The 62,025-nt window shown below is 49.5% G+C and overlaps 3 protein-coding genes and 1 non-coding gene across 6 annotated transcripts; 2 read left to right on the plus strand and 2 right to left on the minus strand.

The window, feature by feature from the left end:
* Window positions 1–2,793: 2,793 nt before the first annotated feature.
* Window positions 2,794–18,156, plus strand: Psmd3 (proteasome 26S subunit, non-ATPase 3). Its single transcript, XM_036196475.1, has 12 exons — window positions 2,794–3,190; window positions 6,193–6,383; window positions 6,681–6,818; window positions 8,748–8,884; window positions 10,627–10,817; window positions 11,330–11,433; window positions 15,697–15,811; window positions 15,892–16,011; window positions 16,116–16,219; window positions 16,473–16,628; window positions 17,544–17,594; window positions 17,713–18,156. Exons 1-12 carry the CDS (start codon window positions 2,983–2,985, stop codon window positions 17,788–17,790), a joined length of 1,593 nt encoding a protein of 530 aa, XP_036052368.1. The 5' UTR covers window positions 2,794–2,982; the 3' UTR covers window positions 17,791–18,156.
* A 6,936-nt stretch (window positions 18,157–25,092) lies between these two features.
* Window positions 25,093–26,669, plus strand: Csf3 (colony stimulating factor 3). The gene is made up of 5 exons (XM_036194676.1): window positions 25,093–25,193; window positions 25,278–25,450; window positions 25,789–25,896; window positions 26,035–26,181; window positions 26,419–26,669. The coding sequence occupies exons 1-5, from the start codon at window positions 25,154–25,156 to the stop codon at window positions 26,575–26,577; spliced, it is 627 nt and encodes a 208-aa protein (XP_036050569.1). The 5' UTR covers window positions 25,093–25,153; the 3' UTR covers window positions 26,578–26,669.
* Window positions 26,670–28,312: 1,643 nt separating this feature from the next.
* Window positions 28,313–57,337, minus strand: Med24 (mediator complex subunit 24). Of its 3 annotated transcripts, none has more exons than XM_036196077.1 (27): window positions 57,283–57,337; window positions 56,724–56,926; window positions 56,556–56,638; window positions 42,651–42,689; window positions 42,273–42,346; window positions 41,693–41,925; window positions 41,492–41,548; window positions 40,100–40,214; window positions 39,849–39,999; window positions 39,468–39,581; window positions 38,979–39,026; window positions 38,315–38,397; window positions 37,987–38,073; window positions 37,101–37,206; window positions 36,525–36,667; window positions 35,492–35,529; window positions 35,034–35,116; window positions 34,506–34,684; window positions 34,294–34,393; window positions 33,817–33,992; window positions 31,437–31,701; window positions 31,052–31,233; window positions 30,767–30,854; window positions 30,331–30,430; window positions 29,311–29,391; window positions 28,894–29,042; window positions 28,313–28,789 (listed from the first exon to the last, which is right to left on the minus strand). In XM_036196077.1, the coding sequence occupies exons 2-27, from the start codon at window positions 56,851–56,853 to the stop codon at window positions 28,673–28,675; spliced, it is 3,021 nt and encodes a 1,006-aa protein (XP_036051970.1). In that variant the 5' UTR covers window positions 56,854–56,926; window positions 57,283–57,337; the 3' UTR covers window positions 28,313–28,672. The 3 variants fall into 3 exon arrangements, with proteins under 3 accessions (XP_036051970.1, XP_036051971.1, XP_036051972.1); XM_036196078.1 differs by lacking the exon at window positions 57,283–57,337 and adding an exon at window positions 57,215–57,277; XM_036196079.1 differs by lacking the exon at window positions 41,492–41,548.
* LOC118590551 lies at window positions 35,248–35,351 on the minus strand. Its single transcript, XR_004945835.1, has one exon. It is a non-coding gene; the product is annotated as a small nucleolar RNA SNORD124 (small nucleolar RNA).
* Window positions 57,338–62,025: the final 4,688 nt, after the last annotated feature.

The following is a 62,025-nucleotide window of genomic DNA, read 5'->3' on the forward strand; positions in this document are numbered from 1 at the left end:
GTCCAGGTGTGTGCCCTAAAACTGGGGCACACAATTCTGTTTGACAAGTGACTTGCCTAATACAGAGAATTATTTGTCACAATAGAATAAAAATAATACAAAAGATAAGTAGGGATACCAGCGAGATGGCTCAGCAGCACTTGCTGCCAAGCCTCATGGCCCAACTTCAACTGTCAGGCCCCACATGGTGGGAGGAAATGGGCTTCAGAAAGTTGTTCTCGGACTTCCTCACATACACCGTGGGAAGAGTGGCCCCCAACCAACTAAATAAATAAATGCAATTTTAAAAACCTATGCAGCTGCCAGGTGTGGTGGGGCAGATAAAGATCTAGTTGCCTTTTATCCGAGTGCTCTGGAGGCAAAGGGTGAATCTCTCTGAGTTACAGGCCAGCCAGGGCTACACAGGGAGACTGTGTCTCAAACGAACAAACACAAATGTCCTGAGGATTTATTATACAAGAGAATATAGTCAGGACACATTCTGCGTCTTCTGAACCCTTGTTAGAGCATGTGCTGAGCCAGTCCAGGCTGTTCACAGAGGAGATCAAGTTTCCATGCTGGAGTTTTGTTTTGTGTGTTGAGAAACTGCCCCGCCCCCCTGTATCTTCAAAACCAGTGCTGAAGGAATGGGAAGGCTTTCTAGTCCAGTTTTCTTCCATTTGTGTACCCCAGGAAGGACATCATTCTGCTCCCCATCCACAGGTGTCTGGATGTATAAAGGCCTCCGCAAACTGCTCCCCAGAGCCTCTTCCTTCCATCCCCAAACACACTGCATCCCAGAACAGAACATACAGAGAGTGTCAACTTTGTTTCAAGGTCCCTGTGACCTGTGTGTGTGTATGTGTGTCCCGTGCTACAGCCCCTGTGTGGAGGTCAGAAAACAACTTTGTGGAATCATTTCCCTCCTTCCACCTTTCCCTCTTTTCCAGGAATGGGACTCAGGAGTCCTCAGTCCTGTGGCAACGCCTTTATTTACTAACTCACCTTGCTTGTCTGGTTGTTTTGAGTTTTTGAGAAGGCAGCAAACTCCCACACTGTAGCCCAGGCTTTCCTGGAACTATGCAGCCCAGGCTAACCTTCAAGTAATGACAATTTTCTCAGCCTCCCAAGTGTTGGGATTAACTGGAGTGGAGCATAGTGCCTGACTGGGTACATTATTCTCTCTCTTTCTCTGTCTCAGTCTCTTCTCTCTCTCTCTCTCTCTTTAAAGCATTTATTTATGGGGGTGTGCCACAGCAGGCTTGTGGAGGTCAGAGAACAACTTGTGGGACTCAGTGGGACTCTTCCCTCCTTCTCTCATGGGACCCAGTATCAAGTTCACATCTTCACACTTGGCAGCAAGTGCCTTTATCCCCTGAGCCATTTCGCCGGCCCACAGTATTATTATTATTATTATCGTTATCATCATCATCATTATTATTATTTTGAGACAGTCTTTCTATGTAGTTCTGGCTATCCTGGAACTTGCTATGTAGACCAGGCTGGCCTCAAACACAGAGACCCGCCTCCCTAGTGCTGAGATTAAAGATGTGTGCCACCACATCTGGCCCTACATTACATTCTTGAGCTCGGTTTTCCAACAATCCTCTATGTACTGACCCTGAGCCGTATACAACGTGGACTCCTATTATTAAATTTGAATAAATGTGGGGAAAAATCATCTATTTTGATGCAGCATCTGATAACGATAAGACACCTCACGCCTCACTCTTTGTAGTGCACAGAATGAATGAGGTCTGGGCTGGTAGACAAAGGTCAATGCTGTTTTTTTAGGATCATTCTCTTTTACCAGCTTTAACATCTGCTGTCCATAGTAGGCATCCTACCCTAGTTCACATAGTTTGGTTCAGCACTTGTCTCATGTAACGTGAAGACTTGCGTTTTCTACAGGCAGCCTCCTTCCTCACACACTCTCTGTGCAGGTGCTATTGTTGCTCTTTAATATTTTCAGAAGTGTTATCTTCTAAGTGAAATTTCTAGCCTGCACTTTGATGTCCTGTGTTCCCTTTGTCTTTCAAACTCCCAGGTTTCCCTGTGGGCCTCTGCTGTGCCCCGGATACCTTACCCCCAACTGTTTTGACTTTGTATTCTTTAGATAATTTAACTACCCTTAATTACTTAAAAAAAAAAAAAAAGCTTTATGATTTTCATAACTAATTGCTGATTTTAATGGGTTAATTTCAGCCCGGTAGTTTTATTTTATGTTTAGATAGGGCTGGGCAAGGAAAAAGAAAATAAAAACAACCCTATTTAGCAGTGCAAAAAAAAAAACCACGCAAATACACCCTCCCCCCACACACTTCCAGGCTGCAGAGATGGTATGCCTTATATTCAGCACTATACAAAAATTTGACAAGGAAGTTCGGATGCCACAGGGGTTGAGCTCAGTTCAACTAGCTACAAGTACACAAGCTCCCTTTCTTCCCGGCGCTGGAAGCATCTGGCGGGCGTTGAGAGCGCGAGCCTGATGGATTTCACAAGGGATCTGACCTGCGCAAACTGGGAGAGCTTGCGGGGTGGGGAAGGAAAAAAAGCCCGGCAACTTGTGATGTCATCTGAATCTGCGCTCCGATAGGCCTACCTACTTACGTAGTTAGAGTCTGGGGTAGGTAGCCCGGGTTGGAGCCTAAGGGGACCTCTCGCGGACATTCAGAGGTACGCACTCGAGAGGAAGATAAAAATCACCACTCCGAAGCCCCACAAATTCTTGCGGACTCCACCCCTTTCCTAGAAGATCCGCCTTCATCGTGCACCTCGGCTGTTGATTTCTTTCTCCTCCCCGAACTCGGCCATCTGCTCGCCGGGCCTGGCATTTCCCAGAAGCCCCAGCGCCGGGAAGGAGTTTGCAGCTGCTCGGTCATCGTGCGGCCCGACGCGAGCCCGCGCTGGTGTGCAGGCCCGGCTCTGTGCCTGGTCTCTGGTGTGAGGGTTTAGGCGAGGCCCCTGCCTCGGTCCCCGGACTAGGCCGCGACCCCGGGCGCCATGAAGCAGGAGGGCTCGGCGCGGCGCCGAGGCGCCGACAAGGCAAAGCCGCCGCCGGGAGGGGAACAAGAACCGCCGCCGCCCGCCCCCCAGGATGTGGAGATGAAAGAGGAGGCAGCAGCAGGGAGCGGCTCAACGGGGGAGGGAGACGGCAAGGCAGCCGCGACCGAGCACTCCCAGCGAGAGCTGGACACTGTCACCTTGGAAGGTACGGGAGCCCGCGTCCGGGACGTGCCGCGATCACGGGTGACAGCGGCCACGGTGATGCGAGTTCTCCCTGGGACCTGCGCAGCCTCCGCCTACCTCGGTTCCCTGTGTTCGGTCCATGGGGCTGGGGTCGGAAATGCCCGCCCTATCACCCTCGACCCCCGCCGGCGACTGAACCTGTTCTCCAGGCTGCGGATTGCTCTCCTCACACTCCCTCTTCTCATCTGGGGTTGCATCTTGGTGTCATCGAGCCTTTTCTTCAGTTCTCCCCACTGGTCTACTCCATGTACACCCCGTCTAACCGATTTTAGCGCCTCGGAAATGTTATTGAGCTGTAGAAATCAGCGTTTGTATTTGTGTCCAAAGAAGCCAGGGTAACATTACACTGGCCCCTTAGTTTATAAAGGGTTCTGTAGCTCCAGCTTCCTTTAGCGAACTCCCTAGATGAGCCATTTCTACCTTGTGTCCTTACTTCTGTAATTGAAGTATCTATAAACTGTCCCGTTGCTCTTTTCCTCTCTCTTAAGGTCCTTATTCCCTCCGTTTCTAAAGAGTTAAGCACATATACACTTTAACTCCTCAGTTTATCTTTTTGTTGTTGTTGTTGTTGTTGTTGTTTGTTTATAGCGCTTACCTGTGGCCTCAACTACTATAAGCCACCACCATCTTCAACTTTCTTCCAGATGCCAGTTCTCGGGTTCCTGTCGCTCTCTTGTCCTCCTTTTTTTTTTTTTTTTTTTCCAGCTGAGGACCAAGCCCAAGGCCTTGCGCTTGCTAGGCAAGCACTCTACCACTGAGCCAAATCCCCAACCCTTGTTCTTCTTAAGTTGCTGTATTTCCCACTTTGTCCATCCTGTCCATGTTTGAAGTGGGTGGGGTGAGACTTCTCACTGTGATTCTGTGCAGTTTTCCAAGTTCCAGCTCAAGTGGGACCAGACTCCTTACTGGAATTTTTTTTTCTCTCTCTCTTTGCTTAACTACATGAGAAACTACTTCAAAACATGGAGATAAGCCAAGTTATGCCCCAAGTGGTACTTTTGAGGATGTATGTGTATGTATGGACTGAATCAACTCCCACTTTAAAAAGCAAACAAACTTGGCAACAGGATCTATGTACAGTAAAGGTCTTTTACCTGAAATAAAAGTAGCCAGTGGTAGAGATGTCACTCAGCGTTGCCTGTGTGTGTGTGTGTGTGTGTGTGTGTGTGTGTGTGTGTACATTTCATTGTAGTTTTTATTCACTGTAGAAATTTTGAAACATGAGAATTCTAAAGTAACAGGGAGAAAAATTCAACCAGGGTTAACATATTTTCCTGTGTATTTTCAAGCTCTTCTACAATTGGAATCATTGAAGTACACAGTTAGGATCAAGGTATTAGTATGTAGAGATTTTTTTTTTGTCTTTTCATTTAACATGTCCATGAACATAAGGTTCAATTTATTAAAGAAGCATTTATTGACTACTCAGTGTAGTGATTGAGACTGTAAACTCCAGAATCAGTTTCCCTATTTGTATAAGTGAGATTATTAATAGCATTAGCTCTTTTGGGTTATTGCGAACGTTAGAATGCATGAACTGTGCCTAGCACATACATAGTAAATTCACGGTAAGGCCTCCATTCATAGCAGCTGTTACTATTTGTAATAATTGGTATCACAAGCACCGTTGTTAAGTGGGAAATCTGACTCAGAAACTGCCAGTTGATTGCATTCTCCTAATTGCTGCACATTTAAAGTTTTGCATGTTTCTTGCTCTTTTAAGTAGTTTTTGCAATCACCATATTCCTAGGTTGTTAATCTACTTTTGTAACTATTTAAATATAGCTTTTTAGAATTTCTATGCCTAAATCAAAAAGGGTAAACATGTCTAAATTTAAATTGTGTTTGTGTGTATGAATGTTTCACCTGTGTGTTTGTAAGTGTACCACCTGTGTGCAGTGTCCACAAAGACCAGAAGACATCTGACTCCCTGGAGCTATAGTTAAGGACGTATGTGAGCCACCATGTGGGTGCTGGGAATAGAACCCAGGTCCTCTGGAAGAGCAGCAAGTACTCAACCACTGAATCATCTCTTCAGCCCCATTTCTAAAGACTTTTATGTTGTCCTGAAAATCTGATTGTAAATATTATTTTCCCTTTATTCTTTATGTTTCCATTCCATTTTAAAATATCACTAATTTGGTAATATAAAAATGTTTTCATTTTCAGATATTTGGATACTACCAAAATACAGTCGTCTTTTATTGTTTTGCCAACGTCTGCTTATGTCCAGTGTCCACTTTTGTTTTGAAGTTATGGCCAGCAGTTTCTCTTTTTTTAAGATTTATTTGTTTATGTGCTTTGGTGTTTTACGTGTGTGTGTGTGTGTGTGTGTGTGTGTGTGTGTGTGTGTGTGTGTGAGAGAGAGAGAGAGAGAGAGAGAGAGAGAGAGATAGAGATATCCCCTGGAACTGGAATTACAGACAATTGTGAGTACGGGAATTGAACCGGGGTCCTCTGGAAAAGCAGCCAGTGCTCTTAATTGCTGAGCATCTCTCCAGCCCCCATTAGTTTCTCCTAGCCAGTAATGTAAATTCTTTGTGAAATGAGCTGTGAGTCTGGTCATGTGTTGTGCATATATTTCTCTTGTTGACATGGTTATTCAGAAGGCTTTTTTTGTAGTCACTCTCAGTCCGGTGTGCCTGTCTCTGAGATTTCTCCACTGTTTACAAAGTCTTTCCCTATTTTCAGCTCTGATAAAGCTCCCGTGTATTTCTTCTACTTTGTTTCTCAACTGTTTTCCTTTCTATGCCTTTCAGCTGTCCTCTGCCCTGTCCCCTGCCCCAGCTATATTTTTCCTTGTATCCCATTATGTCTGAACATAGATGCGCTGCTCCATAAATACTGCTTAACTCGATTGGACCAAAAGGGTAAATAGACATGTTCCATGGAACTGCTCCCCCAGCGTGGTGGGGGACAGGAGGAACTGGAGGTAACTTCTCTCTCTTCTCCGGTCCTCTGCAGATATCAAGGAACATGTGAAACAGCTAGAGAAGGCTGTTACGGGCAAGGAGCCTCGGTTTGTGCTGAGGGCGCTGCGGATGCTGCCGTCCACGTCACGCCGCCTCAACCACTATGTTCTCTATAAGGCCGTGCATGGTTTCTTCACCTCCAATAATGCCACTCGAGACTTCCTGCTGCCCTTCCTAGAAGAAGTGAGTTGGGCTAGCTTCAAGGGTGTCTGATAGGATTTGCAGTGTCTCAGGTGTGGTAGCTGCGTTCTTAAGTCAAGCCTTTTGTGAGATTACAGAAATCTTTATTATGTTCTGTTGCCAGCCTCCTTGACACTCCAAGAAAAGGACTGTCTTTAATTTTGTATCCTCGGCACCTGGCAAATTCTTTGTGCATAGTAGGCACTCAGTAAATGTGTGTTGAAACACATAGTGAGTGTCCAGTAAACGCTTGTTGATTGGTTGGCTGCACTTTTCCATGGTAACCCTGTCCTCCCCTAGCCCATGGACACAGAAGCCGATCTACAGTTCCGTCCACGCACAGGAAAAGCTGCATCAGCACCCCTTCTACCTGAAGTGGAAGCTTATCTCCAGCTGCTCATGGTCATCTTCCTGATGAACAGCAAACGCTACAAAGAGGTACCAGGATGCAGTGGGGATAATTAGCCAGCCCCAGGTCTCTGGGGGAGATGATCTCCAGTAAAGAAGTAAGGGAGGGATCACTGTAAACGATCTCTCTGCCCACCTCCCCAAGGTAGGCATGGCGGTGCACACCTGCAATCCCATTGCACAGAGGCTGAGACAGAATAGGAGTTCAAGGCCAGTGTGGACTGCATAGTGAGACCCTTTCTCACATTTGCACAGCGTAAATTTTCATAGATCTTTAGGAAATGGTAGCCAAGTAATGCTGGCACATGCCTTCAAACTCAGCACTCAGAAGGCAGAGGCAGGCAAATATCTGAGTTCAGGGCCAGCCTGGTCTACATAGTGAGTTCCAGGACAGCCAGGGCTGTACAGAGAAAAACCAGAAAAAAAAAAGGAAAAGAAAAGGAAATGGCAGCTAGTCATGCATGGTGCCTATCTATTACCTCAGCACTCAGGAGGCCGAGACAGAGGATCGATACAGGGCATGTGCACATGCAAATAAAAGTAAAAATGTCTTAAAATTATATTCTAAAAAGCCAACTCTGTGAGGCTGGAGAGATGGCTCAGCTCTTAAGAGTACAGCTACTATTGAAGAGGACCCAGGTTCGATTCCCAGCACCCACATGGCAGCTCACAGCCATCTATAACTCCAGCTCTAGGAGATTCAACATCCTCTTCTGGCTTAGCACCAGGCAGGCATGTGGTACACCTAGTATACATTAAGGCAAAACACTCTACGCTCTCATCCATGTAATAAAGAACTCTGGCTTTGGGCATGAAGCATTTCCAGGAAGGGACATTGGGTATGCAAGCTGCACTCCAGTTCTCTCACTTGCCAGGTTGGGTCATCTTGCTTGATAGTTGTAGCTACATGGGACATGCAGAAATGACAGGCATCACTTTTCACGCTCTGTTTTGTTCTTTTTCATGTCACCATTTTGTTTGCTTGTTTTTCTTTTCGATAAAATCCATCTTTGTGCCGTGGACAGTTGGGTGGTTTTCCGTATACCCACAGGGCTGTCCTGCCATCCGCACTAACCCAAGGGCATGTTCCCCGCTCCAGCACAAACGCCACCTTCCCTCCACCCACAAACCACCTGTGTGCTTTCTGACTGTGCAAGGTTGGCCTCCTGCACTTAATACAAAGTTTCAAGATTGGGCAGAGGGTGACAGCATGGCAGGGATCAGCGATCCCGCCACTCTGTGGTCTGACTGAAGATGGAAGTGAGGGTGCATGTGTGCTCGTGCTGTGAGCGCTGCACCGCTGGGCCGTCCCCCCCTGTCATCTGCACTGTGTGTGTTTCAGTGTTCACTCTCTCCCCAGGCTGGCCTGAGACTTGCTACAGTCCTCCTGGTGGGATCACATGTTTGTGACCGGTTAACAGTCATTTGTTTGTTTGTTTTTAATTTTTCTTTTTTTATGTGCATTGGTGTTTTACCTGCATGTGTGAGGGTGTTGAAGCCCCTAGAACTGAAACTGCAGACTGTTGTGAGCTGCCATGGGGGTGCTGGGAACTGAACCCCAGTCCCGGAAGAGCAGCCAGTGCTCTTAACCACTGAGCATCTCTCCAGCCCTCAGCTGGTCATTAGTCTAATGAATCTACCTTCCTTTGCTTATTGTTACTATTTTTGTTTAGTTTTGTTTCTCTAGCCCAGCCTAGTCTCAGACTGGATCTTCCTCCCTCCTGAGTGAGTACCGGGATTACAGCATGGAGCACCACACTTGGTTCTTTATGCGTTCTTCACATAACTCCTTGGGTTATTTTGAATGACACGGATATTAGCGTTTGTCTATAGGCTTTTGTAGTTCTTTACAGTTCTCTTGCGCGGACACCTAGGAGCAGAATTGCTGGTTCATCATGCTCCCCTTGACCTTTGGAGAGTTACCACTTAGTTCTCTTTTACCCCCCAAACCCTTTCCAGGCCCAGAAAATCTCTGATGACCTGATGCAGAAGATCAGCACTCAGAACCGCCGAGCCCTGGACCTTGTAGCTGCAAAGTGTTATTATTATCACGCCCGAGTCTATGAGTTCCTGGACAAGCTGGATGTGGTGCGCAGGTATAAGTAGTCAAGGTCTTCATGGGATCAGAGCCATGGTCATCTCTACTACCGAGTTGTGGGCCTGGAGAGAATGAGGAACTAGTGGGTGTGAAGTTCTGTCTCGGTCACTGTTCTGTTGATGACATGTTCTGATGAGGACAACTCAGAAGGGTTAGTCCATGGCCGTCGTGGCAGCATGCATGGTCCTGGAACGGTAGCTGAGAGCGACATCCTTGTCTGAGGGGGTGGAGGACTGGTCTGAGCTTGTGGGGGGGGGGGGTTGGGGGTGTCGAGACAGGGTTTCTCTGTGTATCCCTGGCTGTGCTGGAACTTGCTCCATAGATTAGGCTGGCCTCAAATGCAGAGATCCTCCTGCCTCTGCCTCCTGAGTATGTGGGTGCTTGAAACCTCAGTGACACACTTCCTCTAGCAAGACCACACCCACTCCACCTCCTGACCCTTCTAAGTCTTTCAAATAGTGCTACTCCTTGGTGACTAAGCATTCAAATATGTGCCTGTGGGGGCAGTCTTGTTCAAACCACCACAGATACCCAGCAGGTAATGGGTACTAGCTAACATCCCCTGAGCTGTGGGGATGGTAATCCTGGATAAGCAATGGGGATAACCTCTAGACTTTAACGAACTACCCCCTAACTTTTCCTGTCACCCCACAGCTAGGGAGGATTGGTGGGTGAGGTAGAGGTGAAAGGACATACTAGAAATATTTTGGCTTTCTGTTCAAAACCTGCTCCAGCCACCCCAGCCCAAGCCCTTTAGAAAAGCCAGAGTCCTCGTAGTAGTTTCGAGAACTGAGCTGACCAACTTGTCTTTCTTCCTTGGCTCCCTCTCCTCTCCACCAGCACACTAGCCTCCTCTTCTTCCTCGGGCATAGCAGACATCCTTCCTCAGAGCCTTTGGGCTCTCCTTTTCCCAGAACCCTCTCTCTCCCCTCTCCTTCGAGTCCATCCTTCCCTGTGACCATCCCAGTCCTGTGTGATCGGGCTGTGTAAAAGTCCAGCAGCCTGAGTTCATCCCTGAGATCCACATCATAAGAGGGTAAAGCCAGTTCCCTAAAGTTGTCCTCTGACCTCCATATCTGTGCTATTGCACACTCACCCATACACAATTTTTAATATAATAAATAAAAATTTTTAAAAATTAAGTCCCGGGACTGTTGATGGTTCAGTCGGTAAAGACACCGCCAAGCTTGAGGACCTGAATTTGATCCCCAGGACCCAGATGATGGACTGAGAGCACCAACCTCTGTAAGTTGTCCTCTGACCTTGTATACACACTGTGACACTCAAGTGCACACACATGAACGTACTGTGAAATGAGACACTGGAGCTAGAGAGATAGCTGGGCTGTTGAAGGCTCAGGCTCACAACCGGAGGACAGAAAGAAAGGAGCCAGCTCGCCCATGCCTCCTGTGTTCTCTTGCTCTTTTCCTGGTTTCTGCTTGGCTTCTGCCACCGTCTGTCCTGCTGGGTAAACCACATTCTTATCATGAGCCCACGTGTTGTCCTGTCTAGATGGCGCCAGACCGAAAGTAATTGGTAAATCAGGCAAGTCAGGGTCATATTTTGAGACAGGACTCTGTGTAGCCCTGGCTGTCCTGGAACTAGACAAGTAGCCCAGGCTGGCCTCAGACTCATAGAGGCCCACTTGCCTCTGCCTCCCAAGTGCTGGGATTATAGATGTTAGCTACCAAACTTGACATGGTTTGAGAGTTTGACATTCCTTTGCTTTCCTTCTCAAAGTTTCTTGCATGCCCGGCTCCGGACAGCCACCCTCCGGCATGATGCAGACGGACAGGCGACCTTATTAAACCTCTTGCTTCGGAATTACCTACACTACAGCTTGTATGACCAGGCTGAGAAACTAGTATCCAAGTCTGTCTTCCCCGAACAGGCTAACAACAATGAGTGGGCCAGGTACCTCTACTACACAGGTAAGCAGGGGTCCCTACCCACAAAGCAGGAGGTGGCTCAGGCTCCTTGATGCAGACTTTTCAGGGTTGGCCCATTTGGCACAGACAGCACTCATCCCAGATAGATACGGGAGGGACCAAGTAATCAGCTCAAGCTGATTAGCATAGTCTAGGCCTGCACATGGGATACTTTCCAAATCATCAGGCAAGCAAGAAGCCAGAATATTCTAAAGCCAAGGTGTTTGCCCAAAGAGGGTGTAGTGGTGGTTGTGGGAAATAACACCATTTTGGGGTTTTTTGTTGTTGTTGTTTTGGAGGAGGTTGTTTTTTGTTTTTTTTTGGGGTTTTTTTGAGACAGGGTTTCGCTGTGTAACAGCCCTGGCTGTCCTGGAACTCTCTCTGTAGACCAGGCTATCATCGAACTTACAGAGATCTGCCTGCCTCTGCCTCCCTAGTGCTGGGATCAGAGGCGTGCACCACCACTGCCCGGCCAACACCACTCTTTTGACCCGCTCTCCTCTTGTGTACCCCAGGCCGAATCAAAGCTATCCAGCTGGAGTACTCTGAGGCCCGGAGAACGATGACCAATGCCCTGCGCAAGGCCCCGCAGCACACAGCTGTTGGCTTCAAACAGACGGTAAGCGAGGTCCTGGTCCTCCCCATCTTGCTTATCTGATCCCCTTAGGTCCGCTTCCCTGTGCCGGAGCCGGAGCTCCTCCACCCTCTCCCTGCAGCTGCCAGCAGCACCTCAGCTCCTCTGCCAGCCAACGCTCAGAGGAGTTTGAAATGTCCCTCATCCCCAGCACGCCCAGCAGGGGTCCCAGGCATGCCAGTCTTGCTGGGTGTTGTCTGTTCAGGAAGTCCAGACTGTCTCATAACTCACAAAGCTGAGGGCTCCTGTGCACATAAACCATAGCCATTTCAGAGCCTTCGGACACGAGAGGTTGACTCTGGTGATGGTCACCGTGAGTGACAGAAAGGGATAGAGAGGGCGTCTCTCAGTGGTGGTGTTTCAAAGAGAGAAAGAATTTGGCCTTCGGGAACCATGGGCCTATGTAAAGTAGCCCAGTTTGGGACCCAGTTTTCCAGCTATAGGCCTGTGTTCCTGCCTCAGCATGGCGCCAGCCTCCATTCTTCCTTTGTCAGTGTGGGTGATCATGGGCAGTGATGGGTCAGTGTGCTGGGAAGCATAGTGTTCAATTCAGACTAGGCTGGGCTGACTTGGTTTTAAAGAGTAAGAAATCTTAGGCCGGGTGGCGATGTTGCATGCCTTTAATCCCAGCACTTGGGAGACAGAGCCAGGCAGATCTCTGTGAGTTTGAGGCCAGCCTGGTCTAGAGAGCAAGTTCCAAGACAGGCACCAAAAGCTACATAAAAAAACCTTGTCTTGAAAAAAAAAAAAAAAAAACACCACACACACTAAAAGGGAGGTATGGTGCTAGATAGTAATCCAGGTAGTTAGGAGGCTAACACAGGAAGGTGGCAGGTTCAAGGCCAGCCTGGACTACATAGTGTAAGACCCTGCCTCAAACAACAAAAATCACTACACATACAGATAATGAAATAGTATCTCACTTGCTGGTGTAGCCCCATGGGTAAGTCTGGTATCTCAAATAAGATGTAAGAATTTATGTCTCCTTACAGTAGCATCCAGGGCAGGATGGAGCAGAGAGTTGGGCTGGAATCTTTGGCCAGTGTTCATTGATGAGGAAGCCTGGGACAGTGGAAAAGGAATATGTGTGTTTAAGGAGAGAGCCTATCCCCTGCTCCACCCCTTTCAAAACTAAAATACATGCTGCAGCTGGGCATAGAGGGGCCCAGCTGTGCACTCAGGCAGCACAGGCAAGAGCATTGCAAGTTTAAGGCCAACTGGGACTATGTAGCAAGACCCTGTTTACAAAGAAATAGAGCTCTCTCTCTCTCTCTCTCTCTCTCTCTCTCTCTCTCTCTCTCTCTCTCATATGTGCACATGAGCTTTTTCTCAACAGAGTCAAACTATTTAGCCCTGGCTGGCCTGGAACTCATTGTGTAAACCAAGCTAACCTCTGCCATGGAATGCTGGGGTTAAAGATGGGTGTTGCTGTGCCCCAGGGTCTGCATTTGAACTGTTTCTCAGGTGCCAGTGCTGCTGGTAAACGTGAGACTGATTCATTTTCTTTAGGGATGCCATTCAGCATCCATTAGCCTCTCCGATAGTAAAATGGCGTTGGTTGGTAGCGCTGGTTACCAGCGGAAAAGTCACTGTCCATGGCCACGACTACCAGAGTTAGAAAGAGCTTTATTAGAATGGGAAGAGGGGAGAGCCAGGCCTGGGGGAGGGAGCAGAGCAGAGAGGAAACAGAAAGAGAAGGGTGGCGGTCCATGTCTGGCTTTTTAAGGCAGGAATTGTGTGACCACGCAGTGGGTACATAGTCGCCAGCGACCACTGATGATGTAAGACGCCAGACTCGAAGAGTGAGAGCAGGATCCTAACATTCTAGACTTTTTGCTTATTATAAAAAAAAAAAGCGAGTAAATAGGAATAGGGGTGTCATTTTTCCCGGAAAAACTGCTTCCAGCTGACTTGGTGGGCGTCAGTTGGCTTTTAGGGGAGGGGTAAGGAAGGGGGCCTTCCAAGGTAGACAGGCGTCTGGGATGGTGGGCTGTCATGCTGCCCTGGAGCAGTCCATCCCTCTCAGCTTGGCACCCTGGCCACTTTTGTGTCTGACAGGATGCTGGTGAGACAGGAAAGGCCTGAAGTAGACCCAACCTGTCCAGATGGATTTAAGCTGGTTTCTGGAGCTTGGGAAAATTTTTTAACATGTTAAGAAGCAGCCATGAGAAAATTAGTGACCGTGGTAGCATTTAGTACTCTACTTGTATTGGTGTATTGGTTAGTGTTAATGAGAGAGACCGAGATTGGAACATGTTTTTAAGCTTTATCAGAGACCGAGTAAAGTCTGTTTTTGTAGAACCCAGACACTTTTGGGTCTGGAGGTATAAATACCTTTTGGCTGTTACAGTTTCTTCCTTCCTTCCTTCCTTCCTTCCTTCCTTCCTTCCTTCCTTCCTTCCTTCCTTCCTTTTAAATTATGTACACAGTGTTCTGCCTGCACTTATCCCTGCAGGCCAGAAGAGGGCACCAGATCCCATTACAGATGGTTGTGAGCCACCATGTGGTTGCTGGGAATTGAACTCAGGACCTCTGGAAAAACAAGCAGTGCTCTTAACCTCTGAGTCATCTCTCCAGCCCCCTGTTACAGTTTCTTTCTTTCTTTCTTTTTTTTTGGGGGGGGGGTTCAAGACAGGGTTTCTCTGTGTTGCTTTGCGCCTGTCCTGGATCTCGCTCTGTAGCCCAGGCTGGCCTTGAACTCACAGAGATCCGCCTGGCTCTGCCTCCCGAGTGCTGGGATTAAAGGCGTGTGCCACCACCGCCCGGCCTGTTACAGTTTCTTACTTGATGATCCCTAGACTCTGTGGTGATCCTGTAACCATTAGCTGAGCAGTTAATTAGGAGAGGGAACCGGTGAGAGAAAAGTTTGTGGTGCATGAGAACTTATTTCTCTGGAATTAGGGACAGGGCAGAGATCAGGGCCCCGTCTGTCTGTGTGCATGAGGAGGAGGAGCATGAGGGGGTGGGGGTCCGTATCTGGCTTTTTAAGGCGGGGATTGTGTGGCCTGTGGGTACATCAGCGCTGGCTGATGATGTAAGAGGCTGCCCATGTACAGGATCCTAACACTCTCCACCATAAACCTTAAAAGACGAACTTTGGAAGTAGGTCTGGGAGAAATTAGGGGAAGGAAGTGGGGGATAAATGTGATCTAAATACATTTTAGGAAATTTTCAAAGACTAAAAGTATAAAGTAAGAAAAAGCAGACATATTGGGCCAGGTTTCACGGTGCGCGTCGGATTCCAGGACTTGGGAAGTTGAGGTAGGAAAGTGTCCCTGATTCTATGGTGAGTACAGGCTCACCCAGGCTAAAACCTAAACTGTGTAAGGAAAAGGCAGACATAAATTTGTCCCCTTCCACTTCTGAGGTCTAAAGCCTGACAGGAGGTCTTACTGAGCCAACATCCAAGTATGGGTGGGATGGGCATTCTGACACCACACTATCATTCCAACCTCTGCTTCCCTCTCATCCTCTGTAGGTTGTTTGTTTGGTGTGTGGGTGTGTGTGTGAGAGAGAGAGAGAGAGTGCAGAGGGACAGAGGGACAGAGGGAGAAAGTGTTAAGAGTCTCCACATAGCCCTGGCTGTCCTAGAACTCACTCTGTAGCCCAGGCTGGCCTCAAATTCACAGAGATCCACCTGTCTCTGCCTCCTGAGTGCTGGGATCAAATGTGTGCGCCACCATGCCTGGTCTTTTTTTTCCCCTGGAGCTGAGGACCAGGGCCTTGCGCTTGCTAGGCAAGTACTCTACCACTGAGCTAAATCCCCAACCCCTCTTTTTCTCTTAAAGATTTCTTTTTATTTAAATGTGTGTAGGATGTCTGTCAGTGTGCACCATGTGTCTGTGGGTTCCCGCAGAGACGGAAGAGGACATCAGATCCCCTAGAGCCACCGCGCGCGCGCGTGTGTGTGTGTGTGTGTGTGTGTGTGTGTGTGTGTGTGTGTGTGTGTGTGAGAGAGAGAGAGAGAGAGAGAGAGAGAGAGAGAGAGAGAGAGAGAGAACCAAACGCCTGTCCTCTGTCAGAGCCGCAAACACGCTTCAGCGCTGAGCCACCTGCGCACCCTCACTCCCTCTTCAATTCATTTGATTCAGTTTGCGTGTGCTCGTCCGTCTACCTGCTTGGCTGTGTACATCACCATTCTGCCCTCCCTCTTCCTCAGTGTGTCTGATGAGATCAGAGCCCCATTCATGTCCCCCCCCCCCATGTACAAGCTCCCCCCGACCATGCTCCCTGTCACACCCTTGGCAGGTGCACAAGCTTCTGATCGTGGTGGAGCTCCTGCTGGGGGAGATCCCAGACCGCCTGCAGTTCCGGCAGCCTTCCCTCAAGCGCTCTCTCATGCCCTACTTCCTCCTCACCCAAGGTAAGGCTCATCCCCGGAGCCCGCCCTGAGCTAGTGTGTATACTCGTTACCTCAACTAAGCCACTCCTGTGCCCCCACAGCTGTTAGGACAGGAAATCTTGCCAAGTTCAACCAAGTCCTGGATCAGTTTGGGGAGAAGTTTCAAACAGACGGGACCTACACCCTAATTATCCGACTGCGACACAATGTGATTAAGACAGGTATGATTTGGGTCTGAACAGGATGTGGATGGGCTTTCTTCCTGGTGGGTAGGTGGGTGGTAACCCATCTGTGCCCACCTGCCCATCCACTGCTCCTCCCACAGGTGTGCGCATGATCAGCCTCTCCTATTCCCGTATCTCCCTGGCGGACATTGCCCAGAAGCTGCAGCTGGACAGCCCAGAAGATGCAGAGTTCATTGTCGCCAAGGTGGGGCTGGCTCAGGAGCCACAGTGGCCAAGGATGTGGCCTTCCTGCCTGGTCCAGTGGGTCCCAGGAGTAGAAGGAACTTGGCCAGAGGGTACTGCAGTAGCCCAGTCCCATCAGAAAATTCCAGTAACCGTAGGGAAGCTGGGAGGCTGTCAGAAAGAGAATGAGTCTGGGCGTGAGTGTTAGGACAGAGGACCAGAGCAGCACAAGAATCTGGCAGGCGGTGACCTTTCCTCCCCTTGGGAGCCCACAGGCCATCCGGGATGGTGTCATTGAGGCCAGCATCAATCATGAGAAGGGCTACGTTCAATCCAAAGAGATGATTGATATCTACTCTACCCGGGAACCCCAGCTAGCCTTCCACCAGCGCATTTCCTTCTGCCTGGACATCCACAACATGTCTGTCAAGGTGAGACGCCCTTGGCTGCTGATGGGGCATTTATGTCTTCCCTCCCCAGAACATTCAGGGAAGCCTGGCTTGGTTAGTGCCCATGTCCTAGCCCATGTCAAAATCGCTGATGTGCAGCCGGGCCATAGGGACAGACTCAGCCCGTGCTCCCTAGCCCCTGCCAGCAAGACTGTAGGGCCTTCTGTCCTGTGGGGGATGTCGCCAGAGAGGAGCAGCAGCTCCCAAGGTTAAGGGATCACCTCTGTGAGCCCCTGTCCCGTGAAACAGACGGTGCATTGCTGCCTGGCTGGCCTGCTTCAGGGATTGCTGAGACAGTTACTCCACACTGGAGCACTTGGCCAGGCTCACCTGGATAAGCCATGGGGGCATTTAGTTCCACGGAAGGTTCCAACCCCCTCTGTGCCTAGACACAGTTCTGGCCTGGTCTTCCTCTTTACCCAGGAACCAGGGTATTGCTGCCTTCCTTAAAATCTGGCCAAGTGCACTGTGCAGACGTGCAAGGCCCTTTGTTGATCAAGCCCTTTCTGTCCTCACCTTTAACATCTGGTAGTGCAAGAATTCAATTCTGAACTGGTGTGATGGTGCACGTTTTAATCTCAGCACTCGGGAGACAGAGGCAGGTGGATCTTTGTGAGTTTGAGGCCAGCCTGGACTACACAGTGAATTCCGGGCTCCCCAGGGCTATGTAGAGAAATCTTGCCGATGGATGGATGGATGGACAGGTAGATAGGTAGATGGATGGGTGGATGGATGGATGGATGGATGATGGATGGATGGATGGACAGACAGACAGACATAACTTCCCACCTAGACAGGCGGGTGGCCGTGGCCCACCGTGTTCAGGCCTTGGTGTCTGGGGTAGACAAAGGGCATGCCAGTGATTCCTGCTTCTCTTTCTCCACCTGCTGTTTTCAGGCCATGCGCTTTCCTCCCAAATCCTACAACAAGGACCTGGAGTCGGCAGAGGTGAGCAAGAGTCAAAGGTGGAGCTTTTCAGAGGGAAGGCAGGAGGGCAGGGCGGCAGGAGGGCAGGGCGGCCTCCCTCCCTGGGGTGAAGCCCCACCCGCAGCCTCTCTCCCCACAGGAACGGCGTGAGCGGGAGCAGCAGGACTTGGAGTTCGCCAAGGAGATGGCGGAGGATGATGACGACAGCTTCCCTTGAGCTGGGGCCGGGGAGGGTGGGCTGAGTGGAGACTGACTTTTGTCTTTTCCCTCAGGGGTCCCCTGCCCGGGAACCTGGCCTCCTTTCCCACACAGCTCAGACTGCATATGTGCAGGGGGTCAGGGACACCGGGAGCCAACTCTCCCTCTTGCTGCCATGCTCTCTAGCTGGTGACAATACACTGTGGGCAGAACGGGTGGCAGTCTCCTGGAGGCAGGGTCCTGCCTAATGGTGGTGTAGGCAGCAGGAGGGGACAGACAGAACCGTGGATTAGGGTGTGGACTGGGGCCTGAAGTTGGGACATGTTGGGTTGTATGTTTTTGAAGCTTCAATTATGATTTTTAAACAATAAAAAGTTCTCCAAAGCTCCTTGCTCTTGTTGAATTACAGTGGTGACAAGCCCAGGTGGCTTTCTTTTTTGGCATCCTAGCCCTGGCGTGACCAGGATCCAGCGGGTCTGCAGGGAAGGACGACAGGTGAGGTGAACTGAGGTCAGGAGGCCCAGGTTTAGGGCTCTCAAGTGTCGGGCAGATGGATGAGTGTCCTAGGCTTCTCTGCACCCGCCATCAAATAAAGGACTAGACTCCGGCCTCCTGGCTCTTCAGATCAGAACCTAAACTTCCGAGAGGCTCCAAGGGGTCGGACAACAAGAGATGGAAGTGAGTGGGCAGCGAGCTTGCCTAGCATGCATAAAATCTCTGGGTTTGAGTTCCAGCACTACACAAACACCTGGGACCTAGCCCAGGGTTGGGCTCAAGAGCAAACCTAGCTGTGTGAGACCCTGCCTTTAAAAAAAGTCAAGAAAGAACGAGCGCTGGCCTCGTGGTATGCACCAGAGCAAAGCCTGGCCGGGTGGGAACAGTTTTGCCCAATGGCTCTGCTGAGTGGGAGATGGGTTGCTCACTGAAAACAGAACTGGGGGCCAGGAAGGGGCACCTCAGCTCCCCAGCCAACCCCAGCTGCACATCTCAAGCCATCTTGAGACATCTACCTGCTTTTTTCAAGTGTCCCAGGGCTGCTGAGAATACACACACAGGATCGGTGCGGTTAGGCCTGTGTTCCTGGGTCACTGCACACAGGTGGTGTTCGGCCTCGGGCTCTCCAGGTCACTTTTGCACCTTGCATGCTCAGGGCCACTTAGTCATGTTTTTCTGACAGGGTGGTCAGTGGGAAAGCTTTATCTTGCCAGCCTGTCTGTGAGCTCCTTAAGGACTGGGCTTCTAACCTCAGCGGCCATCCTAGTGGCTGGCATGAGATTTGGGCTGGCTAAAGTATTGTCCATTGGTGAATGCACACTGACACACCTCACCAGCAGCACAATTCACTCAACATGTTTTGGTCTTAGGTTCCTGATCTCAGCCCTGGTCACAGTGACCTGGCATTGCTACATCCTTCAGCTAATGCCATCTCATTGTCATAAACACTATATTCTATAGATGTGTTTTCTGAGACAACGTAGCTTTGCTCGGCTGGGAGCTGGCTATACAGAACATGTTAAACTTTCAGCCAGCAAGGAGGTTAACAGGAAAAAAAAATGGCTCACAGATTCAAGAAGAATGAGAGCCAGAAAATCTTGGCAAATGGACCAACTGTCTGTAACAACAACAAACTCAAAATCCAAAACTCACCAAACCAGGGGAGGGTTTCCTTTGGATCAGGTGGTAACCATGAGCCTGTGGTACTGGGCGTTACCAGATGCTGAGCAGGTAAGAAAGCAGCAGGCTATACATACAGGCTCAGATGATATGATAATACCAAAAATTACAAAAGTGCACATTTGAAGGTCACAGACCAGAGTTGGAAAGATGGCTCACTGGCCAAGAGCTTGTTGCTCTTGCAAAGGACCTGGCTCATAACTGTAGCTCCAGTCCCAGGGGAGCCAGTGCCCTCACTGACACTGAGTGGGATATACACATGTACATGAAGGCAAAACACTCATACACATTAAATATTTATTTATTTGTTTGTTTGTTTTTCGAGACGGTTTCTCTGTGTAGCTTTGCACCTTTCCTGGAACTCACTCTGTAGACCAGGCTGGCCTCTAACTCACAGAGATCCACCTGCCTCTGTCACCCGAGTGCTGGGATTAAAGGCGTGTAAGGAGTGTGCCACCACCGCCCGGCTATATATATATATATATATATATATATATATATATATATATATATTTTTTTTTTTTTTTTTTTAATTAAGCTAGGGATGTAGTTCAGGGTAGAGTGCTTTCTTAGCATGCCCCAGGCCCTGTATTCAATTCACAGTCCTGGGGAAAAAATAGCTGAAAGCCTGCCTGAGCCTTTAGAGGCGTCGACAGCCAGGGCTGCAGCCAACCCTTCATGAGCCACTATGTCCTCTGAGCCTCCCTCAGTTTGGTCTGTCAGCCCCTGGGTGACTCTCCAAGGGAAAGAGGCCACTGCTCTTTGATCTTTCCCCTCCCACGCCACATAGCCAGGCAAGCCTCAGACTTGCTACCTAGCAAGTTTGACCTCGAACTTCTTTGTTTTTATTAGCATATATTAACTGTACACAACAATAGGCTTTACCGTGACATTTGCTGAGTATATATGATATATTTTTGACCATATTAGCCCTCATGACCCCTTATTTCCTTCCTGCTTATCCCCTTCCTCCTTACAACTACTTCCTGTTCAACTTTACTCTCTCTCTCTCTCTCTCTCTCTCTCTCTCTCTCTCTCTTTTTTTTTTTTAAGTCTTTTGAGACAGGGTTTCTCTGTGTAGTTTTGGAGCCTGTCCTGGATCTCACTCTGTAGACCAGGCTGGCCTCGAATTCACAGAGATCCGCCTGGCTCTGCCTCCCAGGTCCAGGGATTAAAGGCGTGTGTCATGGCCCAGAGATCAGTGAATTTCTTTAGGGTTCCTTTGGTTTGTTTGTTTGTTTGTTTGTGACAGGGTTTCTCTGTGTAGCCCTGGCTGTCCTGGAACTCACTCTGTAGATCAGTCTGGCCTCAAACTCAAGAGATCTGCCTGCCTCCACCACCTTAGGGTTCTTACAATAACTCAGAGAAGTTAGAGGCATGGGCACCTTGCCATGGTAACTGAAGAAAAATCTCTTCCTCCCCCAGTAACCATAAACTGCAGATAAATCCCTGAGTGGCGTGGGGGGGGGGGCAGTGAGCCCCTTCTCTTCCCTAATAGGATGCCATGCCCTGTCTCCTGCAGGTAACCGTTACAACAGCTGTAAGCAGCCAGATGTGATGGTGCACACATCTTTAATCCCAGCACTCAGGAGCAGAGGCAGGCAGAGGATCTCTGTGAGTTTGAGGCCAGCCTGTGAGTTTGAGGCCAGCCTGGTTTACAGAGCCATTTCCGGGGGACAGCCAGGGCTACACAGAGAAGCCCTGTCTTGAAAAACAAAACGGGCTGGAGAGATGGCTCAGTGGTTAGGAGCTGGCTGCTCTTCCAGAGGACCAGGGTTCAATTCCCAGCACCCACATGGCAGCTCACAACCGTCTCTAACTCCTGTTCTAGGGAATCCAACACCCTCACACAGACATACATACAGGCAAAACACCAATGCACATGAAATAAAAATAATAAATTTAAAACACAAAACAGCTGTAAGCTCAGGGGCAGTGGCCATGGCCGTGTCATTTTTGGAAGAGTGTTCCACAACACAACCCCTCCCCCAAGTCTACATTCTTTCTACCCTCTTCAACAACGCTCCCTGGGCCTGGGGCAGGCAATACAGTTGTCTCACTAATGGCCAAGCATCCAGCAGTCACTTATCCTCAGCACTTTGACTAGTTACCAATTTGACAAATTACCAATGCCCCCGATTATTGCTGCCTGGGGACCAGCCTCCAGCAGCATGGGGCTCAAGCAATCTGTAGCATTTTGTCGGTGTGTGCTAAGACCTTTCTATCTGAGGGGGTTAGGGGAAAAGACACTCACACACTCTCTTGATGTTTTCCTTCTTTATCCTCTATTCTTCTGTGTTCTTTCCCTGTTCTTTTTTTTTTTTTGAGCTGAGGATCGAACCCAGGGCCTTGTGCTTGCTAGGCAAGCGCTCTACCACTGAGCTAAATCCCCAGCCCTCTTTCCCTGTTCTTGCCAGCCACTGTACACCTTTTTTTCTACAGCTTATACACCCCACAAAATCTTTCGGGCAATCCAGGAATCACAATGTGGTTATATTCTATTTTTTCAAATGAATGATTATAATGAATACAGGTAAAAACATGTTTTTCATCTCCCTTAAATGATTAAAAACAAAGTCACCCCAATAATCCACATTTATATCTAAGGAACTTGTTATAGATTAGTAGAACATGAGTAAGCAAGAACATTTCTTCCTCAGGCAACTCTTTTGTTGGCAGGCTGCGTATTGTAGTCACAAAGAAAGAATCAATCATTTTATTATTTATCTTGAAAGGTAATCTTATAAGGAATCTTAACGAAATCACAAACATAAACTTTTATATTTGAAAAAGAATCAGCCAGCTCTTTAAATCTTTAGGGTACATACCCACTCATGAATACTTTTTTGTATCAGGAAATTGAGGGCAGAAATGGGTCTAAGGAAGTAATTGTCACCTTTGATCAGCAACCAATCCTAGCAAGAAAGTACATCAGCTAATGATGTAGAGGAAAGTACATCAGCCCAATGGCTTCTTTGTTCTTGTTCCCTAACAAGTTCCTCATTCAACTATGTGCCTTTCTAAAACTTTAGATTTTCTTCTTGGGTCTTATACCTCAAAGCTATTTGAGGAAAACATCTTAGTCTAACTTTAAGTTATTTTCAAAGCTTTGTTTCAGTTATATGCACTCCAAAACCTGTGAACACATCTCTCAACATTAAGGTTAAAAGAATTTAAGCTAGCTGAGCTACTTGGACTCAATTGTTTTTCTTAATCTGAGCCACATTAACCTGAGCCACAGTCTATACGGCTCCCCACGAGAAACTCATGTGTTCTGTGTGACGCATTCTTGTTTTGTTTTTTTTAATCATCAAAACTCTAAACTAACATTAAATCATCTTCATGCAAATGTCCAGGAGAATGGCATGTTTCCATGAGATAAACACACTATGCTGCAGGCAGTGGGGATCTCCCCACACACACTCACACCGTGCCGGATGTCAGGGAAAGATGGCAGCAAACATGTAAAGGCAAAGCAGAAGCAAAAGATTTTCTGGGGTCTGTGGTTTTGGGGTCTTGCCTGTCTGAGATTCGCCCATCAGGGAGTTTCCTCCAGGTAGGCTGACACGCTGAACTTCAATTGCCACCTCCTGCTCCTCTGACATGGCTACCAGCACCCTACAAAAAGAAATCTATCGACCGAAGATGACACTCTATGGACATAAAAATCATTATTTGGATGGCACCTAGACGAACACATCATGTCTGGTTATCAGAACAAGAGTAGCAGTTTCCCTACTGGGTCCTATGACTTCCCAGTCACAGACACTGACCACGATTACAGCCTTAGGGAGAATTCCCTCCTGTGGAGCCAGCCGCAAACCCAATCGGGAAGCCATTGGTTGCTCTTAGAGACTTGCCACTATTGCATGCCAGAGGCCCTGGGTTCGCACCTGGCCAGTCAGTAGTACAACATGAGAGACATGGCTGAGTAAGATAGTGGATGACACTTCTCTCAGCAGCCTGCATCGCTCCTTCATGTACTGTGAGGTCTAACCAGCAGGGAGGGAGCCCTGAGGTCAGTTCCAGCTTGATTTCTCTGTGTCTTATGACCAGAGTCTGTGATGTCTTCAGGAACGGTCTTACCATTGAGTTCTGGTTAGCAACCAGCAGCAGTGTCAATTTCTTCATGTTGTGGTGACCCCCAACCATAAACTTAGTTCATCGCTACTTTATAATTCCTAACTGGAATTTTGCTACTGTTATGAATTGTAATGTAAACATCTGATATGCAGGATATCTGATATGCAACCCCAGGGTTGCAACCCACAGGTTGAGAACCACTCACCTATACACAATGAGGAGTTTCTGGCCAGTTGTTGCCAGTCAGCATGTTTAAGAATAGGAATCTCCTGCTCTGCACTCCCAAGCAAAGACAGGTAGATGATGTCCAGGACATCTGTGGCCACCAGAGGGCACCCTAGCCCCAGGAATGGCCCCACCCAGTCAGCCGTGCCTCAGCATCAAATACGTCTGTTCCTTGGTCCAGAGGTGGAAGTAAAAGGGCCCAGAAAGTGACAGCTTGCGATGCAATCAACCAGACAAGTGTGCCTCTCCTCTCTAGCCAGTAAAACCCTGTTGGAACTGAGAGGGGCTGGGATGTCCCTTCAACTCTGCTACCCATGACTGGGCAAGGCATTTCCCTCTCTGGCCCAGTTCACAGAGTTGAAAAGTCAAGGTCTCTTCCAAAGCTAACACCAGAGTTCTAGGATTGTAGATGCAATGTCTCCTTTCTCTTCCCAGCCTGCGTCCACCCAGGTCAGCTCACTTGTTTCTGTGGAGCAGAGATCATCGGGACCCTGTGTGTCCCAGCCCCTTGACTCCAGAACCTCCAGACTCTGCTACAGTGGGGTAATATGCCAGGACAGTTATGCAGGGAAACAGAAAGGCAAGGTCAGGTGAGCAAAGAGCCCCAAAGGGTCTTGATTCATTCAGGACAGACATCCGGTTTCCTCTGGCCTCTCTGCCGGGATCCAGGGGCTTAAAGGAATGAGTCATAGGAGGGGTATTGGGGAGTTCCCAGCTAATCAGCCTGGGACAGGACAGCCTGAATGCTGGATCATTTTGTTTTTATCCAAATGTGGAGTGGGCACAGACGGCAATACCCTAGGGTGCTGTCCAGGGCTTCTGGTACTGCACAAAGCAGCCGCCTGGGGGCTTATGGGTACGAAATGAGAACACCGGGTTCTTCCTTCTCTCTCAGAATGTTTGCCTCAGGTATAGGTATCTTGAGACTCACAGGAGAAGGGGCAGAGGGGGCACCCCAAGCATGTCTAGCAGAGGGTGGAGAGACAGAAGAGGCCTTGACCTGAGGGCCTGATTCCTCCCTAAGGTCTGACTGAGCTCCCTGCTCTAGCCTCCAGGGTTTCACCCATACTTCAGCTTTGCTGGACTATTCAGATCAAACACCCTGGAGCAATCCAAGCCTGGGTGTGGCTGGAGGAAGAGAGTTGGGGGGACAAGACGTCAAGGAAGGAACAGAGATTCCCCGATTTCACAAAACTTTCGCAAAACAGCTTTTCCCCAACCCCCTGCATTGTCCTGGGCAACAGAAGAAAATTTGCATAAATCCTGGAAGTTATTACTAAGCCTGAGTTGCCCCAACCCCAGGTAATTTCCTCCCAGGCCTCAATGGGGTTATGTATAAAGGCCCCCTGGAGCTAGGCCCTGGCAGAACCCAGAGCTGCAGCCCAGATCACCCAGAATCCATGGCTCAACTTTCTGCCCAGAGCCGCATGAAGCTGATGGGTAAGTGATCCTGACTACCTGCCCTGGGCGTGGAAAGGAGGGAGGCTGGAGTGGCGTGGCTCAAACCTGTCTGTCTGCCGCCAGCCCTCCAGCTGCTGCTGTGGCACAGCGCACTCTGGACAGGACAGGAGGCCATTCCCCTGGCTTCTGTCACCTCTCTGCCACCAACCCTGCCTATGCCCCGGAGTTTCCTGCTAAAGTCCTTGGAGCAAGCCAGGAAGATTCAGGCCAGGAACTCGCTGCTGCTGGAGCAGCTGGTGAGTTAGGCTGTGGAGGGTGCACAGGGCACAGGAGGGCGAACGGGAAGGAAGCAGGCGAGGGAGACACCGCAGTGGCCATATTCACCTTGTGTGCACAAGGGCCTGGATTCCACCCCCCAGAACCCTGACAAAACACTGAGGAAGGCGGCATGGGACATGAAGGCGACACGGAAGAAAATGAGAAGAGGCAGCAGTGGAACCCTCTGGGTGGGACAGCACTCAGTGTCACCAGAGCGGCAGGGAGCTGAGAAGCCAGGCTGACAGGGATGAGAGGACTCGGGAGGGAGAAGCAGCCTGGCCCAGGGGAGTGGCCCTCAACATCCTTCCATTTACAGTGTGTTATCTACAAGCTGTGCCACCCCGAGGAGCTGGTGCTGCTCGGCCACTCTCTGGGTATCCCACAGGCTCCTCTGAACCACTGCTCCAGCCAGGCCCTGCAGCTGGTGAGTATTTGGAGGGGAAGGGGGACCAGGAGGAGGATGAGAAGGGACTACACCCTGGTATTTGGGCTCCTGAAGGGTAGGGGTGTCCACTGCCTAGTGCCTAACACTCCCCCCCCCCCCCCCCGCCACTATCGCCAGACCAAGTGCCTGAGCCAACTCCACAGCGGACTGTTCCTGTACCAAGGCTTCCTACAGGCCCTAACGGGCATTTCCCCAGAGCTGGCCCCTACCGTGGACATGCTGCAGCTCGACGTTGCCAACTTTGCCACCACCATCTGGCAGCAGGTGACTTTCATCTGGAGGGTCGAGTCAGGGTGAGGAGTCAGGGTGAGGAGTCAGGGTGAGGTCAGCACGTCTGAGGCCCGTGTCTGGGGAGCCCTACCCCTACCCTCCTGCTCCCTTCAGGCTGAGGGGAGGAATTACCTTTGACATTAATAGCAAGCCCCGCAAGCCAGCTTACCAACTCCCAGCACCCCCTCACCTACAGTGAGGACTGACCCCTAACTGATCTCCTCCTCACAGATGGAAAACCTGGGAGTGGTCCCTGCTGGGCAGCCCACCCAGAGCACCATGCCAACCTTCACCTCTGCCTTCCAGCGCCGGGCGGGAGGTGTCCTGGCCACTTCCCACCTGCAGAGCTTCCTGGAGACGGCTCAGCATGCTCTGAACCGCCTCGCCTAGTCTGCAAGCAAAACCCTTTCCGGCCGGTTTATTTATCTCTATTTAATATTTATGCTTATTTAAACCCACTATTTAAAGATAGAGAAGAAAAAGATTTCTTAATAAAGAAAAAAATAATAATAAAGACAGAGAAGAGGGCAGGCATGGAGCTCCAAGCCTCTAGGCCCTTCTCTTCACTCTGAGCTTTGTTCTCCTGCTTGTAGCAGTGAGGGAAGCTCTTGTGTCCTCCAGTCACCAGGGCTGGAAGGAGATAGGTAAATACCAAGTATTGATTCCTGAGGCTGCTCCAGGCACCCAGTTCCGTGTTTGTACGAAGGGGCCACCGTGAGCCCCACTGTCCTGAGACCCTATCTCAGGACCCCAGCAGCATCAGGGGGTCTCCCTTTTTGGAGACTAGACATCCCTGTTTAATATTTAAACAGCAGTGTTCCCAAACTGGGTCCTTGCATCCCTTGCTCTGGTCAACCAGGTCGCAGGTTTCTCTGTCCCCATAGCAACGAAGCCCTTGAAGCAGCACAGGCAGCCAGGTTTGGCCCTGGAATTTCCTGAGTTCTTTTCTAGGGCCTTGCTGGGCTGAGACTGGGCGCGTGAGAGGGTAAAGGCAGAGGGGCCCTCTATGGAGAGGGTACGGCACAGGAGGAAGCCTGCCTGTCGTCTAAGCTCCCTCTAGGCCCCACTTGCTTACTGTAACCAAGCTTGAGGGTAATAAAGTGTTTGTATCCAGTAAATATCTTTCTTCCTTCTTGGGTTTGGCCGATGCCTGGCCAGGGGCTGGTGAACATCGGGAGAAACCAGATTGAGAAGAGAAGGGTGCTCAGAGGAAGGGTGTTCCAGCTCACCCTGACCGATCTGGGCGCCACTTGGTATATCCTGAGCTATGACAGAGACACACAGTGAAAATGGGAGAGAGGGAGTGTGGGGACGGGGGCAGATGAGCTGCAGCCGGGGTACACTGAACATGTGCACAGGACTGGTCCCTTCACACCTATGAAGAGCCCTAACAGCTGTCCGTCCAGTAGAGTGGCACCCTGCCTTTTACAGGCAGAAAGCTGCATCAGAACTCAAGCTCTGGATTGACTGGCTTTCCCTCAGCAAGCTCTATCTCTTTGCTATCATCCTTGGGAACACTTCCCTGCCTAGGTATCTTCCTCCACAGCCCTCTGCAACTGCCACTGGCTCCTCAGAGCCCTACCCACCCCAACACACACACACCATTTCCCTTCCACAGCTTCACAGGTCCATGGCCCTAGACTTGCAGAGCATGGAGGACCTTTATCGCTCCAACAGTCTTCTGGAAGGCACACCGTGACCTCTGGGCACACCGTGACCTCTGGGCGCACACAGTGACCTCTGGGCGCACGGTGACCTCTGGGCGCACAGAGTGACCTCTGGGCGCACGGTGACCTCTGGGCACACACGGTGACCTCTGGGCGCACGGTGACCTCTGGGCACACTGTGACCTCTGGGCGCACGGTGACCTCTGGGCGCACGGTGACCTCTGGGCCAGAGTGGGGAGTGTGATGAGAGAGCTAGACGTCCCGGTCCTGCACAGCGCAAGGCAGGGACCTTTCACCAGAACTTCCCACTACATCGGGGAGTGGGCCTGTGAACAATGTGCCCAGCCTTCCACACCTCCTCCTCCCCACCACAGGCCTGTGCCCTTCCCTGCCACAGCACAAGAGACTGCAGGGAAGACACTGTCCCCACTGACAGCAAAGCCACCAACAGCCCAATAGTCACAAGAGCCACAAGAATCTTTATTTACAAATGAACCAAGAGGGACTCCCCCTTGTGAGTTATCAAAATAAACTTATATACACACTGTGGCTCTATAAAGCGCCTCCCTGGAGTTCAGCTATTGCTAGAATTGGGGCAACCATTGGGACCGCTCACAGTCTTTGGGTTCTGGTCGAAAGGACAGAAAAGTACAGAGGACCTGGGAGAGGTGGTAGACCATGGTAATAGAGGGCAGGAGTGGGGGTGGGCCTCAGACCGAGGAAACATCCTTGCACCACTGGATGGGGCAGCCTGGGCTCATCTTCACTCTCCCTGCTGGGGTGCTGGGGCTGGGAGCCGCCAGGCCACTTCAAGCTCCTCAGAGTGCAGCGATGGCTTTGGCAGCCACTTGCCGCCCCAGGGGCAGGCTGAGGTCTGTGATGGCCAGCACTACCTTGGGGCTGGACATGGCAGACACCTTGACCAGTTCTGACACCTGCCACAGACAGATGAACACAGGTAGCTCCTGGGTGTGACATCCCAGGAGGAAGACCCCCCACCTTCTCTGGGGTTACCCCTGCACCCGCCTGGGACACTCACAGTAGTGAAGGGCATGAACTGCAGAATGCTGGCCCTGCTGTCCTGCTCCAGACAGTCTACACACTCCTCCATGAACCACTGCACAAACTGGGTGTGGGGGCCTGCGGTGCGCGAACCCAGGATGGAGGAAATGAGCAGGAACAGGTTGGCTGTGAAGAGGGGAACAAGACAGCAGAGCTCTAGAGCCAGTCAGACGAGGGAAGGGACTGAGGAGGTAACAAAGAAGCAAGGGGAGCTCCCACAGGAAGGCCAAGGACAGCAGGCACGGGAGAAGACGGGAGTAAAGGAGGCAGGAAGGCATGTGGGGGCGGCACAGGACGTCGGGGCCCAGAGGATCCCTTCCGGTAGACATGCCCTGCCTCTGACGAGGGCTCTTTCTAGCTCAGTCTGCAAACTGGTGCAGCTGTGATGACTCACCCAGGACTCGGTTCAGAGGTTCCCTCATGTTGACCGTGTGCAGTTGGGAAGCCGAGAGGGAGCTGTTCATGGAGCGGTCAGCTGTGGAGTAGCAGAGAGGTGCTTTGTAAGCTCTGACTTTAGGGGAGCCTTACCTGCCCCTGCCTTCAGGGGACTCTGGTACATGTGGGGAACAGAAGAGCCTGAATCTGGAGAATAGAGGAGTGAGGAACCAGCCCTGCTGAGCACCATCACAGGCCAATCCTGGCACCCCGTGTGGCTGAAGCTGCCTATCCCACTCAAAGCCCCCTCCCCTTTTTTTTACACAGGGTTTCTCTGTGTAGCTTTGGAGCCTATCTTGGATCTTGCTCTCTAGCACCAGGCTGGCTTCGAACTCAGAGATCCGAACTCACAGAGATCTGCCTGGCTCTGCCTCCCGAGTGCTGGGATTACAGGCGTGCGCCTGGCCCTCAAAGCCCATTTTATAGATACACAATCTGTTTACTAAGGGCCTGGCTAAGGTCAGAGGTGGTTAACCCTGCATCTTTCCTTTGCACAAGCGTGTGGCTGGTTCCCTGGTCCTTATCAGGCTACAGAGAAACTTCCAGGTTCAGGAGAAATCTCTGGAAACAGGAAACACGGGATGCCACACACAGAGCTTGTGGTCGAAGGACACCTGGCCGCAAGGAAAGGATGCCATGGGCTGCCCTCTATAAGGCAGGTAAGCCAGCCCCAAGTCACAGCCTGGCAGAACCTGTTCTCAGCCACAGGGCATGTCTTGTCATCCTTTAATTGGTGACAAGAGAAGGCTAACTGTGGGACTTGGAGGGGCCTTGGAGGGGCCTTGGAGGAGAGCTTCAGGTCCTGTGGAGAGTGTCAACCCCATTCCCACCAGCAGGCAGCAGAGCATCCACTAGGGGACAGAGGTGCAAGCACCCGCCACGCCACACTGTCTACAGCCAAGACCACTATCAGCGGCAACTGAGGCAGGTCCTTGGGATGAGCAGGTCCTAGCAAGCCCGTGACCTTCCAAATGCTCACTGGGACTGGACAGAATGTTGGCGTCATCCTCATTGGAGCTCAGCAGTCTCATAAGCTTCGAAGGCTGCATGTCTTCCACGGGGAAGAGGCTGATATAGTCCTGCGGACAGGGAGTCACTATCAACACACCAACCCCCAAGTCTCCAAGGACTGGAGAGGGCGGGAGGTCAGACCCGAGTGGAGAGGAGTGAGCTTCCCAGTCCTTGGCTAGCATTGCCCTTCCCCACCCCAATCTCTGCCCTAGTGAGCAGAAAGGACCCTCATCAAGGATACTCAGGGGCCTACTTGAGACACTCCCCCAGACCTTAACCAATCAAACAGACCCAAACACAGCTGACCTCAGCCATGCCCTCTGCCTAGGAAGGCAGCTCTCCGAGATAAGTGATCAGAAAATGTCTGCTGAATAAACACATGACCAAGTCAGCAGTGGGCCTACCTCGATGTCTTCCCTGTGCCTCTTCTTCTGGCGTGAGGACGCCTGTCCCTTGTAGGAGGAAGAACTCAGGGCACACCACACAGCTAGCCTGGTGAAGGGTTCCAGGAAAAAGGCATAGGTATGTGTTCATGCTGAACAAGCCCCTCCCACCCACCACCACTCAGCAGGGCCCCCAACCACAGCCCAGCTTCTTGAGGTGGCCCCAGGGCTGGGGTGCCTGAATCTGGGTGCTAGATGCTTGGGGCTCAAGGGGGAACACCAGGAAGGCTCTGGAGAGAATCCTACTTGGCTAGTGCAGTGCCAGGAGGGTCCATAAGGCTGTGCCACTTGGAGGAGTCAGTAAGCAGGCCGGGCAGGATGTGGCCCAGCAGGACCAGGGTCACTTGCTGCATGTCCAGGCAGAAGATGGAGTAGAGGAGCTGAACCGCCCTAAGTGTGTACTCCTTCCGAGTCTCCTTCAGCAGCTCCTGGATGGGGCAAGCAGCGGCTGAGACACTGTGGTTCTCACACCAGCACCTCTACAGCCAAAGTTGTTCTCCAACTCCAACCAACTGTCTCCCCAGGAGACCCCCAGCTTCCAGCGACCTCTCAAAGAAGCCTGGCCTATTGCAGCTGTGCACACCCACGCCCCAGTCTACATGGCTGTCCACATCCAGCCCAACCCAAGTACCTTAATCAGGTTGTTGCAGAACCAGTAGACGCCACCCATGTGCAGCAGGGTGTCAAGGATGTGGATGGAGCGGCTGTCCACCCAGCCTCTCTCCAGTACTTTGGCAAAGATGTCTGTCAGTACCTCCTTAATGGGGCGCTTGGGAGGAAGCAGGTTCCAGTAGGGCATCGTGTCCACGCCCGTGGACGGAAATTTGATCTGTGTGGCTGTCTGCTGAAGCACGTCCGCACACATGTGTTCCAAGATTGAGTTCATAATCACCACCCTGGAGGCCAAAGAGGATACATGCAGGCGTTACCCCTGTGTTAGGTTACGGAAATGTGGCTGGGGAATTAGACCCACTGTATGCTAGCGGAGGGCACAACGATACAAACTACCACCGATGGGGAGCTTATTTGTTGGGCATGAAGCCTAGAAGAGGCCCAGGCAGGGTTTTCTTCTCTCACATCAATCTATTCCCATTTTCTAGTCCTCACCCCTCCCTCCAACTTTCCCATCCCCCAGGCCTGAGCTCTGCCAACTCAGGGTCATAAATAGATACAATCACTTCCCCCTGAGCTGAGTACATGGGGGGGGGTCCCCCGCCCACCCTTGGCCTCCTCCCAAAGTAAACTGTAACTTCCAGGGGAGGCCCTTGGGCTGCCCCCAGGGTTCTTCCCGGCCCTGGGTAGTTGGGCAAAGTGTTCACAGCCAGGAATCCTCTCAGGAACATCTGGGGCTATGAGGCAGTTGGGGTCTGGAATGTCTGGAGCACAGGGACACTGCTGCTATGCTCAGAGCCTCTCTGTCACCTGCACAAGGGAGCCCTGGATTTCCACTGTGCCCGTGTGGGGTGTGTGTGTGTGTGTGTGTGTGTGTGTGTGTGTGTGTGTGTGTGTACACGTGCACACACACACACGCTGGAGATGGAGGATGTCAGAGCAAATGTTCCACAGGCAAGAGGACAGCAGAAGTGATCTTACAGACCCTCCCAAACTTGGTTTCAGCTGGGTTTCCACATGTTGCTCAGAAAACACCCAAGCAGCTGCCTTATGAGCTGGCCTCAGCACCCACACTCAGAGCAGTGCTCCCCATGTGCCCCTTGAGGGCAGGACGGTAGCCAGGAAGGGCACATACATTCTATAGGAAATCAGCCAGGTGGTGGCACACACCTTTGATCCCTGCCCTCAGGAGGCAGGCGGATCTCTTTTGAGGCCAGCCTGGTCCATAAAGTGAGTCCCAGGACAGCCAGGGCTACAAAGAGAAACTCTGTCTCAAAAAATTCCTGCCAGGTGGCGGCGGCAGCGGCGGCGGCACACACCTTTAATCCCAGCACTCGGGAGGTAGAGCCAGGCGGATCTCTGTGAGTTCGAGGCCAGCCTGGTCTACAGAGATCCATGACAGGCACCAAAACTACACAGAGAAACCCTGTCTCAAAAAAACAAAACAAAACAAACAAACAAACAAAAACCTCACCCCTCCCCCAAGAAAAAGGGAAGGGAGGAAATCCTGTCACATGCTAGAATATGAATGAATTTTGAGGAAATTATGCTGAGTAAATTTATGAGAAGGCAGACATTACGTAACTCTAGTTATATGGAGTATCGGATACAGCCCAGTCAGAGGGACAGACTATAGCATGGTAATTTCCAGGAACCGAGAGGAGGGCGGCCAGCAGTGTTTACTGGGTGAAAGGTCCAGATACACAAGATGAAAAATGTCTGGAGGTCTGTTTCACAATTTCAACAGACTCCATCTACTGAAGGACACACATCAACACAGCTGAAATGGTAAACTTTTCTATTATGTGCTTCTTGCCACATTTAAAAACCAACAACCAACCAACTTCCCAGCTGAGTGGATGAACTGACGGAACTCAGCTAGCGGAAGGCCCTGAAGAGCCAGTACTTGAAATGGCCACCAGGACAGCTGGGGGTGGGGAGGGAAGCTATGAGAGAGCAGATGGCTCAGAGTTCCTCGACAGTGACACAGGGGCCCTCTGCTCTTCTACCTCAGCCAGTGTTCTGGGCCTGAGCCTCTGAGGACGGATGCCAAGCTGTTGAACCCGGTAGTGCAGGATTAAAACACTCCCAATACAGAGACACACACCAAATATCTGCTGAGCCAGTTGAGTGAATGTGTGAACAAGAATGTGAGGGAGTGGTAGGGAGAGCGGGAGGAGAGACAGTCCAGCTACCCTGAATGGGCACCACCTCAGCGGCTAAGAAGGTGGGCTGCTCAGAAGCCAGACGGAACAGGAAGTGGCTTAGCGAGCGGCTACCTGGGAAGGCAGAGGCTGAGAGCACTGGAATGGGATGCGTGTCCCTGAGCGCTGACTCCTCACCACACACCTGCCGGGCAGGGCAGGGCAGGGCAGGGCAGGGCAGCGCAGCCGACTGACCTCTCATTGTAGAACTGCAGGGTGTTCTCGCTGTACAGCGGCCCTGCCAACTGGCGGATCATCTGCAGGGACTTCTCACGCTCATCCAGCCCCAGCATCCGGACATGGGCCACAAGCCAAGCCACAGCACACACTGCCAGACTGCATACCTTTCCCTTGATATTATCGGTGATTTTCTGTGGGGAGCAGAAGAGAATGACCTAGGGACTCTCTGCCTCCCCCTGGCCATCACTCCCATGGCCTCTGGGGGTTGCTGAGGTCACATGTAAAATCTCAAGGTACATTCCACACCTCTGTAATATGAATTTGATTTTCTCAAAGATAACTGGGAAGGAGGAAGTGGCTAAGACAAGGATTCTAAGACTAATACCCAAACATGATCTCTGGCTTGAGGATTTATTTGTATGCAAAATAGCAAGCTCTCAATGACTGGTCTGTGTCTCAGGCAGAGGGAGGTTCAGGTAGAGGCGGGGCTACCTGGATGGACTCGAAGGCCAGAACCCCGTTCTCCCAGGCATTGAGGATCTCCAAAATGGCTGCTGAAATGCTCAGGCAGGCTTCATGCCACTTCATCTGTCTAGAGAGGGAAAGCGGAGGACTGTCACTGCACGGGGGCTGGAAACGGGGTGTGGGAGAGGGGCTTGGAATGTCCCCACCACTACCCCGAGGTCAGGACCCAGGCCACTGACACTAGTTTCATCTCCGAGGAGTTGTTGAGCAAGGCCACCAAGGACTCTACTTTGGTGGAGTCAGGCCGGAAGCAAGGGTGGTCAGGGTTCAAAATCTTGCCCTCCTCAGGCATGCAGGTCTGCATCCAAGTCTCAAAGAAGGGGACTTCTTCTCCTGAGCTTGCCTCGGACAGAATCACCTGGACAGGACAGAGGCCAGCTGAACGAGGAGGGCGTGGCACCCGCCAGGACTGAGCCAGGGCCTCAGTTCCTGCTCTGTCACCAGTCTCTTTCCAAGGACCAATAATCTGTCCAGGAGAGGCAGACAGGGAGCTGTGCTGCCACCTAGTGGTCAGTATGAATGTGACACCAGAGGGCTAGGTGCCGCTGGGTACCCATAGACATAGGAGGCTGACTGCAGGCCAACAGAACCTGCTGGCTAAGGAGAGCAGCAGGGGAAGGGCGGAGGCAAGGGAGTTATTGGCCGTTTCCTTCCTCTTTGTCTACTCAGTTGGTGCCTCTTAGTGGCACCAGCTCCACCTCACTCACCTCTGAGCCATAGGTCTGGGCCACATGGCACAGCATCAGGAAGGAGATGTCGAAGAGCAAGGCACGGACGGAGGCGGTCTTCGCTGTAGGAAAGGCAAGAGCACCAACCTCTCAGCCCAGGGCGGGGACCCCAAGCCCTGTACAGATTAGGAGGTGCTGGGGATCCAAGGCCTCATGCACAGTGGGCAAGCATGGAGGCGACATCCCAGCTCAGGATTTCCGATGGAAGGTCAGGAACCAAGTGGGTCCTTCAAAGCTCTGAGGCTCAGAATCCTTTTCTTGGGTCTTACTTAGAACATCATCCCTTCCTTGGAATCCAAAATTTCCAGAACCCAAACCCGTCTGAAATGGTACGGGTGGAGAAAGGTGGGGGGTGGTTCTGGATGAGACCTCCCCAGAATGAGCAAAGGTGGCCCTCCCTCCCCTCCCTTCCGCAGTGCAGAGGGATACAAACTTACTGCTTTCTCCACTGCCATGGGTAGTGAACTCATTCAGACTACAGGAGGAACAGAAACAGGTGGTATCAACCAGAGTAAGAGCTGAGCAATGGGAGTGGGGTGGGCGGTGGTCACTAGGGCCTGCACTATAGCTTAAGTATGGGGAGTGTTATCATTACAGAAAAATTACCACTATTATTAAAAGAATATGTTGGCTCACATCTATAATCCCAGCACTGAAGGGGCTAAAACATGGAGGGCAGCTCGGGCTACACAGTGAGACCCTGTTGCAAAAAATTTGTAAGATTCCCAGAATGGAACCATGTTCCAAATGTCAAACTCCAGCCAAAGCAACAGAATTTAAAAACCCCTTATTAGCCGGGCAGTGGTGGTGACGCACACCTTTAATCCCAGCATTCCCAGCATTCCCAGGCAGGCGGATCTCTGTGAGTTCCAGGACAGCCTGGTCTGCAGAGTGAGTTCCAGGACAGCCAGGGCTACACAGAGAAACCCTTGTCTTGGAAGGGTATGTATGTGGAGGGGGCTCCTGCAGAGGCCAGAAGAGGATGTTGGATGCCCTGAGACTGGAGTCAACTGACAGTTGTGAGCTGTCATGTGGGTGCTGGGAATTGAACCTGGGTCTTCTGGAAGAGCAGCCAGTGCTCTTAATCACTGAGCCATCTCTCCAACCCGATGCCTCATTATCTTCCTTTTGGTTTTTCGAGACAGGGCTTCTCTGTGTAATAGTCCTGGCTGTCCTGGAACTCACTCTGTAGACTAGGCTAGCCTTGAACTCACAGAGATCTGCCTGCCTCTGCCTCCTGAGTGCTGGGGTTAAAGGTGTGCGCCACCACCGCCCATTATCTTATCAACTATCTTTATTTCATCTTCAGCTGAAGAGAAAGGAGCTCTCTAAGTCAAATGAACCTTCTGTCATGGTTTCTAGCGAGGATGCTTTGCCCTGGCCTGTACACCTCAAGGGAGACTGATACCCAGGCACCTCCTCCCTTCAAACACGGCCTCCCGTTCCACATCAGGGTACAGCTCTCCTCACTTGATGAATTTCCGGGCAAAGGATTTAAGCTTGCCAGTGGCAGCAGCAGCAGCCAGCAGCAAGTCCAGGCTCTTCCCAGACAGCATGTGTCCCAGGACCCCCAGTAGACCCTCTGGGGACTTGGAGTGGTCTGCATCCATGGTCTGGGGAAAGGACAGCAAGTCAGTGAAGACCCCCAGATCCAGCCCAGCCGCATTTCCTCTCTGTGTGTCCACTTCCTGGCCCTAACAGGAGGGTGAATGCTGAACACTCTCCCCACTCTGTGAGCTTTGTGCTTAACTACACTGATTAGTTGTAGTTAATCAGTGGAGAGGGGAGTAAGGATCTGGCTGGGGGCTTCCCTTCTGTCTCTTCATGGGGTGGTGTCTGTAGAGTCACCAACCACAGCACTTAGGTCATGCAGAAGGACATCAAATGTCAGCTTTCAGTGGCCTCCCTCTTTTCCACTCCCTAAACTGCTCAGCATGGAACCAGGGAGCAGAGAGGTCTGTGGGCCCAGTTTGTTTGCCTGGCTGTAGAGAAAAGCCAAGCTAAGGAAGAAAAGGAGTCCACGGTAGCACAGGCAGGCCCACTTACCTTGAGGATGTTCGTGACGGTGGGCTCTGCCCGGAGGATCAGCCCAGGGTTAGGCTGGATGTTGGCATTTTCTGATGATTTCAGCTGGGGGTCTCGATCTGCTGTGCTGTAGCCGTAACCCGGAGAAGAAAACAGAAACAAAGAGAATTCTCATTTTTCTGGTGACAGAGCTCACACTGTAGCCCAAGCTGGCCTGGAACTCAAGGTAATCTTCCTGTTTCAGCCCCTCAAGGCTAAAATTACAGATGTGAGCTGCCACCCAAGGCTAAGAAAAATATCTTGATACATTCTCTAATCCACTGGGGGTGATGGCTTGCACTTTTATGTCAAGCTACTCAAGTGGCTGAAGCAGGTGGACCTCTGCATTGAAGCCAGCCAGAGCTACCTAGTGAGACTCTGTCTTTTAAGAAAGAAATTCTCTAATCCAACTCCAGAAACGAAAGCAGAGAAGAGATGGACGCCCACAAGAACCTCTGGGGCTGGAGGTATAACTCGGCCACCCAGCATTCGCCTCACGTGCCTAGAGCTCTGGGTTTAATCCTTAGTACAGCAAAAAAACCAAGAGGCTTTCAAGTTGGGATGAAGTTTATGACTGAAAGTGTCTCAATATCACAACCATTTCAAGTTGTCATCACCACCACAGCCCTCTTGAAAGTTCATTTCAGATGAAAGGGAGATTAAGGCCTCACAAGCAAGGGTGAGTCAGCGAGCAGCAGCTCAGAGTAGGAAACTCTCCTCTGGTGATTCTGCTCCCTGGACCGAGGATGGTCTCAGTCACTTGCTCCTCAGACTTCAAAGAGAAAAGCAAAGGCACCAGAAACCAGTCTGGCAAGAAAGAGGGAGATCAAGGGGCCCCTGAGGCAGCCCAAGGGGGCTCACAACATACCGCTTGCCCACAAGGATGGCAAAATGGACTTCAGACAGAAGCCCCTGCTTGCTGCACTCTTGGAGGAGGAAGTTTGTGCAGTCACAACTGTGAAGGAAAGTCAGAGGACGGAAGTGAGTGGAGGAGCTGTGCAGTCTCCTCCCTCCTTCAGGGTGAAGAAAACTCAAGTACCCAAAGGTAGAAGGGAGGGCTCTGGGGACTTGGCAACTATGCACCTGCTGCCTCCCACCCCGGCCAAAAGGGTGGCTCCCTGAAGCTCATCTGACAGAGAGAGCGGGGAAGGACTCAGGACACCTTCCAGGAGAGCAGGGGAGCAGGGGGCTCATACTTGCAGCGTTGGTCAGCTTTGTCCAGCAAGGGCGTGAGCTTCAGCAGGAACTCAAAAGCGGAGTTGACATCCTCAGTGAAGTCCTACAAAAGTCAGAAACTTCCACCTGGGTTTTCTGCCCTCCAGGCCCCCACAGCCTGAGAGCAGGTTCACAGGGACACCTTGCTCAGTGAAAGAGAAAGCAGGCTGTGACCACCACTAGCCCCCAGTAACCAGGTGGGGAGATGCTGGAGGCACCACATTCTCCATGAGGTTACCATGGCCAAATCACTGCAGGTGATCCTGCCTGTTGGGGTGGAAGGAACCAGCCTAAGCCACAACAGGAGTCTGGGGCACATGCAAGGATGGACACAGATGTTCACAAGTGCACACAGCCTTCCTCTGGGCACAATACACTACCACTCAGCTGCAGCCTAAAAGACCCACCCTTAGCAGGGCCATGGTGATGCACACTTTTAATCCCAGCACTCGGGAGGCAAAGGCAGCAGGCCAATCTCTGTGTGTTCAAGGCCAGCCTAGTCTACAGAGTGAGTTCCAGGACAATCAGGGCTACACAGAGAAATCTTGTCTTGAAAAAAACCAAGAAGGAAAAAAGAGAGAGATCCACCTTATATTTGCTCATCCTTATCTGTTCCCATGACCCTCATCTCAGTCTCTAACTCACCTTTTCCCCATGAAAATATTTCTTCAGCCTCACCAAAACCTGTGGAATCTGGGGAATGAGGGAGGAAGGAGGAAGGTCAATGTCCTTTCCCTCACCAGGGAAGACTCTCCACTCCCCGCCTCAGGCACTGAAGCAGAGGCACTCCAGTGCTTCGAATACACTGGAGCCCATGGGTACCCAAGCACGTGACACCTCTTGGCCTCCAGGACATGGGGCTGCCCACTTCCGCCACCTCAACAAGGTAAGAACCACAGTTCAGAGGGGATCAGGGCCACTTCCCTGGCTCTCTCAGCTGCCCTAAACTAATCGGTTAAGGGTGAGCTGGGCAAATAGCAAAGCCCCAAGTAGCTAAACCAGCCAAGACTCAGGGAAAATGACCAGCTGGAGCTTGCACTGGACACTCAGTGGGCTGGACTAAATGCCAGGAGGGGACACAAGGGACAAAGGTCTAGCATGCTGCTCTTCTTTGTGTCCCATGTCACCAAGTACCTTGAGATAGGTGAAAGCCGTCCATTTCAGCTCCTGCGTACCCTCAGGGGACTCAATGAGCCCCACAAAGCAGGCTTTCCAGATTTCCAGGACAAAAAGGGGTGTGGGGATATGCTGTGGAGAGTCCAAGAAGGAGGTGTGAGGGGGTGCCCAGGTCCCAGCCACCTTCCACAGGCTCCAGGGATCGGCTGGGTCTCTTGACTACACAGCAGGGTTCCTGCTCCAGTGCTGAGAGCCAGGCTCGCGAGGTCAGATAGCCAAACTGTATGACTGGCATCCATGTTCCACCAAGGAATCAAGAGGAAATCTATGCCTCCCAAGTAACAGGCTCCTCCTCCCGCTTGTCCTAAATGGCCAGCCACCTGGCTTGGCCACACCCACCTGCATGCGCTTCACCATCATCAGCTGCTCCACCAGGGGCTGCATCTCCCCTGTCAGGTTCATGGTGCCCTCAAGCAAGATCAGCGCATGGATGGTGGGGAAGCCAGTCTTGTGCAACTGCTCTGAGTGCACGGACAGCATGGTGGGGATACTGAGAAGACATACACACCACACGGGGGCAGCTTAGGGACTGAGGAGACAGCCAAGAATAGACCACATCCCCATCTTCCCATCTCCTCCAGAAACCTAACCTCCTGATAAGTGTGCCACACTGCTCAGCCTGGCTCCGGAGCTGGGGGTTGCTGAGATTGGCCAGGACCTCCCCGAGCTTTAAAAGACAACGCTCGATAGCAGCCCAGGAGGACGCTGGAAGAAAAGCAAGGTAGAGACATGCTGGGAAGGAGAAGCAGGGCATGGCCCCAAACTCCTCAACTGTGGCCCTCCCTGGGCCCATGAAACCACACAGCAAGGCTTTCTTTCTCTGAGGAAGATGTGGAGGCAGGGTCCTAAGGGCGGCATGCACTGTTTCTACAAGGAGAACAGGCAACATGGGATGGAGCACCCTAGAAACCATACCACGGGCCTGACTGCCAGGAACTATCCACACTGACTGGAGACACACATCAGTAGGAGAGAAGCACAGAGTGGGTGGAGAGTCCAGCGGCCAGGCAGGGACAAAGGCCATGAGGTACTTCAGGAGCGGCCCCGCGAGGCCAGCCTCACAACTGCAATCACGTCTACTCTGAGGAAGCTAGCTCTACACACCATGCCAACATAGCGTGAGTTTCTGCTCTCTTAACAGCTTGCCCGACTGGTCTAGTCCACTGGCCTCTCTCTTAAATGCCCATACTCATGGCCCATAGCACAAACTCAGTGCTTAATTACTAGTCACTTATCCTAGTTACAATTCCAAAGGTCAAATGATGAACGATGGCACCAGCTAGCCAATTAACCTCCATGTAGCACAGGAGTAAGAAAAAGACAACCAAGACCCAAGATCCATTAAGTCTTCATCTACTTTTCTACCAATAAACATTTATCAAGTGTTCAAGAGGGCAAGGGACTGCCACCACTAACAAGAAAACAGACAAAGAAAAATGGTCGGGGCAGTCCATTTTGATACAGTAATCAATCTCTTTCTGGACTTTTCCCAGATGAAGCAATGGAGAAGTAAATAGAGACTAATCCCCTAACAAGCTCTCCAACCGAGCCCTGAAGACGTGGGTGTCACCTACTGTAATAAACAGGAGACCCTTAGGTGGCCCTAGCCACTGGAGCTCAAGCAAGACTGGCCTCGGCCTCAGCTGCGGGAAGACTTCCCTCCCATAGATCTGCCTGTTCTCAGGCTCTGGAAGGTTCTAACACTCACCATCAGAACTGGAGTTAAGAGATAAGAGCACACAGTCCTGACAGACAGGCACCGAGTTTCACCAAATGTTGCAGGTCACACCTGAGTCATCTGCTTAGAGCAGACGCAGTGCCTCTCTTGTCCTTGGATTTCCTCCAGGTGCACGGCACTTACTTCCCACCAGTGTGTAAGTTTGCTGAGGGCAGGGGCCCTGCCACATGCTCCTTTGGTAGCCCCCCTCCCCCATCCCAGCACCTGGCACAGTGCTGGGCACACAAGAATACTCAGTAAATACCTGTTGGTTGATTGGCTCGGGTGCCACCCTGCCCAAGTCCCTGGGATGTATGCAATGCTTATGGGGAGAGAAAAAAGGAAGTGGGATGATTTTGGATCCTTCTAGAAAGAAGTGGGATGGCATCCTGCCTCTCCCCTCTCAATCAAAGGACCAGCCACAGAAGCAGCAGCAGGCAGGGTGCAGGGGAGTCAGGGGACATACAGGCCTCCTCTAGTTTGGCGATGTGCAGTAGAGCTCGGTTCTTGGTGCTGCTAAGGGTCTTTTCCAGGCACTGCAGGCACAAGGCAAGCTGCTTCTCCCCAGTGGCTGGAGTGCCAGCCTCCAGTCCTTCTTGGAGCCGCTCTGTACAAGCCGCTGTACAACGTAGCAGCCAGTGGAGGGCGCTAAGAAGCGCTCGGCACAGCCCGATGCATTCCTCTGCTTTGCCGTGGCAACTACCCAGAAAGGATGAAATTTTGTATCTATCCAAAAGCTGAAATCCAACCCACACCGATGTTCCCCCAGAGTTTCTGGCACGCCCCTACTAGGGAATAGAGTTGAAAAGTTGGCAGGATCCTACACAAGCTACCTAGGGCAGTCAGCTTCCACTAGACAAGATTTTAAACCTGCTCTTCCAAAAGAAGAGCGGCACTTAGTCTGAAGGGAACGGAAGCTGGGGGTGGGCAGATGGGTAGAAGAGATGTGGGAAGCCACAGCTGGTCTCAGTCTGCCTCCTAGACTCCAGGCTTTTCCTCATGAAGTACACAAAAAAAGATGGGATGCTTCTTCACCCATCTCTTACCTGAGTCGGTCACAAAACATGTCCATGATGTCCAGCAAAGCCTGGACACACAGGTCCCGGGAAAAGTCATCAAACTGGGGGAGAACAATGGAGAGTCTACAACACTGCCTGTCAGCCCTGGGTCTCATGAGCAACAGCTCTGTGCGCAGGCCCACTTCTCCTTGGGCTGCAGATGCGGCATCCTCTCCGGATGGAAATGTGTTCCTAACTCCCAGGACCTCCTCCCTCTAGGGAAGTCCACCATGCCAAGCAGAGGCATCAGGTGCTGCCTGTCAAGCCTCAGGGGACACATGGCCAGAGTGGCCAAGGTGGTGGGCCTCGTCTGTCACTATGGGACCTCTGTTCCCTCCCACAGCTCCTCAGTGGCCATGGTCATACCTTACTGATCGCTGTGAGCACAGAGGGGTAGGACACCATCTAGAAGGGAAAGATAGGGCAATCAGACAAGGGATCTACTTGAGAGGCCAATACCGATGCTTAAATGCCCCAGCTCTGAATCCAAGCCTTTCAAGAGGCTTCCTCAACTCATTAGAAGGCACACGAGGATGCTGTGTGCTGTCCTTACGTCTGCTTTCTAGCAGACGCACTGCAAATGGTATCCATATAAGCCGACTGAGAGGACTTTCAAGTCCTCAAAGGAACCATTTTGTCTTCTTATGGTGTTCCTTGCCAAAGTAAACAAGGTTTAGTTGGCCACTAGTGGGCAGAAGAGCCACCAAGGGTGAAGGCAATGTTACTTTATTTCTATAACCTTTCTGTGTAAGGGGGGAAGGGACCAGAGAGGCAGGGATGATAAGAGTGATTTTGCTCAACTGAAGACACACAGCAATGGCCAGTGTCAGCCCAGCATGTACCCTAAACTCAATCCGAAGCACAGGTGGTGTGTGGGCAGGTCTACTTTTTCCGAGCCTCCACACTAACTAGCCCTGTTGCTTCTTCTGTCATGAAGACTGAGGGTGTGGCTGAGCAGGAAAGCGCCCTGGAGCACTTGCCTAGGTGAGCACTGGCCTAGGTGAGCACTGATCTAGTTGAAGCTCCTGTACCAGAAACACACACACACAACCAGTGACCCTGAAGGACACAGTGACAGCCCCATAGTCCCAGGTACTTGGGAAGCTAAGACTGGAGAACCACTGAGCGGTGAGATCAGTCTGGACGTCATAGCGAAGCCTGAGTTAACACAAATGGGTGTGTGACAAGAAGTGATAACTGTCCCCAACAGGAAGAAGCTGCTGCCTTCGCCCCGTCAGGGAATCACTCTAATCGGAAACCGCCACAATCCCGCTGTGGGTAGAATAAGTAAATTAAAATATACCCTTAAATAAGCACTTCCCAAAGTTGCTGTCCAAGCTGCACTAACAAAAGGGAAATAAAATGGCGTGCACCTGCAAAGCCAGCACTCAGGAGGACTGCTGTAAAGGTCAAAGCCAGCCTGGGCTACACGGTAAGACCCAAAACAAACTAAATGAAATTAGAACTTTGGTTCCCGGTGCTGGGTGTGCAGGTCAGTGATGGAGTACTTGCCTAACCTGTGCAAAGGCTTGGTTTCATCCCAATACTGCAAACTATACACATAATTGAGTTTTTAAACTTATTTTTAAATGTGTATTTGATGTGTATGGATGTTTGCCTGCCTGTACCTCTGTGCCACAAGCGGGCACTGTCCTGGGCATCAAAAGGAGGATGGGATCCTCTGCAACTGGAGAAGTGGCCGGATTTCTTTTTCCTTCCTTTGGAGACAGGGTTTTCCTGTGCAGCCTTGACTGTCCTAGAACTCACTCTGTAGACCAGGCTAACCTCAAACTCACAGAGATCTGCCCGCCTCTGCCTCCCAAGTACTGGGATTAAAAGTGTCTGACACCATGCCCCGCCTGTGGCCAGTGTTTTTAACCACTGACCAATCTTTCTGGCCCACAAATACTTTTTAATTCCTCAGTCATACTATCCTAAATTCAAGTGCTGGTGGCCACTTTACTGTAGAAAACCATTTAGACCATGTTGCTCCAAAGCTTCAAGACAGTAAGAAATGTTACAGGGTTTGGTGATGTGCTTAGTGGTAAGAGCGTGTGTTAGAATGCTGACGGTCCTGGCTCCCACCCCCAGAGCAAAAAAAAGGGGGGGCAGGGAATGATTTTTCACACACATAGAGCTTTTGTATGACATAAATTTTAAAAACATACAGCGAGTGTGGTAGTGCATGCCTTTAATCCCAGCATTCAGGAGGCAAAGGCAAGTGGATCTCTGTGAGTTTGAGGCCAGCCTGGTCTACAAAGCAAGTTCCAGGACAGCCAGGGCTACACAGAGAAACTCTGTCTCAAAAAGCAAACAAACAAAATGCATAAATACATACATCCTCACTGTAAGACTTCTCAAAACCATCATGTAGGGGCTGGAGAGATGGCTCATTGGTTAAGAGCACTGGCTGCTCTTCCAGAGGTCCCAGATTCAATTTCCAGCACCCACACGGCAGCTCACAACTGTCTGTAACTCCAGTTCTAGGGGATCTGATATGAAAGCACTTAAAAAATAAATAATTTGGGGTTGGGGATTTAGCTCAGTGGTAGAGTGCTTGCCTAGCAAGCGCAAGGCCCTGGGTTCGGTCCTCAGCCCTGGCAATAAATAAATGAATGAATGAATGAATAATAAATAGTTTTTAAAAGCCATAATGTATGTATAAACCATGAGAGACAAAGACTCTTGCTGCCAAACCTGTGACCTGAGTTCAATCCTCAGAACCCACAGCTGGAAGAACTGACTCCTACCATGTCATCTGCCCTCCACACATGTCCCTGACACGTGTCCCCCTCTCCAGAGGTGCACAAGCAACAGCTTACCAAGTTATTTCATCAGGAGACCTCATTCACCGGTACCTCTAAAACACCTTTGCAGAAATCCTGCCTGGACAGTACCTTCCCGAGGACAGAGACAACATTCAGTTCCTGTCTGTTTCTCTAGCATCAGGACTGGTGCTCAGAAAGATTTCATTGCTTCAGGTTAACTGAATGCTATTAATGAGATGCAATCTGAAAAATTTGTACCTTGCAACGTATCTCTGTTAGTAAAATATATTCATCACCATAGAGAACCAGTTTGAAAGAAATCATTTGTTCTGAGCAAATTTAAACTCGGCGCTCAGTAAGTTGAGGTATATGTAGCTCAGTGGTTGAATGCTAGACTAGCAGGCATTCGGCCCTGAGTTCAATCCTCAGCAGTGCAAATAACAACACTAACCATGCATTTGCAGAGTGTGAGTAAGATAAGGTGTCTCCATCACCTGGACAGACATTTTAAATTTATTTTTATTTCACGTACATTGGTGTTCTGCCACGGGTATTGGGTCTCAGGAACTGGAATTACAGACAGTTGTGAACTGCCATGTGGGTGCTGGGAATTGAACCAGGGTCCTCTGGAAGAGCAGTCAGTGCTCTTAACCACTAAGCCATCTCTCCAGCCCCTGGGTCAGACATTTTTAAACCAGAACTTGTGGATGAACAGGAGCAAAATACAAACAGGGCTTAAACAATTAGCATGCAGAGACATCAGCAGCAAGACATATTGTGAAGCCAAAGTGAGTGTCTGACGGTGATCAGAAAGTTGGGAACCTGCCTGGGCAGAATGACCATGCCATTCCAGGCTAGTGTTTGTTTATTTATAACTGATGTCCCCATAGCAAGAGCTTGGAGAAGAACTGAATCTTGCTGGATGCCAACCTGTAGGGGGAGCTAGGTGTTTCAACTTAAAAAAACCTGGACCCTACACCAAGCAGGGAAACCCCAACTATGTCACAAATGCTCTTAGCAAGGCTGTTAGTCAAAATGAATTAATGGCCTTCAGATGGTGAATTCTGTACATTTCTTCTAAGTTTATCAGTTAAGTGCTGCTCTAGACACACCTAAAAGCACTTACCACAGGGTGACCTGTTTCCCCCTGCAGGACTTAAGTCTGTTCCAGTCTTAACAATTCTACCAACGAGAGGCTGGGAGCTGACACAAGTCCTCGAGGCTAGAGGCTGGCATAGCGGCTGCACACGTGGCTAGCCCAGGCTGACCTTGCAGCTGTCTAATCCTCTTGCTTGTCTTCAGACTCAACACCCCCAACCACTCCTAAGTGCCCTCTCCAGGCTCAGCACTGGACCAAAGAGCCTCTTGACTCTGAAGGAAGAATAAATTACTAATTTTGCATAGCATTCAACAGGCCATGGAAGTCTTTCATATACATTCTCTCCAGCCCTTCTGCTTCTTGCCTTTCTCCTCAGTGTTTATTACACATCTTAAGAGCCTTCTTTCTATTTTAGAGAAAGCTTCCCACAGGCCCCACATTTCCATTTAACCACCCTCTGTTCTCTCCACAGACACGGTCTCTCCATCCACACCCTCCACTCCCTCTTCACACTGTCATCACTTCTGTCCTGACCCCTGCATGAATCTCTTCATCACAGCCATCAACCGACTCTTGCTGTTAAACCCATGGGCTCTCACTTGTGATGGAACCAGCTTCCTGGCAGCAGGTGACGCCACCAAACACATCCTTGACTTTCACCCTTTCCTTTTCTTATTACCTTAAATGCTCTTGGTGGTTTCTTCTCTCCTCTCTTCAGATTGTTCCTTACACGTGCTCTTGACATATGATTAGGTTCTCAGGAACTTGCCATGAACCACTTCCCTCACCCACGTTCCCTGAGTGATGCTATCCATGCACATCCTCCATCACCATCTGAGGCCGACAACTTTTTAGGATTTGTCCCCCACAGATGAATGTGCTGAAGGGCTAGCTTCCAGCTAGTGGATATAACCCTGAGAGCTGACTGGATTAATCGATACATGGATTCATAAACTGACAGCACCACTGGAAGGGTGTGGAAACTTCCAGAGGTGGGGCCTCGTTGGAGGAAGAGAGGCACATTTTGAGAGGCTGTATCTTGTCCCCAGTCCCTCCTCTGCTTTTCTTAGGATGTGAGCAACTTTATTCCTGTGCATCCACCTAGCATGCTCTTCAGCCTCGTCACTGCCTAGAGATGACAAAACTGGCCAGCTCAAACCAATCCTTCTTTTCTTAGGTGGCTCATCTCCAGAATTTTGTCACAACAGGAATGACTACACATTCCTAAACCAACAGCTCACATCTACATTCCTGAGTTCTAGGCATAGACAGTCCCCATGCACATAACAAGGCTGCAGTCATCTGCTGCCCTCACTCACATCCCAACCGTAATGACAACACCACTCTGGCTTTCTCCTCATGATGCCATCAGCTATCGAGAGTCCATACCAGAAATCCAGCCTCGCATTTGACCTCTTCCCTCGCTCCCCTCATCCAGTTCATCAGCAAACCCTCTCACCATGACCTCCTAAACCAGTAGTTCCCAACCTTCCTAATGCTACAACCCCAAAATACAGTTAGTTCCTCATGTTGTCGTTAACCCCAACCCTAAAATGATTTCATCATTACTTCAGAACTATCATTTTGATACTCCTATGAATTATAATGTAAATATCTGACATATGAGCTATCTGATAGTCAACCCCTGTGAAAGCGTCTTTCGACCGAGGGGTCACGACCCATAGGTTGAGAACTGTCCTTCAACTCATCCTGAGTTCCTGTTGGGATCACCTCTCACCTGAGTTGCATGACTGGCTTAGGTCGGGGACCGGAAAGCTACATCTTCCGAACCAAACCTGCCTCTCATTTAGATAGCGCCTGTCTCTGCTTTCAAGCTCTAGACACAGAACAGTGGCATCAGAGCACAAAGAGGCTTGCAAAACTGAAATGGTTACTATGCAGTCCTTTACAAGAACAAACACAATGGGGGAAATGGCCTCCCTACTTTCTGCCTTGATTCCCGTCCACTTGGCCTTCAAGCTGCAACCAGAGTGGCCTTCTAAAATTAATACATACATATGAACCTAAACTTTGTCTGTAAGTTGACATGCCTGAAAACAGCCAGGAACTTTTTTTTTTTTAACAATTTGTGCGCGTGTGCACTGGATCCCTTAGAGCTGGAGTTAGAGGAAGTTGTAAGTCACCAGACAAGGGCGCTGGGAACCAAACTTGGGTCCTTTGGAGGAGCTGTAAGCACTCTTAGCACTGATGAACCACTCTCCAGTCTCAAGTCTGATTTTGAAAATGAAAGCCCTAGGGCTGGGATGTAGCTTAGGTGGCACAGGGCTGACCTAATGAGCATAAAGACCTGGGTTCAATCCCCAGCTCACGAAGCTGAGCAAAGGGGCTCAGGACTGGAATCTCAGCACTCAGGAAAGGGGCAACACAGTAAGGTCAAGGCCTGGGCCACGTTCAACCCATCTAAACAAAGAAGAGGGAAAAAAGAAAACAACAACAAAATAAAACAAAAACAAGGTCGGACAGTGGTGGTACACAATGATTTAATCCCACTCGGGAGACAGAGGCAGCAGATCTCTGTGAGTTCGAGGGCAGCCTGGGCTACAGAGTGAGTTCCAGACCAGCCAGGACTACACAGAGAAACACTGTCTCAAAACAAAACAAAAACCCCCAAAACCAACCAACCAAACAAACAAACAAAAGAAAGAGAGACAACAGAAGAAGCCATGGTAATCAAAACAGTAGGTGGGCTAGGGCCGGGCTAGGGTCAGGGACAGGGCACTTCGCCAACATGGACAAGGCCAGGAGTTTGATCCCCAAACAACAATGACAGAAAAGCACTTGTGCCAAACAGTACAAACATGTCAGCCTTGTCTATTAGCTAAGTCATGACAGAGACGGCCTATTCAATAAAGGTGATTACCTGAGAAAATAAATAAGCCTAAATATTTATAAAAAGAAATAAAGAATCAAAAATAAATACAGAAAATAAAGTCAAGTGTTGGCAGAAATGAGCTGGGTGTGGTGGTGCAAGCGTTAATCCCAGGCCTTGGGAGACTGAAGCAGGCTCAGCTACATAGGGAGTTTGAGACCAGGCCCAGCTCTGTGAGTGTCCCAAAAATACAAACAAATAAACAACAAAAATAAATAATAAGTAAACAGTGCAGAGCTCAGGTGTGGTAGCCCATACCTACAATCCCAATTCTGGGGAGAACGAGGCAAGAGGATCTCGGAGAGTTCCAGGTAGCCTGGGTTACCACATAGTGAGACTCTGCCCCTCCCCGCAAATAAAAACAAAACAAGTGTTCAAATTTTCTTAATGTGCTGGGCGGTGATGGCGCATGCCTTTAATCCCAGCACATGGGAGGCAGAGGCAGGTGGATCTCAGTGAGTCAAGGACAGCCTGGTCTACAAATCGAGTTCCAGGAAAGCACAAAGCTACACAGAGAAACCCTGTCTCAAAAAACAAAAAAACAAAAAACAAAGATTTAGCTCAGTGGTAGAGCGCTTGCCTAACAAGCACAAGGCCCTGGGTTTGATCCTCAGCTAAAAAAAAAAAAAAAACAAACAAAAAAAAACAAAAAAACAAAAAACAAAGAAAACCTTGTCTCGAAAATCAAAAGAAAAAATTAATGTATATAATTATTACTGGAGAGATGGCTCATCAGTTAAGAGTCCTTACTGCTCCTCCAGATGGTCTAGGTTTGATCCCCCTTATCTATATGACAGCTCACAGCCCCAGCTTCAAGCGATCCAATGCCCTCTTCTGGCACCCACATATTGGTCAAATATACATGCTCTCTCTCTCTCTCTCTCATACACAAACATACACACACACCACACACACACACACACACACACACACACACACACACACACACACACGAATAAAAAAAAACCTGAGGCCTGGCCATGGTTGCTCACCTTTAAATCCCAGAGTTCCTTAACAGCCAAGGCTACATAGAAAAAAATACGTCTTGAAAGACCAAAAAAAATCAAAGACTACCCAGAGCACTGGCAAAGGGCTGGGCAAACACTACCAAGTACAGTGGAGAGGGGGTGGGGAATGGCGTATTGGTGGAATGCTTGCCTAACATTTGCAGGGTCAGGATTCAACTCCCAGTACTGAACAACAAAACACACACTATGGGAGTGTAAAGTGATACAGTATTTTTTTGGTTATAGTTTTTTGAAACAGGGTTTCTCTGTGTAATAGAGCTGGCTGTTGTAGAACTCACTTTGTAGACCAGGCTGGCCTCAAACTCAGATTTCCCTGTCTCTTCCTTCCCAAGCGTTGGGATTAAAAGCGTGTGCTACCACTATCCAGCCAGAAATTACATTTTTTTTTTAAAGATTTATTTATCTTATGCATATAGTGTTCTATCTGCATGTACACCTGCATGCCACAAGAGGGTATCAGATCCCACTATAGATGGCTGTGAGCCACCATGTGGTTGTTGGGAATTGAGCACAGGACCTCTGGAAGAGCAGACAGGTGCTCTTAACTGTTGAGCCATCTCTCCAGCCCCCAGACATTACATTTTTAAGTATCCTAGAGATACCCTAGAGATAGTTTCCTAGACATGCAGGTAAATGTGTAGAAGGATGTCCCATGATCCAATGATTACTGTGGTAAAAACAAATAACTTAAACCATAGTAAACAGGAACATTACACACAGTTCAAAAGATCAGGAATTACAGTAAGTGCCGCGTGCTAATGGGACAGCAGACAGACTGCCAGGGAAAGACACCTGCCAACAATGGCATCCCCAGCTGAGGAACCCTGCTCCCATTCAGTGTTCCTAACACCATCCCATACCATAGGGCAACGTTTCCATGGAATCCAAATACTGGTACCATTTGTTGACAGAAGTTACTTGGTAGCTGTGGGAAAGGAAGGAGACAGAACACAAAGTGCAGGGGAAGTTTCTAGAAAGATGGAAATGTCTTGCCTGTCTGCTGTTTTGGACGTTGGTAGATAGATAGATAGATAGATAGATAGATAGATAGATAGATAGATAGTCACTCAATAGCTGGGCTTTTTAGGGCTGGAGGTGAGGCTTGATGGTAGACTGCTTGTTTAAGTGCACAAGGCCCTGGGTTCTATCCCCAGAGCCCACCCTAAGACACATATACAGAATCTGTATATTTTATCCTAATTTTACACACTTACACACACACACACACACACAAAATTATTTCCCTTATGTGTGTATGGTGTGTGTGCATATACATATGTGTGTTCCTATGTGTGCTGGTATCCATGCATGCATGTGAAGGCCTGAGGTTGAGGTCTGGTCACAGCTCACCACCTTATTCCTGGATGCAGGGTCTTTCAACTGAACTCACAGACAAGGCTCCACTAGCTGGCCTGTTACTAGCTCAGGATGTCCCATTGCTGCCCTCCAAGCACTGGAATGACAGGCAGGCTGCCATGCTCACCCAGCATTTACTCAGGTTCTCATACTTTTTCACCCACTGGGCACTCTCTCTGCCAGTACAAACCTTATCACGCTATTTCTCCTCCTACAACTCCCTAAGTGATGACCAGCCACTGTGGGATAAAGTCCATCCTCCTCACATTATCACGGGTTCCTTTTTATCTGATCTCTGCTTCTCTAGCCACTTTCCTAAACGAGGTTTCACAGTGACTTACACCTGTGATCCTCAAATTTGGGAGGCTGAGGCAGAAGGATTGCCACAAGTGTAATGCCAGGCTGAACTAAAGAGTGAGATCCTGCTGGGCGGTGGTGGCGCACACCTTTAATCCTAGCACTTAGGAGGCAGAGGCAGGCAGATCTGTGTGAGTTCAAGGCCAGCCTGGGCTACAGAGTGAGTTCCAGGAAAGGCACAAAGCTACACAGAGAAACCCTGTCTCAAAAAACAAACAAACAAAAAAAAAGTGAGATCCTGTCTCAAACAAACAAAAACCCAAAATTTGAAATACACCACTCTCCTTTGAGTCCTAGGCAGCAGATCTCAAGGTATGATTCAAGGAACACTTAGGGTCCCCAACACCTTTTAAGAGGGACTGAGGGCCACAGCTTAAATAAGGCCCTTAGGATGATCCAGCAGGTAAAGGTACCTGCTGCCAAGTCTGACAACCCGGGTTTGATACCCAGGACCCACATGGTCGAAGGAGATAATCAATTCCCAAAAGCTGCAATTCCCAAAAGTGTCTATGATGGTACACATACACACACACACACACACACACAATTAATGCAAAGGAATTTTTAAAAAATAATACTAGGATTGGGGATTTAGCTCAGTGGTAGAGCGCTCGCCTAGCAAGCAAGGCCCTGGGTTCGATCCTCAGCTCAAAATAATAAGAATAATAATAATAAAATTTCACTCACATTTTTCACAGCTGAGCAGTAGAGTGTCCCAGGGATTTGATGATGTGTAATGATATAATATAGTTAAATGTGGCAACAATAAGATTATCTGTATAACTCAGTTACACAGTTTCAAAAGGACCATTTCATGATGTTGCAAAAATCATGCTCGATGCTCCATAACTGCGGTAAACACCTGTAATCTAACACTTGGATGGCTGAGGAAGAGGATTGGGAATTTGAGGCCAATCTGGACTACATAGGGAGACTGTTTCAAAACAAACAATTATGCATTGGTAAAAAGTCAGCTCAAGGTACAAAAGGGCCATTGGGGGTATATCCAGGTGGTAGAGCACTCACCTAATACATGTAAGTTCCTGGGTTTGGTCCTCAGCACAAGGAAGAAAAGTGTAAGAGAGACCAGAGGGTTTGCATGCAACTCTGTACAAAGTCATCAATGATGGGCTTATATTACCTGCTAAAGTTAGGTATAGTAACAAAGAATAAATCCAGGCATGATGATGCATGCCTTTAATCACAGCACTTGGAAAGCAGAGGCAGGTGGATCTCTAATTTGAGGCCAACCTGGCCTACAGAGTAAGTTTCAGGACAGTCAGAGCTTCACGGAGAGACCTTATCTTGAAAAAAAGAAAAGAGGGGTTGGGGATTTAGCTCAGTGGTATAAGGCTTGCCTAGCAAGCACAAGGCCCTAGGTTCGGTCCTCAGCACCAGAAAACAAAAAAACAAACAAACAAACAAACAAAAAAGGAAAAAAAAGGAAAGTGACAGAGAGCATCCGACAATCTAAAAGCTTTCTAGAACTTCTCTCCCATGCTGGTAAAGTGGTTTGGTGAGTGTGTGTGCTTATGGTACATGCCTGATGACCCAACCTGAGGTCCATCCCCAGAATTCATGGCAGAAGGGAAAAAAGTGAACTCCTGAAGGTTGCCTTCTGGCTGCTATATCAGTGTGATGGTGTGCATGCCCACACTCACACATCTATACACAAATAATACTAGTAAATACAAGTTACATTCATTTTTTAAATATTTCTTCCTTGCTGGGCATTGGTGGCGCACGCCTTTAATCCCAGCCAGCACTCGGGAGGCAGAGGCAGGTGGATCTCTGTGAGTTTGAGGTCAGCCTGGTCTACAGAGTGAGTTCCTGAACAGCCAGGGCAAAATAGAGAAAACCTATCTCCAAAAACCATACAAAAAAAATTCCTTTTCTTTTTCTTTCTTTCTTTCTTTCTTTTTTTTTTTTTGGTTTTTCGAGACAAGGTTTCTCTGTGTAGCTTTGCACCTTTTCTAGATCTCGCTCTGTAGCCCATGTTGGCCTCAAACTCACAGAGATCCACCTGCCTCTGCCTCCCGAGTGCTGGCTGGGATTAAAGGCGTGCGCCAACACCGCTCGGCTCCTTTTCAAATCAAATGTTTGCTATATGAAGTCAGATTTTTGTTATGTCAAGAGAGACAGACTAATGACAGATTGCAGAACCATGTGAGAGAATTTAGCAGTCTTAAGTAAGACATTAAACAGACTTGCAAAACTAAAATGATGCCGATTTCCTCACTAATTAGTTTTAGTTTGGGAAATACAGTTATTTTCACAGTTACTACTTTTTCATTTTGTTTTTGCTTTGAGGTTTTTTGTTTGTTTGTTGTTGTTTTTCAGGTTTTTTGTTTGTTTGTTTGTTTGTTTGTTTTGTTTTGTTTTTGAGACAGAGTTTCTCTATAGAGCCCTGGCTGTCCTGGAACTTACTGTGCAGAGTAGGCTGGCCTCAGACTCACAAGAGATTCACTTGCCTCTACCTCCTGGTTCCTGGGATTAAAGGTATGTCTGGCTTTTTACTGTTATTTTAAAATTTATACCTTTCTCTCTGAGGCTGACCTCAAACTCATTATGTATCCACAGATAATCTTCAACTTCTGACCTTCTTCCCTCTACCTATAAAGTGCTGGGATTACAGGCACATTGTGCCAGGACTTTGGGTCATGCCTTTAATCTCAGAACTTGAGGAAGAGGCTGACAGATTTTCTATTCATTCAAGGTCAGCCTAGTTTACATAGTGAGTTCCAGGCCAGCCAGGGCTATATGGAGAGACCATGTCTCCAAGAACAAAAACCTCAGGACCTTGTCCATGCTGGGCAAGCACTCTCCTAACTTAGCCACATCCCTGCCTCTGGACAAGTGTGCCTTACATTCGTTTTAATCCCCATGATATCGAGCATGTGTACAGTGCACATAAACAGAACCTCTGTGCAGAGTCCAGATCTGCTGTAGCAATGCCACATTAGCTTCCGTTCTTTTGTGGCTCCGGGATCAAACCCAGGGCCTTGTACATGCTAGGCAAATGCTTTACCAATGGACTACATTTCTAGTCCTTACTTTCAGCAATGAATGTCCTGTGATTTCTCCCTCCCAGCCTGTGTATACCTTTCCACTCTGCTTTTCACTCTCATTAATCTGTGTGCCTAACACCAACTCAACACGGAGACCTGTTTAAACATCACTTCCTAGGGGCTGGGGAGATGGCTCAGGGGTTAAGAGCACTTGACTGCTCTTCCAGAGGACCTAGGTTTGATTCCCAGCATCCACATGGCAGCTCACAACTGTCTGTAACTCCAGTCCCAGGGGTCCCAATGTCCATTTCTGGCTTCCACAGGCACTGCCTGAACATGGTTGCACAGACATACATGTAGGCAAAACACCCATGCACATTAAGTAATAAAATGAATAAATCTGTTTTAAAAAAATCACTTCCTCTAGAAAACCTTCCCTGGTTGCTCAGACAGGACTAGGTAGCACGTCCATGTTCCCTTTCCATTGTTTCCACATTCCGTCCTAACTAGATCATAAACCCACCCCATCAATGATAAGTGATAGTCTTCATCACCTTCTAGGACCAAATCCCAGGACCTACCACTGTCTGAAATACTAGGGTAGGGGCTGGAGAGATGGCTCAAAGGTTAAGAGCACTAGCTGTTCTTCCAGGCATCCTGAGTTCAGTTCCCAGCAACCACAGGATGGCTCCCAACCATCTGTAATGAGATCTGGTGCTCTCTTCTGGCCTGCAGGCATGCATGCAAACAGAATGCCACATACATAATAAGTAAAACTTAAAAAGAAAACAAACAAGCCTGGCGGTGGTGGCACACGCCTTTAATCCCAGCATTCGGGAGGCAGAGGCAGGTGGATCTCTGTGAGTTCGAGGCCAGCCTGGTCTACAAAGAGAGTTCCAGGAAAGGTACAAAGCTACACAGAGAAACCCTGTCTCGAAAAACCAAAAAAAAAAAAAAGAAAGAAAGAAAGAAATACTGGGGTAGATAGCCTGGAGTACTCGCCTAGCATGTCCAGGCCCTAGGAATTCAAGTCCATCCTGGGCTACATAAGACATTGTCTCAAGAACAGAAACAAGGGGCCGGCAAGAAGGCTCAGCAGGTAAAGGTGCTTGGCATGCAATCCTGCTAACGTGAGTTCAAATCCCCAGAGAATCTATATGAAGGTGTGGGAAGAACAGACCTGACTCCACAAAACTGTCTTACCTTCACATGCATTCTGCAGCATACACGTCCCCCCATAATTATATAAATTTTAAAAGTTTTAATTGTAAATGTATATGGAGAGAGCAAATGAATGTAATGTTCATCACAAAAATGAAGTGTTGCTGGGCGGTGGTGTCGCACACCTTTAATCCCAGCACTCGGGAGGCAGAGCCAGGAGTATCTCTGAGTTCAAGGTCAGCCTGGTCTACAGAGCAAGATCCAGGACAGGCACCAAAACTACAGAGAAACCCTGTCTCGAAAAACAAAAAAATAAAACAAAACAGAAAAAGTGTTAGCTTTATTAAGAAAATAAGCCAGGGCTGGAGAGATGGCTCAGTGGTTAAGAACACTAGCTGCTCTTCCAGAGGACCTGGGTTCAATTCCCAGCACTCACATGGCAGCTCACAGCTGTCTGTAACTCCAGCACCCAGGAATCTGACACCTTCACACCAACGCACATAAAATAAAGTTAAAATAAATTTAAAAAGAAAGAAAAGAAGCCTAAACTGAAACTGTTCTCCAAGTGTTTTACCTCCAAAAGCCAGGGGATGGGAATGTTTACCTGGGAACTAATGGCGTACTTCAGGTACGACAGGATGAGAGGATTAGGGGAAGGTCCAATCATGGCCTGCTCCAGAAGTGCTTCTGCAAGGGAGATAAAGAAAGGCTGAGTGGTGACAGCGTTCCTGGGTTCCCCCTCCCATGCGCCCTTCTCCGTTTGACTGAAGACCTGCGAGGTTGAGAATGTCCCAGGTGGCTCCTCTAGGAAAGAATTTCTTCATGTTGATGGCCCACTGGTAATCACTCCAACGCTCTTTCCAGGCCTGCAAAATGGCTTGCCTGAGGTTCACCACCTTCATGGTTTCACTCCAAGGAGGCGAGACCGGTGGCGAGGTGGGAGTTTTAAAATGGAGCCAGAGGAGAGATGGGCTTCTGAGGCAAAAAAAAAGGAGGGGAGAGGTAAATGGAAGGGAAATTCGGGGAGACTTAAGCAAGACAGAAAAACTAGACAGGGTAGAAATGGAGGAGGCAAAGGAGAGATTCTGTCACCCTCTCCCCTTCTGAACAATCTTGATCTGGAACAGAAGGTGTGTCAATGGGGCCAGTGCAAAGCCCTCAAGAGAGCAGGAAGGGGTTAATCCCTCTCCGGCTGCCTGCTTATGCCCCTCGCTCTCCACTACCACCCCAAACCCAGATCTACCATTCCCCCATTTCTTCTACCTTCCTCAGCCCTGAAGTTGTAATTCCCCCTTTTCTTTCATTCACCATCTCCCCAAATTTAAGCCTACCGGAAAATCAAGTTCTACGTCGTAGGCAGCGCCATCTTGGCACCTATTAAGGAACTCATTTACTATTGGTCCGCCGTAACAGACACCGACCAATAGAGACGCAGCAAGAGGCAAGTCCTGCCACAGTACCTTCTGGGAATTGTAGTTCCTTAAGACTTGCCTAGGCCACCAAGCCAGCAAAAGGATCGATCTAATTGGTTCTGGTGGTTTTTCTCTGAGATTATCCAAAGAGCTGTGTTACGTTAGTACTAGGAGACTCAGGACCTGGGGAAGAAACCCTCTGTCTCTCAATGATTTAGCCGTCTATCTAAACCTTCAATCATTCTGGATACCCTGGTTATCCCCCAGTAACTAGGCACAACATGGGTATTATGTGTTATGTGCAGCAGTGTGTTCTAACATGACTTCCGTTGGGTTTTTGGTTTTTGTTGTCCAAAGCCCCTGTTGCCACTAGAGTCCTCATTTCACGTCCTATTCCAAAAGGGACACTGAAGTGTAGCTAGTTTCACACATACCACCATTTCACCCCAAAAATCTGACAGTGCTCCTAGAATCCCCTAATCCTGAATACTGTTTGTATATGAAGGGAAGTAAGGAGAAAAAAAAACAAACTGAAGCTGGGCGTGGTGTTGCACATCTTTAATCCCAGCACTTGGAAGGCAGAGGCAGGCAGATCTCTGAGTTTGAGGCCAGCCGGATCTACAGAGTTCCAAGACAGCCAGGGCTACACAGAGAGACTCTGTCTGTGTGTGGGGGGGGGGGGGGGGGGGGGGAGAGGCAGGGAGGAGAGGGGAGAAGAAGGAGGAAACAGAAAACAGAGGTTAATATTAATGTATGACACAAAAACTGTCTAAAAGGCTGGGCAGTGGTGGCACACACCTTTAACCCCAGCACTTGGGAGGCAGAGGCAGGTGGATCTCTGTGAGTTTGAGGCCAGCCTGGGCTACAGAGCGAGATCCAGGACAGGCACCAAAACTACTCAGAGAAACCTTGTCTCAAAAAACAACAACAACAACAACAAACAAACAAACAAAAACTGTCTAAAAGGCCTAGGGAAACAAAAGGTGCTGTGGGTGAGACCATCCTGTAAAACATACTTGGAGGCCCCCAGCCAGTGTTCTATCACCCCTCTTTGTCCTGGCTCCCAGTCTCAGCTCCTGAGGAGATGGAGTCCACTTATAGCCCCCAACCCTCCCTCTTACAGCTCTGCCAACACTCTACCACTGAACTATAGTCCCTACCCCAAGTTACCTTTTGAATGACCGTCAGGATAAAGCTTAAGAAAGCAGCCCAAGAAGGCACTAAAAATGGCCGTGTAGACATTCAGACAGAGACTGGTAGGAGCCTGAATGCCTGGAACATGCTGTCTACAGGGAGAGGACGGTTGGAGTAGGGCCAGTTCACATCCTTCTGAGCCTGGCACTGCCTAGGGTCTTCCTCCTTCTCTACAACCCCTCCCCCACCCTCTCCCCCACCCCCCACTCCCACACAGCTCCCCCACCCCCTTTTTATTCTGCTCCTTGTGCCTTCCCAAGGGATACTACTAGAGGAGAGTATTTACACAAAATAGCCGCCAAGTATGTCCAGCCAATGCTTCCAAAGCAGGAAGGAGGAGAACTGAGTGAGATTCATACCCTCCAGGCTCCCCCTCCAAGCAGACCTGCACTCGGCTGATGCTGCCATGGGTCTCTTCTCTCCAGTCTCTCATCTGTCTCCCCTCTGCCTTTACCCGTCGTGACCCCCTACCCCTTTCTGTCACTCAGCCTGAGACTCTCCTACCACCGCCATAAATTGTTTCTGGATACCGCTGTTCTTTTCCTACCCCTCATAGCCCAAATGGCCTCTCTTGGAGAGAGGCTGTCAACTCCGTGAGTGGGCCTTATTGAATTAGTGGGTGTTCAGTCCAATCCATATGGGAGGGGGCGGGGATACTTGGGCCTGAGGATAGTTAGACTCAGCTGAGCTCAAATCCTTCCCTCTGGCTGGAAGCCTGGCAGATTTCTGAAAGGGAGGGTGTTCCTCCTCCACACTTCATAATGATGAGAGGCAGCTCTTGGTATGGAGCCATCTACCTTCCCTGGCCCCTGCTCCTCACCAGCAGCCCATTCTTTAGGCTTGGCAGGGTTTCCCCAAGGACTCAACTGTATGTACAAGGACTTCCTCAGCTCTAGGCAAGGGCCATCATCGACTTCTCTACTTTTTCCTATCCCACCTCCTTCCTCCTGGAAGCTCTCTTAAGCTCTTAGAAATACCTACCACATAGGGAAGACTCCATGATAATGCCCCCAAGAATGAGAGAAAAGATGCTACGTCTCCTTCGGGGTATATGGACAATGTCCCCAGCCCCCCTCTATACTTGTTCCATTGTCTTAGACTGCTCCTCAGAGGCTGAGCTCCCACTTCTGGCTCTGAGTCCCAGCATCTTCACCATTTCTTTATTATTTGTGTGCGTGGTGTGTGTGTATCTCCCCCCAATTTGTTTGAGACAGAATCTGCTACTGAATCTGGAGCTCACCCAATTCTTTTAGCTAGCTAGTTGGCCAGTGAGCTCCAGGGACCCGTCTGTTTCCACTACCACTGCTCCCCCAGCACTAGGATTATAGATCTGGGCTCCTACACCTGAGTACTGAGGATCCAAACTTAGGTCCTTGTGTTTACATGCTGATCACTTTACTGACTGAGACATCTTACCTTCCCTTTTAAAAAAAAAAAAATTTTTTTTTGAAACACTGTATGCCTCAGGCTAGCCTGAAGCTTACAATGTGGCCAGGTTAGCTTCAAGCTCATCCTCTCGCTTCAGCTTCCTGAATGCTAGAAGTCTAAGCTTGTACTAGCACACTTAACAACATCTCCACCTTATTAGCCAGTCTGGCTGAGGGAGAGGTCTAGATGGAGAAGAGGGCCATGTGGAAGCCAACAGACTGAATGACATGGAAACATCCAGGGCCAATGAAAAAAGCATCCTGGCCTTGGAGTAGGAGGCTGCAAGGAACAGGGTTGGACTTGTTGCTCTTGTGGAGAACCTGGATTCACTTCCCAGCACCCACACAGTGGCTCACAACCATCCCTAACTCCTGTTCCAGGGGCTATGATCCCTCTTCTGACTTCTGTAGGCAGCAGGCACATTCAAACATACATATAGGCAAAGCACATATTATTAAAAAAAAAATTTTTTTTTTTGAGCTGAGGATCGAACCCAGGGTCTTGAGCTTGCTAGGCAAGCACTCTACCACTAAGCTAAATCCACAACCTAAAAAAAAAAAAATTTAAGGCTTGAAAAGGGAACAGGTTTTTCTATTTAATTTGATTTTATTTCATGTGCATTGGTATGAAAGTGTCAGAGCCCCTGCAACTGGAGTTACAGATAGTTGTGAGTTGCTATGTGGGTGCTGGGAATTGAACCTGGGTCCTCTGGAAGAACAGCCAGTGCTCTGAACTTCTGAGCCATCACTCCAGCCCCAGGAACAGGGTTTTGTACCCAAGGGGGAGTGGACATTCCTTATCTAAACTAGTAAAAAATGGATAAGACAAAATACCAGGGCTAGAGATATGGCTCATCGATTAGGAGCACTGGCTGCTCTTCCAGAGGTCCTGAGTTCAATTCCCAGCAACCACAGAGTGGCTCACAACCATCTATAGTGAGATCGGGTCACCCTCTTCTAGTGTGCAGGCATGCATGCAGATAGAGCGCTCATACACATTAAATAAATAAACCTTTAAAAAACAAAATAAAAAGTACCAAGGGCCAGACTCCAAAACCCAGACACAGTAAAATCATTTAGAAGCATATGAGGCCCAGAGAATTTCAGATTTTCTTTTTCTCAGAGTGGAGGCCTTGCCTGCTTCCTCCTTCACGAGCACCAGCTATGTGAGGAAAAAAAGTCTTTCCTAGAGGCTCATATACACAACTCCAAACTAGTTTCCAAATTGAAATCCCTGCTTTAGAAGGCTGCAGAGATGGCTCAGCAGTTAGGAGCACTGGCTGCTCTTCCAAAGGACCCGGGTTCAATTCCTAGCACCTACATGGCACCTCACAACTGTCTATAACTCCAGTTCCAGGGGATCCTACATCCTCTTCTGGCTTCCTAGGGCACTGCATACAAGTGATGCACAGACACACATATGCTGCCAAAACACCCATACTAATACAATAATTAAAAGATTATTCAAGCCAGGCATGGTGGCACATGCCTTTAATCTTAGCACTGGGTAGGCACAGGCAGGTGGATCTCTGAGTTCAAGGCCAACATACTCTATACACTGAATTCCAGGATAGCTAGGGCTACACAGAGAAACTCTTTCTCAGAAAAACAACAACAAAAAGAGACCACTTTCTATTTATGTAGGGGAAGAGGTAATGCAAAGAAGCCTATAGGTGATTATACTTTCCAGACAGCCCCTGTGTCCCCAACACTCTGTCTCCATCATCTTGCTAACCAGAAGTAAAAAGCACAAATTTGCTTGGTGTTCTCTTTTTTTAAGGCTTTATTTATTTTTATTTTATGTGTATAATGTCATATTTATATGTAGGTCTGTGTACCTTATGTGTGCAGAGCCCATGGAGACCAGAAGAGGGAGACAGAGCCCAAGGAACTGGAGTTACAGGCGGTTGCAAACTACCACGTGGGTGCTGGGAACTGAACCCGGGTCCTCTGAAAGAGCAGCCAGTGCTCTTAACTACAAAGCCATATCTCTAGCCCCTGGGTTTTGTTGCTTTTGAGACAGAAACTTGCTATGTGTCCC

Source organism: Onychomys torridus, chromosome 8 (assembly GCF_903995425.1).
Source record: "Onychomys torridus chromosome 8, mOncTor1.1, whole genome shotgun sequence".
In the NCBI taxonomy this organism is placed as follows: Eukaryota; Metazoa; Chordata; class Mammalia; order Rodentia; family Cricetidae; genus Onychomys; species Onychomys torridus.

What these genes read in the sequence shown, in the direction of transcription:
- Csf3 (XM_036194676.1), top strand. Translation starts at nt 25,154, where the DNA reads ATGGCTCAACTTTCTGCCCAGAGCCGCATGAAGCTGATGG. An exon ending in CGCTGCTGCTGGAGCAGCTG is followed by an intron (nt 25,451 to 25,788) that starts GTGAGTTAGGCT and finishes TTCCATTTACAG; the next exon opens with TGTGTTATCTACAAGCTGTG. An exon ending in CCACCACCATCTGGCAGCAG is followed by an intron (nt 26,182 to 26,418) that starts GTGACTTTCATC and finishes TCCTCCTCACAG; the next exon opens with ATGGAAAACCTGGGAGTGGT.
- Psmd3 (XM_036196475.1), top strand. Translation starts at nt 2,983, where the DNA reads ATGAAGCAGGAGGGCTCGGCGCGGCGCCGAGGCGCCGACAAGGCAAAG. An exon ending in ACACAATGTGATTAAGACAG is followed by an intron (nt 16,012 to 16,115) that starts GTATGATTTGGG and finishes CTCCTCCCACAG; the next exon opens with GTGTGCGCATGATCAGCCTC. An exon ending in AGGACCTGGAGTCGGCAGAG is followed by an intron (nt 17,595 to 17,712) that starts GTGAGCAAGAGT and finishes CTCTCCCCACAG; the next exon opens with GAACGGCGTGAGCGGGAGCA.
- Med24 (XM_036196077.1), bottom strand. Translation starts at nt 56,853, where the DNA reads ATGAAGGTGGTGAACCTCAGGCAAGCCATTTTGCAGGCCTGGAAAGAG. An exon ending in AATATTTTCATGGGGAAAAG is followed by an intron (nt 38,398 to 38,978) that starts GTGAGTTAGAGA and finishes TGACTTTTGTAG; the next exon opens with GACTTCACTGAGGATGTCAA. An exon ending in TGGCCTTCGAGTCCATCCAG is followed by an intron (nt 33,993 to 34,293) that starts GTAGCCCCGCCT and finishes TGCTCCCCACAG; the next exon opens with AAAATCACCGATAATATCAA.